Genomic DNA, 72,089 nt, shown 5'->3' with positions numbered 1-72,089 from the left:
CTGGGGCACAGATGTGTACCAGCTCCTTCCAGGGGGCTCCTGGCGACTTGGAGTGGTCTGCAAGGAGTCAGTAGGTGAGGTGCCTATTGGCTCCCCTGGTTTTCAGGGAGGGTTGTGGCCAGCTCCTGTGTGTGTGTGCTCAAATAGAAGCCTGACCCACAGCGGCAGCTTTCAAAGTAAGCAAGTGGACCTTTACTGGAAAGACTAGGAGATTGGCAACTTGGCCTGTTCCCTTTGCATTAAGCCCTGGGGGACTCACCCTGTGCTAAGTGCTTGGGCCCCTAACACCTACTCCGTGGTTTGCTGTAGTCTTATGGACATAAGCCCTGTTGGCTTTAAGACCTAGATGCTTCAGGGCCCGTCCCTTAGTTGGGAGTATTAAAATTTGGGATACTAAATATGAGGCCCAAACCCTTTGCTCCTCATGGAAAAGCTAGGAGATCCCTCCCAGTTGTGTGGTGGTGTGCTCAGAGTGAGGAGCATGGCAAGAGTGTGTCTCAGCCTTTCCACCTGTTTCCAGGTGGGTATTTTCTCATTTTCCTGATGTGTAGGATTCATTTGCCAGTTTCTGGATTTCTTTCAGAGGTAATTGCTCTGCGTCGCATCGTAGAGCCTTTGCGTGTGCGCATGCACTCGGACTGAGGAATTCGGGGGCCTCTTATGTTGCCATTTTGGTTCACCTCCTATACCTCACTGTGTTGGTGGTTTGTGCTTTATGTCAAACCTTTAGACACTCATGGATTTTTAACTGGAGCAATTCAGGAGTTTTGAAGAGTTTGGATCCTCTGGTGTACACTGGCATCCTAAAGCCAGAAATATAATCAGCTACCAGGAACTTTGTTGCCTTCTATTCCAAATGGAACTCTGAATGTGAAACATCCTCCCAGCACCAGTTATACCTGGTACCACAGTGCAAACCGAAATTAACTTTGGGCTGTAAAATAAAGATCTACAAGCATTTATTTGAGCAAAAAGAGCTGCAGCCAAGGAGACACAGACTCAGGTAGTAACTTAAATTGTGTTCCTCTGAGACAAAGGGTAGACCACTTTTTATAGGTAAAGTTCCTGCCCAGGGTCTCAATTAGGTCTATTTTATGTAAATGAGGTATCCAAATTGTGCTATTGTGATTGGACAGGGCTGGTCTCACTCTCACTGCATTGGTAGAAAGATAAAACCAGAGTTTCCCTGCAGTGGTTGACTCAGACTTTGTAAACAAGCAGGGCATAGTGTGGGAAGCCGAGAGCTCAGTCTGAAGTTCCTCCCAGAGTGCAGCGTACATGAGGAGGCCCTGTCAGAAAGGGCTGCTAGACTCTTGTTGTCCAAAAAATTAGGGCCCTTGGTGGACCATGAGGAGTCCATCTCAGCACACAAATTCCTATTTGGGGTTCACATCAAATGAAACTTTCTTTTCAGGGTCCCCAACAGCTTTTAGTGATCTGGATTGGAATCAGAATTATTTTTTTCCTCTTTTTACATTTATTTTTTCAAATAATTCCAAAAGGAAAAATGAATTTGATTCAAACAAGAACACATAAAATAAAACAGTATAGCATAAACAGGAATATAAATGCAAAACAACAGTATAGAAAATACAATTTAGAGTAAAAGGTTAATGCAAGTAAGGGAGAGGTGAACATATAACACAATATGTATGCTGTAAGAACATAAATCATTGCTCGGGTTCAAGCTTTCTGGTGTGAGGCTAACCCATGCTGTTTCTCTAGTTCTAACACTAAAAGAAGTGTATTAATCTTTTCTCAGGGACTTAAATACCATCTTTAATGCCATAATATATCTCATAAGACAGCTTTGCCTAATATCCTTCAAAACAATTATAAATATAATCAAAATCACCAAAACAAAACTCAGTAAAACTCTTCCTGCAAATGATTTAAAATTATATATATATTTAAACTAAAAAGAATATTTTGTTGGTCATACTTGATTAAAAGCAAAATTTAGCGTCTATTTACAGGTGGTACAGAGAAGAGACCATACAGTGAGAACTTTGGTGGGAAGATAACAAACTCTCCCACATACTGAAAGGCTAGCTTGAGGAAACTGTGTGTAGGCAGAGAAGGGGCAGATAAGTACAGTGTGAATGGGAGTATCACAGGTATTCCAAATCATAGCTATAAAATACGGACTGTGAGCCACAGGAACAATCTAAGAGAAGAATCCGGGATCTTTTACCATAGATCAGGTTCTCAAAGTATTTTCCTCAGAAGACTAACATCACGTGGTAAGCTCTGAAAATGTTTTCAGGGTCAAAGAAGTTTGGGAAATATCACATATCAATTGCAATTCTTGGAATAGGATGATGCACAGTAACACCTTAGAGGTCTGTGTTAAAGGAATCTGATTTACTTTTCTTTCTCTAGTATTTCTGAAACTTACTTGATCATTCGATCCACATGTTAACATCATGTGTGACTAATAGTCTATAAAACACACATTGAAAAACATGTAGTTTCTGAAAACATTGGCTTACCATACTAGGAAGATTAAAATCACCTTAAAAAATGTCATTGTGAAGAATGTTCTAGGAAACAAACAGTAGATACTAACTCAAAGCTCTTGCAGCCAGAATCCAATTCTAGTATATCTACTTCGAACAAGTATAAAAGGGAAGTACCGCTTTCTCAAAATCACAAAAGGTGAGTAAAAATGTACATATTGGCCCTGGCCAGTTGGTTCAATGGTAGAGCATTGGCCCAGCGTGTGGAAGTCCTGGGTTTGATTCCTGGCCAGGGCACACAGGAGAAGCGCCCATCTGCTTCTCCACCCTTCCCCCTGGGCATGCTGAGTGGATCCCTGTTGGGTGTATGAGGGAGTCTATCTATCTACCTCCCCCTACTTCTCACTTCGGAAAAATATAAAAAAATAAAATAAATAAAATAAAAAATGAATAGAAAATGTACAAATTGAACGTCTAGAACAGGGGTAGTCAACCTTTTTATACCTACCGCCCACTTTTGTATCTCTGTTAGTAGTAAAATTTTCTAACTGCCCACCAGTTCCACAGTAATGGTAATTTATAAAGTAGGGAAGTAACTTTACTTTATAAAATTTATAAAGCAGAGTTACAGCAAGTTAAAGCATATAATAATAATTACTTACCAAGTACTTTATGTTGGATTTTTGCTAAGTTTGGCAGAATGAATCTTTATAAAACAAGTTACTATAGTTAAATTTATCTTTTTATTTATACTTTGGTTGCTCCACTACCACCCACCATGAAAGCTGGAACGCCCACTAGTGGGCGGTAGGGACTAGGTTGACTACTACTGGTCTAGAACATGGAAGATAATCATGAGTCAAAGTTCCTTTCTATACTATAAAATTTCTTTGGTAACTTGCGTTTTAATTTTATTTTTCAATTACAATTTACTTTCAATATTATTTTGTATTGGATTTGGGAGTACAGCTTAGCAGTTAGACAATATATGCTTTGCATGGTGTCCCCTTGACATTTCCAGATCCCAAATAGCGCCATACATACTGTATTTCCCCATGTATAAGACGCACCTTAATTTTGGGGTCTGAAGTTTGAAAAAAGGACAAGCATGAGAAAGTGAAAAATACAAGTAAAAAAATCTATAACCACTGGGTAAGATGCACCCAGATTTTAGACCCCAAATTTTTCAAAAAAGAGTGAATTTGATACATGGGAAAATATGGTAATTATTGCAATAAGACTATATTCCTTAAGCTGTACTTTTCACCCCCATGACTACTTTATAAATCACCAGTCTGTACATTATAATACCTTCACCTCTTTCTCCCAGTTACTTGATTTTTAAATGAATTTTTAAATGTTGTAGTTGGTGAAATCAAGTACAACATGAGAATCTATTATCTAAGTCAGGTCCCCAAACTTTTTACACAGGAAACCAGTTCACTGTCCCTCAGACCATTGGAGGGCCGGACTATAAAAAAACTATGAACAAATCCCTATGCACACTGCACATATCTTATTTTAAAGTAAAAAAACAAAATGGGAACAAATACAATATTTAAAATAAAGAACAAGTAAATTTAAATCAACAAACTGACCAGTATTTAAATGGGAACTATGGGCCTGCTTTTGGCTAATGAGATGGTCAATGTGCTCCTCTCACTGACCACCAATGAAAGAGGTGCCCCTTCCGGAAGTGCGGCGGGGGCCGGATAAATGGCCTCAGGGGGCCGCATGCCGCCCGCAGGCCGTAGTTTGGGGACCCCTGATCTAAGTGTTGTCATATTTTTGTTTTAAACTCAGTAGCTTCATAACTTTTTAAATGAGTAATTTGCAGTTAAGGATACTTCTTTGACACATACACCAATGTAAGAATAAATTATGTAATGGCCTTTGTGTGGAAGAACACATTAATTTTCCAGGGAAAGTGAAATTCTGTCAAGAGCAAAGAGCCATCTTGAATATCCTAGCTCATTATGAATAGTCCATTACAGACATTAACTTCATATCTCACTTGGGTCAACAAAGAGAAACCTCCTAAAAAAATTGGTTAAATGGCCAAATTAGTATTAGATCTGGTTATATTAAATTACTAGCACTTTAGGTAGAACAAAAATTAATTATTTCACATTCTAGTCTCAATTTCCTTTTCTGTAGGAATAATAATTCCTCTATAGTAATTCCTCAATACATTCCTCAATAGTAATCCTGCCTTATTAGCTGAAGTTTAACCCACAGTTCAGCATCTGAACTTTAAGGGAAATTGTAACTGCTTGATGCATGCCATAAAACCAATGGTTCAGCTCTTGCTGTAGCCTACTGAAGCCCATTCTGAAATACGAAAACATGTTTGAACTTGGAAGTCAGGTGAGTTGAGTGCAATCTTTGATGCTACCAGTTCCTAGCTCTGTGGTGTGGAACAATGTTCTTGGAGTCTTCCTTTTCCATAAAAACTCCCCTAAAAATGTAGTAGTCAGAATCAGTTCCGGTCACAGATGTGAATGACTGTGTACAGAAAGCAATGAACAAATGTACGCTGCACTATGTTCAGAAAACAAGCTTTTCTGACAGTTTTGGGTCACTTACTCTTTTTTAATAGTCTATTCTTAGACCCTACTTGGTAGTTACATCATAGTATAGTTAAAAACGAACTATTTTCTTTACTGCGCATGCATTTAGATGTTTAGCTGCACAAAGCATCCTCAGAATAGCTTTAATTTAAAGTGCAGAGCCAACGCTTAAAGATGTATTACAGACACTGGGTGGGTAATGTCTAATGTGCTGTAGTAAGTCCTTTTTCTTCTAGGAATCGGTTCTTTACTTTAGGGTTATTTACGAAGACCAGAAACATTTATCACAACCTTTCTTCAGAAGCACCTGTGAGGCTGCAAGCAGTGTATTTCCTGGTTTCTGCCATAACCTGAACATCTGGAGAAGCCACAGCTGTAATGGAAGTGTAGCTGGCTGTGTTCCCCATGTTTCTTTGTGATGCCACGGTAAGACTGTGGCCCGTCAGGCACCGCTGTCATCTCATAAGGTGTACTCTCTCCTGCAGGCCCAGATGTGGCTGAAAGGGAAGAGGGGACAGGGACTACCACCTGACCTTCCTGGGCCTCCCTCACAGAATTGCCCAGGAGAGGTACAGAGAACAGCTTTTCTATTCTTTGGAAATGGTTATAATGGAGTCACTGTTTTCTTCCCAAATGCCTCCCCTGTCTTCTTTAAATCTATAACCACTGTATTACTTTCTTATGGCTGCTGTAACAAGTTACAGCAAACTTCAAGGCTTAAAAAACATGTATTTACTATCTTACAGCATTGGAGGTCAGGAGTGCTAGAATCAAGGTGAAAGCGGGGCTGTGTTCCTTCTGAAGGTTCCAGGGCAGAACCAGAGCCCTGTGCTTCCGGCTTCTAGAGGCTGCCTGCATCCCTTGGCCAGTGGCCCCATCCTCAAAGCCAGCAGCAGGACATATTCCAACCAATCACCCTCTCCTTTTCTTTCTCTGTGTATGACCTCTGCTTCCGTAATCACATCCCCCTTTCTGACCCACACCCCCTTGCCTTCCTCTTACAAGGAATTTTCTGATTACATGAAATCTGTTGACATAATTAAGGATAAATTGCCAATCTCAAGATGAAGACTCTCTTGCCATCTAATCGGGATCAGAATATGAGCATGATTGCAGGGCCTTTATTCTGTCTCCAGAGAGAAGTAACAAATGAAGTAGAGATGGTAAGGTTGAAAAGCACAAATAATTTTGCTGAAATAAAGGCAGGGAACAGTTGATTCTCTGTAGAAACCTGAACTCTGTGTTTCCGGGCAGAACAACTAGGTACAGTGGTACCTTGAGAAACGAACAGACCAACATACAAATTTTTAAGATACGAGCTGCGACTTGGTCTGTATTTCTGTTTGAGATCCGAGCGAAATTCTGAGATACGAGTCTTGATTACGTTTTTGTGGTTTCATTTTAAGAAAGCGCAGTTTTAGTTTTGTTTAAAGTAAAGAAAATGCAGTTTTAGTTTACATTTAGTGTTAAGAAAGTGCAGTTTTAGTTTGTGTCTACAGTGCCTGCATCCCTTCCTCCCTCCCTCCCTCCTCCGCCATTCACCTCCATTAGCCGCACCCGTCTGTCTCCAAGGTAAGAATACAGTACTAAATAACACTTTTTTTCTTTTATTTCATATATTTTGTTATGCATTGGTAAAGTATACATGTGTGTTTCTTAATTAAAAACTTTTTTTTTTCATAATTTAGCATGGTTTGGGGATGTTTCACAGGGCTGGAATGGATTAAATCTATTTCAGTTATTTTAAATGGGAGAAATTTGTTTGATATATGAGTTGAGTGACTTACGAGCTCGGTTACAGAACGAATTAAATTCGTATCTGAAGGTACCACTGTAAGTGAAATAAATTATTCAGTACTTTGCCAGAAGAGACAAATCTTTTCCTGAGTCTAAACTCTGGCCCCGTTCTGAACAACCCTAGCCTATTTGCAGTGAGTTGGAGATGACATCACTGCAGAGTGCGAAGATAAGGCCACTACTGGGGAGGTGCTGGGATAGAGACAGGCTGACGGAGGCAGAAGTCTAGTATCTGATAGATTATAAAAGAGGGCCAGAGATAGACAGGTAAGGGTGTGTTTGGTGGCTCCAAGTCCTAAGGAACGCTGGGCCATCCTATATATTGGTTTCAGCATCCTAGTTTATGGCTTCTGTCGTCAGGATTCAAGGAAGTTGCTAGATTTCTATCCATCATCACATCCACATGCCCTGGCTGAAAAGAGAGGAAACATAGAAAGCGGGAGGAACAAAAAAGCTCGAGTTGCTTTGCCTTTTTAAGTAAACTTCTGGGAGTATTAGACAAAGTTTGCTTTCATATATTTGGCTAAAATATATGAGTTATACCTACTCCACCAAAGAGGCTGGAAAAGGGAGTCCTTTGATCCTCAGTCCGACCAGAGGAAAGTTAGGGTTCTCTCGTTAGGAAGGAAGAGACGGAGACACTGGTGTAGGGTAGGTGTCTGCCGCATACACGGAGAAAGCTCGTGGCAAACCTCTTCATTTCATTTTTGCCACTTTTCCTAGCAAGACTGCTTATCAGAAAGCGTTTGGCCAGGGCAATGGATTAGAGTGATTGTTGTCAGTAAGGGCGTGGGGAATTCCAGGATACAAGCAAAAATACTGCTGAAACCTAGACTAATGGGCTGAAAAGGAACAATGTGTACTCGGGGCCTGGAGACCACCATGATGGTGAAGGGCTCAGTTGCATGAAGAAGGGGAGTGGGCAAGTAGAGAGAAGATGCTGTGATCAGAAAAGGAAGTTTCATCGCAGAAGTAAGGCAGTTTCCAGGACTCAGTCTGAGGCGTGGCCGTACTTAGCTGGCATGGAAAATAGGTTATTATACTTTATGTGTGGGAGCTATGGAAACAAAGTCATTGAAAAGGATGATGTCAGGACATCAAAGAGGAAAGTACCATTGGAGACTAAGAGCCAAGATACTCATTAAATCAACAGTAAACAGAAGGGAGATTAGTGTCAGTGCTCAGATTAACCTCCAACTGAAAAGAGGTCGTTAGGTATCAGGGGAATAGTAATGGCAGATATTTATTGCTATGTGACAATCAAACTATTCTCATTTTGAAAATGATCTTTATCATTTTTTTTATCGTGTCTCCTCACCCTCTCCCCTGTAGTAATCATTGCCTTCTTTATATCTACGGGTCTGTTTCCATTTTGTTTATTCATTTGTTCTGTTTTCCTAGATTCCACATATAAGTGTAATCATACAGTATTTGTCTTTCTCTGACTTATTTCATTTAGCATAATACCTTCTAGGTCCATCCATGTTGCAAATGGCCAAATTTCACTCTTTATTGCTGAATAATATTCCATTGTGTATATAGATATCTTCATCCATTCATCTACTGATGGGCATCTAGGTTGTTTTCATGCCCAGTCTATTATTACTAGTAATGTTGCAATGAACACAGGGCTGCGTTTATCTTTCTGAATTAGTGTTTTTGTTTCCTCTAGATAAAAACCCAAAGGTGGGATTGATTGCTGGATCATATGGCAGTTCCATTTTTTAATTTTTTGAGGAATCTTCATACTGTGTTCTGTAGTGGCTATACTAATTCACAATCCCACCAATAGCATACGAGGGTTCCCTTTCCTCTATGTGCTTGCCCGCCCTTACTTGTTGATTTATTGCTGACAGCCATTCTGACAGGTGGGAGGTAGGATCTCCTTGCGCTATAATTTGCAATTTCCTGATGATTACTGATGTTGAGCATCTTTTCATGTTTGTTGGCCTCTTGGGAAAAATGTCTATTCAGGTCCTCTGTTGATTTTTCAACTGGATATTTTTTTGGTGTTATGAGTTTTTTAAAATATATTTTGGAAGTTAGCCCCTTCTTGACTATCATTTGCAAACATCTTCTCTCATTTCAGTAGGTTCATTTTGTTAATGGTTTCCTTCCCTGTGAAAAAACTTGGTCCCATGTATTTATTTATAAGAACAATGTCTGTTTTCTTCTGGGAGTTTTATAGTTTCAGGTCTAACATTTCAGTCTTTAATCCATTTTGCACTTATTTTTGTACATGGTATAAGAAAGTGGTCCAATTTCATTTTTTTGCATAAATCTGTCCAGTTTTGCCAACACCACTTATTGAAAAAAGTTGTCTTACTCCATTTTATATCTTTTCCTCCTTTGTTGTAAGTTAAGTGACCATACAACTAGGGATTTACTGCTGGGTTCTCTATTCCATTGTGTGTATCTGTTTTCATGACAGTACCATACACTTTTAATTAGTGTAGCTTTGCGGTATAGCATGATACTTCCCCCTTTGTTCTTTCTCAAGACTGCTTTGACTATTTGAGGTCTTTTGTGCTGCCATATATAAATTACAGGATTAGTTCTAATTCTGAAAAATGCTTTTTCTCTAATTGTTGCATTGACTTTTTATATTACTTTAGGTAAGGAAGGATATTTTAACAATATTCATCTTTGCAATCTATGAACAAAATATATAAAATATTTTAAAATAAACTATTTTAAAATAATTTTAGGTTTACATAAAATTTTTCAAGGTATAGAGCATTTACTGTCTTCATCCAGGTTCCTGTAGGTTGGTCACGTTACCGTGGTATACCAGTCAAAACTAGAAGCTTAACATTGGTACAATACTAGTAATTAAATTAAACTTTATTCAGATGTCTACAGTTTTCCCCCAATTCCCTTTATAGAACGCAACCCAGGATATCATATTATATTGATATTTAGTCAGCATGTTTCCTTAGTCTCCTTTGATCAGTGACAATATCTCGGTCTCTGTTTTTCATAGACTAGACTCTAGAGAAGACTCTCAGGAATTCTGTGGGATGTCCCTCAGTTTGGGTTTGTCTGACCCTTCCTCATGATTAGACTGGGGTTATGTGTTTTTGCAAGTGCACACAGGGCTGAAGTGTGCTTGTCACTGCATACGAAGGAGGACACGCTAATGTGATTACGTGGTGCTGTTACTTACCCTCCATCAATTGGTTAAGTAGCACTTGTCAGATTTCTACAATGTACTCTTATTTTTTCCCTTTCTGTGTCCCAATCTTTGGAAAAAAATTGCTGAGTTTAGCCCACTCTCAAGGGGTTATTAAGCTCCATCTTTTGGAAGGCCTCATAGCTATAAGTATTTGTGATTCTTCCATAGGGAAGATTTGTCCCTTCTCTATTTTTCAATCATTTTATATCAGGATAAACTCATGGGCATTTTACCATTTGGATTGTAATCCAAATGCTATCATTATTTTGTTGCACAAATTGTTTCAGTTTTGGCCACTAGATACTATTTTTATGTTGCTTATCTACTGACCACTCCTCAAAACCCAGTGAGGCAGGTATTTATACTATTATCCTTATTTTGTAGTAAAGGAAACTCAAGCTCAGAAAGAGTAGAAACCTTCACAATCATTCGTATCCTCACGTGTTGAAGCCAGCAGTCAGTCTCCGGAGTCTGTGTGCTTAGCTCTGCTATGCTTTCAAAGGAAAAGAAGGCTCCATAAACATCAGCCATGGGTATCTTTTTATCTCACCTTTTTATTTTATTTGTTTTATTTATTTATTTTTTTGTATTTTTCTGAAGCTGGAAACGGGGAGAGACAGTCAGACTCCCGCATGCGCCCAACCGGGATCCACCTGGCACGCCCACCAGGAGCGATGCTCTGCCCACCAGGGGGTGATGCTCTGCCCCTCCGGGGCGTCGCTCTGTCGCGACCAGAGCCACTCTAGCGCCTGGGGCAGAGGCCAAGGAGCCATCCCCAGCGCCCAGGCCATCTTTGCTCCAATGGAACCTTGGCTGCGGGAGGGGAAGAGAGAGACAGAGAGGAAGGAGGGGGGGGGTGGAGAAGCAGATGGGCGCTTCTCCTGTGTGCCCTGGCCGGGAATCGAACCTGGGTCCCCCACACGCCAGGCTGACGCTCTACCACTGAGCCAACTGGCCAGGGCCTTATCTCACCTCTTTAAAGAGGCAAGATAAAAAATATTTGAGGGGACTCATTGTAAAGGTAGCTGGTGCAGAAGGGACGAGCTTTGCTGGGTGGGAGGCGGCTGGGGATCAGAGGAGTAGCCGGCAAAGAAAAGTGAGAGGTTGTAGGACAACTGATACCGCGGACCAGACGGACGCCAAAGGGAAATAGAAGTTCACGGAGGGTGCAATCGATTTGGTTGCAGGGTCGACCAGAGAATCAGCCTCTGGTAAGAAGTTAAGTAAACTTCAATAAAATTATATATAGAAGGGTAGGAAACAAAACTAGATTTGGGGTGACAGAAAATTGTTTTAGAGAAAGAAGGTTAATAAGTAATTTAGTAAGAAAAGGGCCCTGGCCGGTTGGCTTAGCGGTAGAGCGTCGGCCTGGCGTGCGGGGGACCTGGGTTCGATTCCCGGCCAGGGCACATAGGAGAAGCGCCCATTTGCTTCTCTACCCCCCCCCCCTTCCTCTCTGTCTCTCTCTTCCCCTCCCGCAGCCAAGGCTCCATTGGAGCAAAGATGGCCCGGGCGCTGGGGATGGCTCCTTGGCCTCTGCTCCAGGTGCTAGAATGGCTCTGGTCACGGCAGAGCGTCACCCCTGGTGGGCGTGCCGGGTGGATCCCGATCGGGCGCATTCGGGAGTCTGACTGTCTCTCCCTGTTTCCAGCTTCAGAAAAAAAAAAAAGAAAGAAAGAAAAGGGATGTAGGACGGAGTAATTTTTTCTAAGGCTATAGAGAGGGAGAGAAAAAGACCCTGGACAAGAGGAATGGAGAAGGGTGTGAATCTTGGAGTCAGGGGAACCCTGCCTCCTCGTGTGCTGGAGGTGAGCCTAACAGAACCAGGACACTGCTGTTGTTGAGGCGAAGGTACAGACACACCTAGGCTGCTATAGATTTTTATCTGATAGTTTTTATTAGTAAACGGGAAGCAGGGTCACCTGCCCACACTGGGAGAAGACTTCCAGAGGAATCCTCGCCCTGTAGGTAGCTGGACCACGTCTCCGGGTCCGTGCCGCGTGAGGGAAGGGGCAAGCTGACAGGAGCCCTTTGAGTGAAAGCAGGGATCGGAAACAGGATTGGGATTTTGACCTGACAAAAGACTCAGTATTGGTTTTTCTAAAATGTTCAGAAGTACGATGCTAATTTGCTATGTTTATATTAGGTTGTTGAGAAAAACATCTAATGATTGTAAAGGGTTAGAATAAAAACATTGTTTTTCTCAGGAATGTTTCTTCAGACCATCTTAATTGCAGAATTCATGGTGAAGAATTCACGGTGTTTAGCAGTTATGAATTCAACACCAAAGGCTTAATATTCTATTTATATGTTAGAAAGTGTAGGTGGTAGATAATATTTTCTAATCTAAGGACAGAATAAAACAAACATGGGTTAGGGTTAAATTGCCCATTTCAGACTCATTTTAAATCTATGAAGTTACTGGAAGTGTGTTTTTTAGTTTTCATATAAAGCCAGTATATCCAGGGGCAGAACTCTGTAATATTTAAGGATATGTTAACTCAGCAATTCATAAATTTCTTAGACTGCCTTTATCAGTTATATTATAATAATATAAATGCTAATGTCCTTTATATGAACAAGAAAGAATTTGCATGAAAACATATTAATACTTGTTTTATTATATATTATATACAATTTTGTTTGATAATAGTAAGGATGTTATAAATCATATTTTAAACAAATATATGTATGGCATATGTAAAGCAATGACATCGTGAAGAAAAAAGAAAGCCATGAAAATATTTACCTAAAATTTAGTAATACTGAAAAACACTGTGCACAGTAATGATTAAAAGCATCCCAGTATGTCAGAACACTGGTACATTTTCAGGTACTGTGAGAACAACCTGGTCTAGGCCAAGTTCAGATGACACACCCCCAGGTCCTGAGAAGTGCTCACCGTCGGAAACCAATCCCTGAGCACAGCGGTTCACAAAGCTTGCTGGCTGTGTTCTGGCGCTTAGCAAAGCAGACACAGGTGTGTTCGGTCTAATGGAATTTTATTCCTGGCTTTAGTTATTTTATAGAGATAAAAATATATAATCTTGCCTTAAAACTTTTAATTTTGTAAGTGTATCATTGATTGTCATCAGAGTCACAAGATAAAAAGCCTATTATCATTAGACAATTCATCCAGTGACATGTGCGAAAGGCTAACAAAAATGGTTCAGAGGAACTCTTAATGAAAGGTTTAAATGCAAAAATGGATTATTAATCTAGACCACTGGTCTAAATCTTTAGTGATACCTTATGCTGGAAACAAAGTATGAAATGTTTTTGACCAATTGGTTGTTTTCAACACAGTGATTCTACAACTTTGAAATCTTTACTGAAAATGCATAGAACTGCTGTTCATATTGTCTGAAGCCACTTTTATGTACATTATCTTACTTAAAGAAAAAATGTACTCTAATACTACATCTCAGTTTGGGATTCCATCATGTTTTTATATGCGAAAAATGTCTTAGGCCCTTCAGATGTCACAGTTAAATGAAAGAATGACAGATGGTGGCACTTCTTTTAAATCACCCGAGGACAGTAGTTAGTGGGGTGATTAATTTGCCTTACTGATAATAAAGGTCGTTGTCTCATACAAACAACCTAATGTTTGAAATTAATAAACAGCAGGGTGGTATTTTTCCCTAATACCAACTTCAAAACAATTGTATTGACTATTATTTCAGACTGATAAAATGTGTAAAATGAAAATTATTTATATGCATATAAAATATGGAATATTTTTAAATGAAAAATTCTATATTTTACAAATAATTTTTGTTCATTGTAAAGCATATGATGCCCCATTCATTACACTCATAACAGAACTTTGCACCAAATGTTGCTATATTTTAACATTCCTCAAATATGAGAAAAACAAATAGTTTCCACTGTACTAAAAAGTGAAATTTATAAAGTCAACATTATTGTAAAAGATTACAAATCTAAAAAATTGATACATATTGAAATGGGTGCTCTGCTCGAATTTAATGACTGACCCAGAGACAAAGCTCCTTCTCTTCATTGCAAAGTAATAAACGTTGCCTCTAACAGATATTTCACTCTGGGACATGCAACTACCATCCTGGAGATCTTAGTAAAGATAAGCTATGATATCTTTCTTCTGAAAACACTGTTGAAATTTTAGTGCTACTGTGTTAATATTTATAATTAAGAAGTAATTTAAGTTACTTTACTTTCAAATGTTTTGAACGTAAGGCACATAGCAACATTTAAAGTCTGAGAGCAACTAGATTATATAATAAGTATCTTTTCAATCATTATTTGCTCTTTATCTGAAGAAGGTAGGTGAGTAGTGCAGTTAAAACATGCTTGGATTAATAAAAATGGTTGAATTTAAGAAATTCAAATATTTGTGTAGAATGTTATTAATTTAAAAAAGAAAAATGTATTTGATATAAAATATACATCCTACAGTGTTATAGGTAGAAAAAACTGTGAGGCACTTACATTAACAACGAAAAAGATAGTATTGAGATTATCTTTCTATAAGAAACACCAAACCATTTAACATCTGAGAATAATGCAGAACCTAAAAACAGGAGGAATAGTTTAGTTTGGTGACTTCGTACTTGAAGAATTAAGGATCCAGAGGTTGAAGACTCTAAGCATTTCTTTATTCTGAAGAAAATTTCCTTACGTAAAGTTCCCCTGAATAAATCTTGTCCAGTCTGTGGTGCTCACAGTGCAAAATGTAGATGCTATCTCACCCGGCTGTGGCAGTGCAATTTCTGTCGGAATGACTGTAGTATGTGTCACCCTCATGTTTCTCAAAGAGGGGCTGAAAACATGAACGGGTGGTTTGGTATGATATTAACAGCGGAAACAATATGCATCCGTGCCTCCAGGTGAACGTGCTGATGTCCAACACTGACAGTTTTAGTAATTGTAATCTTTTACAAACTCCTTTAAACCAAAATCCAGGTTAAAAACAAAAAACTGGGCTTGAAATTACAGGAATCGACTGGATGTCAAATCAGGAAAAGGTCTGGATTCTGATGGATGATGAAGGGACTGCAGATGAGTGGGAGTCTGAGTGTTATTTATAGTATTTGATTCCGCTGGGTAGATTTCATTTAAAACTCCATTCTGAAACTGAAAACAAAAAAAAACACAGCAACACCATTTATTAGAATGGATCTTTAAAGCATCTTCAACCATTAAAGATATGTTAAAAGGTATTTTTAAAATCCTCACCCTACATGTTAAATTTGAAATTTATTGCCGCTAAATTTTAAATTATTCAATGAAGACATACTGAGCACATATATATATTAGTGGCATTTATAAGGTTTCTCCAACAGATGGTACAGGTGAGTAACAGAACTTCAGAGTCAACATTCCACATATCAGGAGAGTATTCAATCAGTGAGTTGCCTTCAGTTCGGATAGGAATTGGTGAGCCAAAGAGCACCTGTGAATCACGGTTATGCAGGCTGGGGCAAGAGCAGCTTTACATTCGTGAGCACGCAAAACAGTTTATTTCTGTATCATTTTCCACACGAACTGTAAGCCTACTTTTGCCTGACCCTGTGTATTCTCTGTAATAAGTCTGCTTTGACCCAATTTCCTCTCAAATTCTGAGGACCAGGAAATTTACTATATTTGGGATTACTACCTTGGAACTGCAGGTGAATTAAGACTTTTCAAAAAAGGCTAGCTCTGATTTGCTAGAGGTTTCCTACTACTCCTAATATATTATTCTATGGGTATGACTTCCTAAACTAATTTCTTACTTATACTATGTTTTTAATAAGTACCACTGTAACTGCTATCCTAATTACAGAATCAAGTTATTAAAATAAAATTAGTCTGGTTTCTATAATTGCTACTGGGTTTCACTGGAGGGTTTTAGAGATGATAGAGCCTTTACAGTATACAGGGAGAGCTGTGGAAACATTTCTAACAGATTAAAATCATACCCTTAATTCCTTCAATCCTTCAAATAAAATATACCTTTCTAAATCCTGTGTACATTAGGCTTCAGTTATCAAAAATGTTAACTTCAAGGATCCTCCAAAAACATATATAGTAAAAACCACATATAATCTAGACCAGCGGTTCTCAACCTTTCTAATGCCGTGACCCCGCAATACAGTTCCTCATGTTGCGGTGACCCCAAACCAAAAAATAATCTTGGTGGCTACTTCATAACTGTAATTTTGCTACAGTTATGATTCGGAATGTAAATACCTGATATGCATTATGTATTTTCCGATGGCTTTAGGCGACCCCACCGGGGTCGCGACCCACAGGTTGAGAACCGCTGGTCTGGACCTTCAATGAATGGCAACTCTGTCAAATGGAAGGTAATATTATTTTCCCAGAGAATGCTGGGTCTTGAATTACTCTCATCAGTCATAATGAACACCAGCAATTCTCTTTAAATACAGTGTCTAGAGCAGTGGTTTTCAACCACCAGTCCACACACTAGTTCATACATCAGGGTGATTAGTGGTTTCGCAGACCAGCGCTGTTCTAAAAGAAACATATGAGCCGTGTATATAATTTTAATATATTTTACTTAATATATTTAATATATTTCACTTCACCATAAAATCAGTAAAATTATATTTTGGTTTTTTTTTTTTTAAATTGGGTCTCTACAACTGGTGTACATTTTACACTTACAGCACATCTCATCTGGGACTAGCCGCACAGAGTGGCGGAGAGAGAGCTGGCTGTACAATTCTTACTATTCATAAAGAAGTAAACCAAAATAGTGAGGGAATCACTGTAAAGAACTTGTTAGCTAATGCAAGCCCTGCTCAAAATGTAACACTACATAAGTTCTATCTACCCATGCTCAACTTCAAAGCCATGTTGTGAAAGAGACGGTAACTGAATATTAAATTTTAATACAATCATAACATCAGGAATGAGAATAAGAAAAACACCTCACTGCCCTTTCTGCCATTTTCTATTAGGAAGCTCAAATACAATCAGACTAAATCAAATTTATGAAAGAACAGGGGTAAAGATTCAAATAATACTGAAATCACTTAATACACAGGACCTAGGAGACCAATGAACTTAATTTTCATCAGGATTTCTTTAAAACAAACCATTTGCTAATGGAAAAGCATAAATGCAAACATGGCATATTCCTGGGTGGCCAAAGAGAGCAGATATGATCATGTTAGCTTTTTTTTTTTTTTGTATTTTTCTGAAGCTGGAAACAGGGAGAAACAGTCAGACAGACTCCCGCATGCGCCCGACCGGGATCCACCCGGCACGCCCACCAGGGGGCGATGCTCTGCCGTGACCAGAGCCACTCTAGCGCCTGGGGCAGAGGCCAAGGAGCCATCCCCAGCGCCCGGGCCATCTTTGCTCCAATGGAGCCTTGGCTGCGGGAGGGGAAGAGAGAGACAGAGAGGAAGGGGGGGGGTGGAGAAGCAAATGGGCGCTTCTCCTATGTGCCCTGGCCGGGAATCGAACCCGGGACTCCTGCACGCCAGGCCGATGCTCTACCACTGAGCTAACCGGCCAGGGCCCAAGTTACCCTTTTTTAAGAATGTCAGAAAAAACATTTCACCTTAAAGGACAAAAGGAGGGCGTGGCAGATAAGACAGAGGGATTTCTAGAAAAGACAATGCAAAGGCATACAAAGAAAGCACACCCACATTGCTTTTAACCCCATTTCAACTACATATTAAAACACTAATAAATAGGAGTGTAGTGGTTACGGGGGTGGGGGACATAAAGAAGGACAAATATAAGGTGACGGAGAATGATTTAACTTTGGGTGATGGATATACAATTAATTGACTTTCCAAATAATGTGGAGATGTTGTGTCCAAAATCTATGTATTCTAGTTGACCAGTGTCAGCTGTTCAATTCAATTGTCTATATAAAAATTAAATAATGATAAAAAATTTGAGAACATTCTCTTTAAAAGTTCAAACATATTAAGTTTGAATTTTTAAAAGGCATGTAATTTTAAAAGAGTCAAGAAAGATATAAACCGAAATCTCTAGTCTAAACAATACGCGTTTAATTTTAACCTGGTAACTCTAAGGACCTTGATCCATGTCACTTTAGCCCTTGATTTCTTTGTCCTTTACAATTCAGGCAAATATGACTTATTTGTGTTCGTAACAGACTGGAGCATTACTGGCTTATAAAAGTTAGTTGTCACAGGCATAATTAGACATGCTCTCTAATATGAACACCAAAGATGACATTACATCAGTCATGGCTGACAGGGTTTACTGAGTTTGATAAAATGCTCACCTTGGTTAAAAATGCCTGTGGCCCCGGCATTGTGGGATTGTACTGCATCTGAGCCGCATAGCTCTGCAGGGGTTCCGGCTGACACGGGAACATGGACACAGCCCCGGCATAAAACATCTGCGGGCTTACTAGGCTCGACTGTGGGTATAGTCCATGCTTTGGGTTTTCAGGAACTTGTAAACAGGTGACAAAATCTTCTAAATTAGAAGCAGTAGTAGGGTATGGGGATGGTTCAAAATTGCCCATGGGGAAGTCTAACTGTGTCTCCTTGGGCTGTTCCGGTAACACAGACTGATGACAGGGAATGAAGTTCTGTGTGTAAGGCATCCTGTCAATCGTGGATTTGTAGGGAAACTCTTGATTGGTCCCAGGGAAGTCTGAAAAGACACTATGCTGCTGTAGGTCTTGCCGAGGATAACTAAAAGGCACGGACCGGCTAGGGTTCCAATTGGCAAACGTGCTGTTGACTTGCATGTGCTTCAGTTTCTGGCACAACTGCTGCTGCTCCACGGCTACGGGCTTCCTAGGGGGCGGCTGCGGCTCCTGGACCACACAGCCTGAGCTCAGTGCCGCCGACGGTCGCTGCTGGTAGCCCAGGCCCACCAACGGGGACTTATTTAAAGAATCTTGGACGAATGTCAGGATTTCATCTGTTAAGTCAACATCTCTGAAGTCATCCTCGCCAGAAAGGTCAGTTCTGAAAAATTCCTCATTCTGCTGCATGTGTTTAATATCTTCAAAATCAATGCCCAGGTGCTGCATAATGTTGTACAGGTCACTATTTTTATTCTCCGGGAAGAGCCCCACGTGACCTTCCGAGAGTGTTGGGTTCACTTCCTGAGACGGACCAATCTGCTCATGTTTCAGGGTATCATTCCCCATTGGTCCAGCACTGTCTTGCCAGTTACTGCATTCATCCACAGGTTTGTTAAAATAATTTCTTTCTGAAGGTGCACTAGTTGAAGCAGGACAGAGATAAATGGACTCATCTTGTTGCATAAGGGCATTCCAGAGGGAACTGGCGTGGGAAGAATCCTGACTTAGAGCTGATTTGATAGCAGACTCTCTCCCACAAGCACCATTTTTAGTCTGTTCGGGTAAGGAATCCATCATGGAGGGGACGAGGTTGCTGATCTCGTACAACACAGCTTCTCCGGTGGTAAACATAAAAGGCAAGTTCATATTCCGTTTTCTTAGGTGCTCTGTTCCTTCTTCATCGCTAAAATCACAACAGCAAGCAAAATACATTGTCATCGACATCACGGAACACAAACTTTATTTTGACAAATATTTCTGATAATGGATGCCACAAAATTGTTTTTTAGAAAAATTTAAATGATTTCAAATTTGTCCAAATCCAGTAGAGTCATTAATTCCATGTTCAGGTTATGCCCTTACCTGCCATTCTGGGAAAAAAAAAAATTCTATGTGGAATAGAGATCCAAATATAAAAATAGACTGTTAATAATTTAAGAATCTGAGTGGACTCTTCTTTTATTTATGTCTAAATAAAATGCAAAACCCATAGCTATTAAGCAAAAGATTGGCATATTTCATAATATGAAAATTATACACGGTGGGGTAAAAGTAGTTTTACAGTTGTTCATATGGAAATACAATCATAATATAGGAATAAACTGTTTCATATACAACTGTAAACTTACTTTTTGTATATGTATATGTACACACACCATATAAAACAGCATTGCCAAACATAATATCTTGGAATAAAGTAAAAAAAATATATGACCCATGCAAGGAAAATATAACCCATTACTGAGATAAATACAAAGGTTATTAATTACATAGCCATGTACATACACATATACATTCACCATGTTCACGGACTGAAATATTAACTATTAAAGATGTTAATGCTCCCAAAATGAACTGCAGTTTTAGTGTAATCCCATTAGATTTTCTTGTGGAAATTAACAACTGATTTCTAAAATGTATGTATGTGAAAATAAAAAGGAGGTCAGGAACAGTCAAGGCAATCTTGATGGAGAACAACAAAAATTTCTAGGCAAACAAAATAGAGGGCATACAGTCAGATATCAAGACTTACTATAGAGTAAAACAATGCGCTGTTAGTGCAAAAACAGACACCTAGACCAATGGAACATAGAGTCTAGAAAGAGAACCAGACACATGATCTGATCAAAACACAGTGCACGGGAGAAAATACGGCTTTTTCAATAAATGTTACTGGTCAATTGGATTTACATACCCAATTTTTTAAAGTTGGTAAAATAGTAGACAAGCTTCCATTTTCATCTAAAAAATGTACCCTAACCCATTAAAACACTCACCATGGATAATTCCCCCTGCCAAAATTTCCTACAACCAAAAATACAAAAAAATTTATGGCACTGTAAGTTATGGCTAAAGGTACTGCTTCATATTATAAGGCTTTAATAGATAGAAGGGGGACAAAAATAATCTTGACCCTTACCTCAAGCCACACACATATCAAAATCAATTCTCTAGAGGAAATTTATAATGCAAATAGTTGACAAAATATTCATTTTCAGAATATATAAGAAAGTATCACTGTTTGCTCAGAAGACATGTGCTAAGCAAAGCATTTTTATTGGTATATTTTTAAAGATGACATTAGCATGTCATCTTTCCTGCATGTACCCAAGAAAAACCCTGAAGTTTTGATTATTTTCCTCTTACAGTTGTTAATTCTATCTTCTCCGAGTAAATTCTCTTTGAACTTAAAAGTAAGTTTTCAAGTACGAGCATCTTAAAGCAAAGTGTTATTAAAATAAAAAAATAAATAAAAGCAAACACTCTAAGCCTCTGTGCTTACGTTAGAGGTCTCTGCGTTGCAATGATGTAATCTGGTCTTCCATTTTTATAAACCAAGCGTGCGTTAGACTGGACCCAGGTCCACCGGTTGTCTTTGGTAAGAAGCCTGAACACTACCATGCCACTCTCTCCGGTCTTAATCACTAAGATAATAATAATAAAAAAAAATTGTTGAACCCAAAAGGAATGTATTAAAGAAAAATCTCTGAAACCAAGTCCCCCTAACATAGTTCATTTATCACCAAAGATGATAAATATCTAATAGTACATTAAAATGCATGGAAATAGTTTTTTTGGAATTATTTTTTCTATTTCAGACTAAACTTATTCATTGCAAATTTAAAGAGAAGATTAAGTAACAGACAAGTACAGTAACACATGAAATTATTGAGAATATAGTTTTTTGGGGGGAAAAGATAATTTTTTTAAACAAGTAGTATTTCCTACAGCTTAATATTTAATTATAAATTTAGGTCAATATATTTTACTCTTTAAAATTATATAAATTAATGCCATCAAAAAACTCCTGAAGAAAACATGATATGATATGGCGATTTCCATAGTAATTCAACTTGTATATATTCCTGTGCCACAGTTACTAATGAGTAAAGAGTGTAACACAGGTTGATCACGATGGTGTGATACTGAGTACAAGATTAGCCAGTTTCCCGAAACACACAAAATTACATAATGATGTGCGCATGCATTAGGGTATCGGCCCATTTCCACGGACATGTTCACAAGGACCAACTTACTCCGGACGTGGTACTCAGCACAATAAAGCATGTCCGCAGCATGAACAAACTGATACCCTGATCCTCTCATGCTCAGCTCAGCTTCAGTATAGCCTAAAACAATTTTTCCTCTGTTAAAAATAAAAAAGAATAAAATTAAAATTTTACATAAATGGAGTAACCGACAAATTCATTAGTTATACGCTATTTTCTGCCAGTCGGTTTTACTTGACATTCAGCATTTTCCATTAGCAGGTAGAAAAAAATAGCCAACTCTATGTAACTGCTCTTTTCTGCTTATGGCCGCAAATTTCAGTTTTAGACCATTTTCTAGTTCTGAATAAAGGCCATGAAAGTGTTGGTGTGGCTAATAATAAATCTAACAGTGGATTATAAAAACAAAACCTAAAGTGTTTATCCTCTATTTTTAAGGGGCAGTGTTTTTCAAACCCTTCTGCATTAGAAAATCAACGATTTGTTTTGATATATGAATGCTCAATATCATACTCTATTAACTCTGAAATTTACTAAACTTCTAGAGCTAAAACGCAAAGGTTGTAAAATTTAAATCTAAAAAACCCAACAGTCGTGCTAATATGAGCACATCACCTTTATACTATAGAAACAGGGCAACTATTATAAAAAATTATAAAATAATGATTTGTGAGCCTGATAAATTATTTTAAAAGGAAGGATATACTGAAATGGCTATTATAATATACAATATTAGCACTGTTCTACATATTGAGAGAGTTAACAGCACTGTACAATATACACATTTGATGAAATAAAACTGAAACAGGTTTACTTACTTGGCGTCACAACCAGTAGGTGTGAAGTCGAGTTTGTGTTTTGTCCTGAAGATGAAGTTTTTGGTGCGGATTTCCAGGATGGAGGACGGCTGGAGAGGAGTCGCTATCGCGAACAGCGCCAACTGCGGCGGCAGCGCGGCCCCGTCTTTCCCCTTCTTGTTCTGGCCGTGAAGATACTTCAACCTCCCTTGGAAATTCATTGCCTTAAAAAAGCCAAAAGCAGTTCATTAAAATTAAGTTTAAAATTGTCCCTTTTAAAAAGGCTCGGCCATGCCCACGACCAAGGTTCCTGAAGCTTCCATAAAGGTTCCTGCGGCCGACAACTGCTCCTCGCTTTCCTTTCTCCGCAGGAAGCCCATTGAAAGGACCCCAGAATGTGGCATAGGTGTTGTCCCACAGGGACAGGTGAGTGACACTCCTGGCTTTTTTTTTTTTTTTATCTTTCTGAAGCTGGAAATGGGGAGAGACAGTCAGACTCCCGCATGCGCCCGACCGGGATCCACCCGGCACGCCCACCAGGGGGCGATGCTCTGCCCTGCCGGGGCGTCGCTCTGCCGCGATCAGAGCCACTCTAGCACCTAGGACAGAGGCCAAGGAGCCATCCCCAGCGCCCGGGCCATCTTTGCTCCAATGGAGCCTTGGCTGCGGGAGGGGAAGAGAGAGACAGAGAGGAAGGAGGGGGGTGGGGGTGGAGAAGCAAATGGGTGCTTCTCCTATGTGCCTTGGCCGGGAATCGAACCCGGGTCCCCCGCACGCCGACGCTCTACTGCTGAGCCAACCGGCCAGGGCCCACTCCTGGCTTTTTAATGGTCACTTCAGAATACCTGGGTCACTTTCTAAGCCTGCAAGTGCCCCATTCAGAGCTCCTTGCACTCAATATGTACTTCCCGACTAAATGAACAGAAACGAAGTCATCAGGTGCACGTTAATTTTCAAACATACATTAGCTGTATTCCACAGCTCATGGTAATCTTTCATACAGAGATAAAATATAATTTCATTAAAACATTAAAACAATTCATCATGAAATCACAAAGAATGCAGAGCTCTATTAGAATTAAGGTAATTGTAGAAGACAGAGCTCTATAAGAATTAAGATAATTGTAGAAGACAGAGGAAATAAAGACAATTGAAGCATAAGCATGATCGATTGTTATTTAAACATAATAAACATGCCATAGGGTAATTCTAGTATCAGTATAACATCACAAGGAAGAAAAGACCCAATTATACTCGGGCTCCATCTCCAAAAATATATACTAATTGATCATCAGTACTAAAAAAACTAACTCAAAGCAATTCTAACACTAGGTCAGCAAAATTATCTTCAGAAATATACGAAGTCATTGTTTGCTAATGTTTAAACAACAGGCCTCATATGTCTCCTGTGCTGGTGGAGCGTAGAGAGGGTGAGAGGGGAGAAAGGTATACTTCGGGACAGCTATGCTTCTCTTTGTTTTCTAAATAAAAATCTTCATAAAAAATAATGAAGATTTTCAGGCCTCTTCATAAATGAGGGGGGGCCTAGGAGGCCAATATTGCGATCTGATGAAGAGCTCTCAGATGAATGGGGCTGCGTCTTCCAAGAACGAATGGTCCAATAATCGCTTTCACAGAGGCTCTGAAAAGTCCTGCCGTAAGAAGAGCCATTTGAATTTGAGAACTATTCAATACTTGTCTTCCAAACTTATCTGAGCACCTTTTCTTCTGGAGTGTGCTATCTGAAGGGTAGAAAGGAGGGGAGGGGCTATCTGTCCTCCATCCCGCCCAAACTGCTCTATGGTTACCCGACTGGGAGGGCAGGACCACACAACAGCACCTCCTACCACACGACGCTTCTGCAATCATGAATATACAACCATTTTTCCATATGGAGTTATTCTAGCCATGTGGAAAAGGCCAGGATCGTTTCTCTAACAAGCACTGCATCCAAGAGTAAGCATTCTACTATGAACCTAGAGCTACATAGTTTTTTCTATGTGCCGAAAAATCCTAAAAATAGTTAAAATACAAAATTCTATGTATTTTCCTCAATCTTTGTGGCTGCAACCTAAATGATAATAGGGTCATGGAGTTATAGGAAATATTAAAAATTATGTAGTAATAATATTTTAAACGTTACTTTTCTTGACCAAAGTATTAGATGTAGATTTTTAACACTGAATTCAAATATAACCGAAAAATACTGGTTTCACTTAACCTATTTTATTTCTGTCAGTTAACAGCAAAGGCCTGGATCGTCAGACTTCGCGTCTTACCAGGAAACCGGACGAGTTATCCAGCAGACACCTCAGGCGGCAGATGAAGCACCGCTCCATGAAAGAAGAGTTCTCTGGAGGAAGCTGGTCCAGGTTATAGTAGACTGCGGGCGGGGCCAGGCCACTAGCTTCTGCGGAAACAACAGCAACACAAGCTCATTTTCCATTTTGCTATAAAATTAAGTGTCTGAATAGCTGAAATTCGTGTTAATTTCTGAATTAGTCTGTATGCAAAATATAAAGAGGTAATAAGCATTTTTCAGAAGAGGAAGTAATGAAAAGGAACTAAAACAGTGAATATCACTTTTACCTCACAGAGCTTTACCTACTCAGTTTTAATCTCTCTACTCTTGCTTTTATTTCTATTGAGTTATCACTCTCAACAACTTTCATAACCTCTGAAAACATTGTTTACTATGAGAAGTTCTTTTAAAAATTGGATATGCTAGGTTGCTTTATTTTGTGCCTTTAAACACAGAACAATTTACACACTCCAGTATCAATCTTGTACATTGCTATCTTTCACAATAGAGTAATCATACAAGATATACTAAGTATGGCAACACTTTTTTTTTTAAGAGAAAGAGAAGGGAGGAGCAGGAAGCATCAACTCCCATATATACCCTGACCAGGCAAGCCCAGAGTTTCGAACTGGCAACCTCAGAGTTCCAGATCAACCCCTTATTCACTGTGCCACCACAGGTCAGGTGGCAACACTTTTCTTGCTTAAAGTTCATCAATGGCTGTCACAATATTCCTTATTCATTTTTAAAATATCAAATAAAATCATTATACAAATAAAATAAAATCATTCTTTTTTTTAGTAAAAATAAATTCCTTTGCTCACCAGCCTCTTTGTGACCTATAGCTCTCGACACAGCTTTTCACGACCTACCTTCACCAAGAAGTTCTATGCCCCTGTAGGTCCTCTGCCTCCTTTCACAGAATTCTGTTCAAACCCCAGAGCGACCCTTTGGTAAACACAGTTACCTTCGATTCTCTGTCCAGGGTCCGTACGCTGGGAAGGGTCCAGTGCCCAGTGCAGCTGGCGCTGAAATTCAAACCCCAAAGCGACCCTTTGGTAAACACAGTTACCTTCGATTCTCTGTCCAGGGTCCGTAAGCTGGGAAGGGTCCAGTGCCCAGTGCAGCTGGCGCTGAAACTCAGCTCGGTCCTCAGTGTGGATAAGTTCATACACACTCTGGTGTATGACGTCGGACTAAGAGAAAGTATAGACCAGGGAATAAAAGCACGGATTTAAAAAATAAATACCACTTTCTAAATGAAGTTCAGAACCTAGCTAGATTAGGGAGTGCTTGTTAGTGGTGACGAGTAGATCAAACGGATTGCAAAGTCCTCCCGCTAACAGGAAAAGCTTGCACTGTAATTGGTAAGCTGAAAGTTACTTGCCACATGAATGGTTTTCAGTCAAGTCAGTCACCTCTCCACTCCATAACTGCAACATATTCTGCTTATTTTCTTTATCCCTTTTTGAGCTTTTAAGTCCTACTTTTTTCATGAAACCTTACTGGAACACCCAGTTGGTCTTTGACTTTTCTAAGCTTCATAGATTGATTATGTATCATTTTCTTCACTGTTCTCTAACAGTTCACTTTAGATTGAATTACTCCACGTAGATTCCATAAGAATAAGAGTAAGGGATATGCCTTGCCAGGTCAGTATCCTTCCTCCACATCTTTTCTCTCAGCATTTACTACAGTGCTGAGCCCTGCACTCTAAAACCAACATTTTTTTTTTTTTTACTGCAACTCCTGGTACTGAATGTTTTCCAGCCATCATGTGTGTACATATACACACACGGAAATACATTCACAAAACACTTTGTGTGATAACATTGTGTAGATTCTATTGTATTCCATTCTAAGCAATTGAAAGTAATGGTTGATGGTGACCCCCTAGGTATATCAACGTCCTTACCCACTAAGGAGTAACAATTTGCAGTTAAATGCTGCCTGAACCACCACCCATGTCAGCCCAAGTGTTTCCTTAAAGAATATCTAGGTTATTGGATTGATAAGAAAAAATAGAGAGGGAAATAGCTAATCTCTTATTTCTTGACTGTTATGAATCATATCATATAATAATTAAGTTAACTAGGTAATTAAGTTTCAAACAGGACATTTAAAATAAAATAAGTTTGAAAGCAATTCTGACTCTAGGTCAGCAAAATAATCTTCAGGAATAACTTCAGCATTTGTGGTAGGAAGCAGATTCCACCACTTAACTATTTAGAGAGATCTCCCAAAGAAGTTTATCTTCTGGCAGTAAGCCATCTCTATGCCAGCCATTGCACAGATCGGAGCATACACAAACCCTTTAGTGGCTTCCAATGTATGCATATCCTAGATTAATCTCCCATTTATCTAAGTGTAAACAGTGCTCCTCAAGCCAGCAGCCTTGACATCACCTGTGAGTTTGTTAGAAATGAAAATTCATGGGCCCCACCTACTGAATCAGAATGCCTGGGGTTAGGGCCCGAAAATTTCATGAAATTGTATTCAGTACCTCAGATGAGTCTTATGCAGATCAGAATTTAGGAACTACTGATACATGTATACTTACCAACTGTGCTCAGATCACGTCTTATTTCCCCTCAAATATCCCAAACACCTTACCACTCACTGCACTTACTATTCATTCAGCAAACCAGACATGTTCACCTCCCGGAAGCACTTCCGGTCCACTGCTTATAGTAAGTACTTCTGTCTTTCCCTCCCTGTGTTCCCTCCACAACTGTCTACCATCTGAATCCTACATGTTCTTTAAATTGGTTTCAATACAGTTTCCTTCAGGAAGCTTCCATAGTCCCTCAGATCAAAATTAAAGGTATAAACCACGGTATTTTGCTTGTATCTTTACAGATCGCTTCATTCATTTCACAGTTGTCACATGTCCCCTAGTATCCATACTAATCACATGGCAAATGTCCTCTTGCCTGCCCCCAATCAAACCCTCTCTGCCCCTTTCCTGAACATTTCCTTTCTGAGTTCCTTAAGAGATGAAAGAAAAAACACGGTACCCATAAATCTCAAATGTTAAAGAAAGTTATATTGTAGTAAAGTACTACTAGCATAAAATATATTGGCTGAAAATATTTTTATTCTATAGCATATATTTTGATTGATATTTTATATATATGTTATCAATTATATCCTTAAAGTATAATATACATAAAAAAGAAGTTAACTAAATTTTTTTTTAATGATGACAAACAAATATTCACCTGCTGAAATCCCAGGTAATCTTGTATAGTAGAAGACACATAGAAGACCAAAGCATCTGTAGTGACAACCAGCACAAAGCCGTTCAGAGCCTACAAGGAAAGAAGTAGAATCAGTAACAATACCGTCACTCATAAACACTGACTTCAACGAAGGCTGTTACTTTTACTGCTAAAGAACCCTGCTCTTTAAAGCGGCTAACATGGTTATAGCTCACAAATACAGACATACCACACCCTCACAGAGTGGATGGAGTGTTACACACCACTGCCGCTCAGTTGAAAGGAGCATGCAACACTGGTTGGGTCCTAACTCTACATAAACTGGGAAGAACTGAACGACCGATCAGTGAATTCTCCATTCACAATTTCCCTCTGAATTAAGGAACTATAATTTACCTGTAGTAAGAATTCTCCTTCATGAAAGCTCAGGCTTTCCCCGAATTTTGAGCTACAGTTATCCTGGACTCCATTTCTGACAGCTGGGGGTGATTTTAATGCAACTATGGAAAAAAAGGGAAAATAATGACAAAGTAAGTAGTTTTAACCCTTTGAGTAGTGAGTTTCTTTCATGCTCGCTGACCCTTGGGAGTGAGGTTTTTTTCCCAAAATATGAAATTAGTTCCAGTTCCAGTTTTATTAACTTAAAATCACGTTTGTTTGATAACCAATTTATAGAGACAAGAAGAACATACATTTGCCTTTTTTTAATGTTGCCTTACACATTTTTAAAATAAATCGATCGTCCTCTGGATGTTCAGGAGGCACGAGATCGTACGTGAATGTCTGTAGTATTCAGAGGGTTAAAAACAAGTGGTTTATAGGGGCAATGACGGAAAACCTCTGTACACCAAACAGATAGTAAGAAACACTGGTGTGGACTGGCACTGTAACAACAGTAGACCTTCCTTTGTCACTGGGCATTTCCAACTCAGACGAGAGAGAGTTAAAAATAATTTTTGATGAGTTCACTATATGATTTTTGGCATGTAATAGGAGTTTCAAAGAATTGCATGGTGCTGCTATAAATACTCCTCCCATTCCTATTGACGTATGAGAATTAGGTTCATCTGAACACAACCTAAAAAAATGATTTTAATACCTCTATATCTAAACATCAATGAACTAGTGATGATGAGGAGAAAGAATCCACCATACGTCACATTAAGAAATATATTTCCTCCTCTTGTCTAGTAACATTATTTTTAGGTACATGTTAAATAAAACTCAGGAAGAATGATCATATTTATGATGTTAAATCATTCTATACAAGAACATGTATGTTTTTCTATTTGCTCAATTCTATATTTTTGTCCCATTAGTGTGTTGAAGTTATCCACAAAAAAATAGCTGCACATGAACTTTGTTTAATCCTAGGTATCATACATATGTAAAGTGGCTTCTCCTTCATTACTGTCTTCTAACTAACTGCTATTGGATAGTATTTAGGAAAGAAAGGCTGATGGCAGTCTGGGGTGCTCCCTGTTGGAGGTGGCAATAATGCTCTCCCCCTCCCATCTCTCTCTCATCCTGTGTGTATGTGCATGTGTGTGTCTTTGTGTCTTTGTAGTCTGGAGGCAACACAGCGAACAGAAATAATAATTACCGTTCACTTAGTTAGAATTCTCCCAAGCACTCTCAAATATTATCTTATTTAAAAGCACATGAAAGTTGATATTTGACAGAATTAAGTTCAAATTTTAGCTCTGCCACTTAATGTGTGAGCTCTTGCAGCCTGTCTCCTAATATGTGAAATGCTAATTGAATAAAACAGACACACACAAAACCATCCCGCAGGACTGCTGTGAAGAATAATGAGAATATAGTGCAGTTCCCGGCATAGGGCAGCTCAACAATTCAACAAATAGAAGCTTTAATGATTAGCCATAGTGCCCAAAGCTTATGGATCGACTAGTTATGAAGTATAACCTTTTAGATACATACAGTCACAACATCTTCCCATTTTTCTACTCTCTTTTGGAGAATTACTAATAACCAGATTTTCTCTCAGTCTGAGCAAAGCTTCACATAAAACCTCTCTGTCTGAAGTATATATGCTGGTAAATCATCAAGGGCATGTGCAAACTGGAATCTTATGCCAAGTTCTTGCTTTTGCAGAACTTGAAACATATCTCTGAAGGAAGAGGCCAAAAGTCTGGCTTCTGAATATAAGAATTTCAAAAGGCCAGAGAACAGATTTCCTTAGGCCAAAAATTAATTTTGAGGTAAATTAATTGATCTAACAGTTAATCAAGAGCAAAGGAAATGTTTAATCTTTTCTTACTGAAAACGAGCAGAGAGAAAGCCTTTTCCCCTTTCTATTCTGTAAGTTCCGTTGCTGCTTGCTTGCTTTCTTTTTTCTGAAGCTGGAAACGGAGAGGCAGTCAGACTGACTCCCTCATGCGCCCGACCAGGATCCACCCGGCATGCCCACCAGGGGGCGATGCTCTGCCCCTCCGGAGTGTCGCTCTGTCGCGACCAGAGCCACTCTAGCGCCTGGGGCAGAGGCCAAGGAGCCATCCCCAGTGCCCGGGCCATCTTTTGCTCCAATGGAGCCTCGGCTGCGGAGGGGAAGAGAGAGACAGAGAGGAAGGAGAGGGGGAGGGGTGGAGAAGCAGATGGGCACTTCTCCTGTGTGCCCTGGCCGGGAATCGAACCCAGGACTTCCGCATGCCAGGCCGACGCTCTACCACTGAGCTAACCGGCCAGGGCCGCTGCTTGCTTTCTAATGGCCAACCGTGCTTGACTGTATTAAAATCTCACATTGTCAGGAATAACTATGCTCCACTATTTTCCCCAAATTCTCCAATACGCATCAGAAGAGTCATATCAAATATTAGTAAGATTTGCTATTAAAATGAAACCCCAAAACCCTTACATTATTAAATGAATAAGCTTGAAAACAGACATTAACAATGTCAAACTGTCTAAATTATCTTATTAGAAATCTTTTAAAATTAATTTTTAATCAGTGGAATTGATGATGTTAGTTCCAACTAGAGTTATAAGGCCACTGAGAAGATAAGAAATGAAAGAGACCATTCATCTCAGAGTAATTTACAATTTGTTTCTGGCCTTGTAGCGGAGATATTAGCCAACGTAATTAGACATTAGACAGACTTCCTTTAAGCAGGGAATCTAAGCTATGGAAATTAAGAACTAGAAAAGAAAGTCAAAAATACTAAGTATCAAAGTGAGACTTAATGAAAGTATTACAGGAACTTGAAAGAGAGAAAAATAAGAAGAATAAATTCTAAACAACAATTCCTACAATTCTAAATGCTTGAAGGATAATATTTAATATGCATAACTACTGCTTAAGTAGGAAAAGTGACAAGTACATTTTGGGGAAGGATCACTGGAGGGCTCTTCCAAAAATATTTCTATTGCTCTCATGTTTCAGGTTAATAATCATGAAAGGATTTAAGGAACTATTGTGCAAAACTGAGTCCAGGAAGGTTGAATTCCCTTCCCATTCTAATCTATAAAAATACTAATGTGACTTTTTAAGGAACTTTATGTCCTGGCCTCTCAACCCAAATTAAGTAATTTTTACCTGCCTCAAAGTTTGATCTTTCTTGATATCATATCTACTACCTCTCCCTTCTTAAAATTACTAGAAACTATATTACTACTACTCACTTTCCCCCATACATTTCTTGCCTTGATTAGAAAGCAACAGAGGAGTAAGGAAGTGACCCTGTGTGTTGTTACGGGCGCTTCTTCCTAGTCCCTGAGGGACCTTCAGTAATTTTCTAGTAATATGAATGCCTGCTGAGCACACACTGTATGCCAAGCAGCTTCCATGTATTATATCTTATTCAATCTTCATAACAGACCTACGAGACTGGACATTCTTGGCCTTTCACTATATTAGGAAATGGATTTAGAGAGGTTAAGAACCTTCCCCAAGCTCAAAGAGCTTGAAGGGGCAGAGCAGAGATTAAAAACCCAGGTAGGGACATGTGGGAGTTGATGCTTCCTGCTCCTCCCCCCTTCTCTCTGTCTCTGTCTCTCTTCTCTAAAATGAATAAATAAAAAAAAAACCCCAAAACAAAAAAACTTAGGTAGGCCCTGGCCGGCTGGCTCAGTGGTAGAGCATCAGCCTGGCGTGCAGGAGTCCCGGGTTCAATTCCTGGCCAGGGCACACAGGAGAGGCGCCCATCTGCTTCTCCACCCCTCCCCCTCTCCTTCCTCTCTGTCTCTCTCTTCTCCTCCCGCAGCCAAGGCTCCATTGGAGCAAAGTTGGCCCAGGCGCTGAGGATGGCTCTGTGGCCTCTGCCTCAGGCGCTAGAATGGCTCTGATTGTGGCAGAGCAACGCCCCAAGATGGGCAGAGCATCACCCCCTGGTGGGCACGCTGGGTGGATCCTGGTCGGGCGCATGCGGGAGTCTGACTGTCTCCCCATTTCCAGCTTCGGAAAAATACAAAAAAAAAACAAAACCCAAAACCGAAAAAACAAAACCCAGGTAGCCTGACCCTAAGTGTGCGTGCTATTATTACCTACCTACCAGACGCCTCCCCCTAAGCTAACAACTTTTGACATTTAGTTTTCTTATCTTTGAATGAGGACAATTCAAAATATCTTTGAATTTGCCTCTGGAGACAAATTCTTGTGAGGCCTAGAATAACAGGTAGAGGACCTGGGTAATACTCTCTAGCATCTGTAACTGACAGTCCAGGGGCTAACGGGCTCTATGCTGAGTACACATACCTCGGTCCACCATGAAAAGCTGACGCTAAGTGCATACCAGGAGTAACTGAGCATTTTCTTACCTCTAGGCAGGTACATTAGTGAGTACACAGTAGGACCACTGTGAGGCCCACAACAAATATCTGAAAGTAACTCAAAACAAGAAACTGCTGTAAAAATTACATGCCTGATCAGATGCATAGGACACTTTTAACATGGCACCGCTAAAATTAAATACCTGACAGTGAATAGAAACAAAATGTAAACTCTTAAAAAGTAGTCACCAGCTGATTCTGCTACCGAGGGACCATTTGCTGCACTGATCAGACATTTCCTACAAACCTATCTGTGGGCATACCGCACCTTCCAAAGTATAGAGGTGACACTGAACATTCAGTGGAATATCAAGATAATAAACTGTCAAAATATTTCAACTTCATTGAGAGATTGATGAAGCAATGACACAGCTAAAAACTTAACTGATGACAGAATTTAAGTGTAAATATACTATAGCATTATAGAATTACCACATTACAGACTGATTCATGTCTTATTCCTATAGGCATTTAACCTGTGTTTCCTAATATAACACCTTTTTGCTTCATTATACTTCTAAGCTGAGATTTCCATCTCTCCCTGCAAGCCAAATATTTCCTATTCGAAAAACATGCTCTGAATTGTTAAAGGCAGAAATTCATGAGTAAGAAATACTGGCATATGGTAACCTATATTTTGTATTTTGTTACTATAGTTTGCATTTAAACAGAATGATGACATGATAATCTTGTGAGGGAAAAGTTTAAACCTTTTAAATCTCTAATTGTTGATATAAATTCAATTTATTTAAAAATATTTATCTTTTTTATCACTTCTGGAAGAAAAAGTTAAATTCTATCTCCACAATAAGCATAACAGAGAGCAAAGCTATCACTTACTATAATATTCAACTACATGAACTTTTTTTTTTTTTTTTTTGACAGAGACAGAGGAAGTCAGAGAGAGGGATAGGGACAAACAGGAATGGAGAGAGATGAGAAGCATCAATCATCAGTTTTTTCTTGAGACACCTTAGGTGTTCATTGATTGCTTTCTCATGTGTGTCTTGACTGTGGGGCTACAGCAGATTAAGTAACCCCTTGCTCGAGTCAGTGACCTTGGGTCCAAGCTGGTGAGCTTTGCTCAAACCAGATGAGCCTGCACTCAAGCTGGTGACCTCGGGGTCTTGAACCTGGGTCCTCTGCATCCCAGTCTGATGCTCTATCCACTGCGCCACTGCCTGGTCAGGCCAACTACATGAACTTTTATAAATGATATAGGGTTAAGTAATGCAATATTTCTTAACTATAAGGAAATGAGTTTAGTTCAGTCTGGCATAAATGAGTATTTCTAAGTAATTTTCAAAACCATATATTGAGTATATCTTATGAGAGTCCCTTCTAATACTCTGGGGTAAAAGATATTTCTTTTCAATACTTGAAATTTGGCCCTGGCTGGTTGGCTCAGCGGTAGAGCATCGGCCTGGCGTGCGGGGGACCCGGGTTAGATTCCCGGCCAGGGCACATAGGAGAAGCGCCCATTTGCTTCTCCACCGCCCCTCCGCCGCGCTTTCCTCTCTGTCTCTCTCTTCCCCTCCCGCAGCCAAGGCTCCATTGGAGCAAAGATGGCCCGGGCGCTGGGGATGGCTCCTTGGCCTCTGCCCCAGGCGCTAGAGTGGCTCTGGTCGCGGCAGAGCGACGCCCCGGAGGGGCAGAGCATCGCCCCCTGGTGGGCAGAGCGTAGCCCCTGGTGGGCGTGCCGGGTGGATTCCGGTCGGGTGCATGCGGGAGTCTGTCTGACTGTCTCTCCCCGTTTCCAGCTTCAGAAAAATACAAAAAAAAAAAAACAAAAAACAAACCACTTGAAATTTTCCTTCTTTCCTTTTGAGGAAAAGAAGAAACAAACTGAAAATAAAGAAAACTGATATGTACTCTTAAGTTTCTAGGAGACAAAGATTAGGTCTACACATTTCAGTCCTGTCTGATGATATTTACAGATTAGAAATTCCTAGGCAGAAAAACATCACTAAGGCAGACTAGGTCAATTCAGTTTGTTTAAATAAGAATGAAGTTTATATATTATGAATGAATGGAGGCTGAATAACTGGTGAGTGCTGTCTTCTTTCTTGGCAAATCTGAAAAAAAAAATCATTCTGCAGCTGAAAAAGTCCAGAAATTTACCCCTATTCCTACTTTCAATTAAGTGGAAACTGACTTCCAGAGATGTTCACAGTTTTTCAGTTTCACGTTTACTTATATTCAATTCTACTATAACTATGCATGAGGGTCTCTGGATTAACGAAAACAACAGCAGCAGTTAATTGACCTTTTCAGTGGGAAATGAGTTGCATTCAGCTTTCCACACATACAAGAGTGGAATTCAAGTTGTATTCTAGGTAGAATTTAATCAATGAGAACAGTGATTCTCAAACTTTTACGGACAATGAGAATCACATGGAAGGCTAGGAAAACAATGCTGGATCTACCCCCTAAAATTTCCAATTCAGTAGGTCTAGGATGGGGCCTCACGGTTTGTGTTGCTGACAAGTTCCCAAATGATGCCGAGGACCGGTGCCACATTTTGAGAACTAGTGACTTAAAACATCAGGATTTAGGAAATAACTTAGAAATGTTTTGGATCCTACCCCTCATATTTTCTAAAATGACCAAGAGTGTACTTATTAATATGAATGTCTCTAGGAAATAACTCTAATCCCAATTTTATAAAGATGAGAAGAGCACATATGTAAGGCTGGAAACACAGGGCAGTCACAGAAAATTCTCTGTGTATATAAAGACAGCCAGTAGTAGCAAGCACACTGTATCCACCATTTGTGTCCTCACCAAAGCAAACGATGTCGCTTCTCCCTGAACAAAGCGTCTATAGAGTGCGTGCCACTTCTTAAAAAGATGTGGGAGAATCAATTATTTCTATTAAAAGGCTGAAAAGAGTTTATTAGCAAATTTCTATCTCTAAATCAAAACACAGCATTAACTCAACAAAGGGATTCTCAGATGACATTAATACCAGGTCCATAAAGCCTCCATGTATATTCAATAACAAAGTTCTCCACCAGCAAAAGTAAACTACTGTATCAGTATTCTGCAGGAAATCATTATCATTTATGTAACAATTTTAATTGTAAAATGTCCTACACAAATCTCTTATTTTTAGGACAAATCCACTATGAACTTAAAACATCAGGGAGGCAAGCATTCTTAAGTCCATGCCGAGACGATGAACATGACATGGAACAGTGAGATCACAAGCTTAGTTAACTGAACTCGCCTCCCTGTCCCCTGCCGGCCGGTGCTTGGTCACATGACACAATCCCCTTAACCATGCTGACATAGAGAGGGATTGCTGACTGTAACACGCAGACTAGGTACCTGAAACAGACACTGTCAAGAATACAGTGGACACTGAAATATTCAGTAAAACAGACCCTAAAATGCACCCCCACATCGTTTGGGCAAACTTAAGGCTAGAAGAAAGTGAAAAAAAATTCAATACAGACAATTTTGGGTAAAGCTGACCCAATTTGATTGCTAACCTCCCTCTCAATCAGCCACTGCTGATACCCAAATGGTTTTATGACTTCTGTGGACAACCAAGGAACACAAATTACCTTCTCTAGTATTATTTTTCTGAATGGACTTTAATTTCTTTTTCATTTACACTTTCACGTGCAATTTTCTTTTGGGCCTTCTTGAAACATCCGATGAAGGTACTTTAAGCGAATTCACTGTACCGTTCCTATGGTTTCATACTCCGCACACATACACATTTGCTTTCTTCCACCTCTACCCAGCCTTAAAACATCTCACATGTGGCGCTTTTCTTCTTATTCTATATGCTAGTTTCCCCTGGGGAATTCTACTTGTTTCCATGGTTCACGATATTATTCCAACTATATTATAATGACTCAACTCTAAATCTCAGCTATGAACGAATAAACAAATTTGAGCTACTGAATAAAACTGGTTCATCAAAAAGTCAAAGGGCTAGAAAATCAGGATTTCAAAATAACATGTAAAATGATCAGTAAATAAAAATGACCACTCATAATGTTTTGTTACAGACCTTAAAGTGATTAATTTTATACTGTGCGAACATGGTTTGTAAAGCACTGTAACATGAAGATGCAATTTTCTAATAACCAGGTCACAATGTATCGCAAAATAATCAAATGATTTAATTGTAGACATATAAAACCTGTATTGGGGGGAAAAATAAAAATTGCTGAAAGTTGGCCGGCTTTCCTATTACCCCCCCAAGAAAAGAAAGCTACGGGGTAAATTTATGACCAACTGGATCCCTTCCTGGCCAAGGAATTAAAGATCCTTGAGTCACATAACACTTGGCAATGACCAAAGACAAAACACATTAAAGCAGTACATTTAAAAGAGAGGAAAAAGCAAAACATATATATAATAAAGGATAAAGCAAAACATATATATAATAAAGGATGTAATGAGTTTGAATTACAGTTTGAATCACTGAAAAGTATCTGTCACTTAAAAAAAAACTTGTCAAAGCTAACAAAAACACTCAATGATGATAGTGTCTTATATAAAATCATAGATTTGTTCATAGAATCTAATATATTTCACACTGTAAGTTAGGATATGTGATGAAATTCCTGATCCAAAAAGGTCAGATTGTTAATTCCATTTAATCAATGGAATTCCATTTACTTTTTATTTTTTACTTGTGGAATTCCATTTAATCTTGGCTCTTCCATCAGCCAAGATTTGAATATCATTTCAATTTGACTCAATAAGAACACTCACTATTCTTTTTATTCATCCATGATTCAATTTGCATTTGATTATAAAGTTCCTCAATTAAAATTCAAGAATCTCTAAATTTTATAATTTTAGTTATGGAAGGTGTCATGAATGTTGTAGTTTCATGTTTTAAAGTGTGAATTCTGGGGAAAAAATATATAGCTGGATTAGAGTCTCAGAGGACTAATACCGTGGGTCAATGAAACTGAATATTATTTGATACAAGCCCTGCTGATCTTTCTGGCAGACAAACCCACTTTGAACATTTCTTCAATAAGGAGAATAAGAGACCCAAACGTCCAGTTACAAAATAATAAGTTATGGAAATGTAATGCACAGCACAGGGAATACAGTCAGTAACATGGTAATAACTTTGTACAGTGCCTGATGCAGACCCATTAAACTTTATAAAATAACAACTTTTTTGAAAGATTTTTTTCTTCTTTCATGTTTTACCGCTTGCCCAAGCTCATTCTTGGTATTTATACAGGCTGTATATTTATTTTTCAAGATAATGTTCTGTTACACAGATACCAGAGCAGGATTAAAATTCAGAGAAATGCACAAACCAAAGATGAGTAAACACAATAGCTCTCTTTTAAAAACCTAATGAACTTGAAATGAACTATAAAGGAAGACTAAGAAGAGTACATATAATTTTTAGTTTAAAGTCAAGTCAACAAGGATCCATGGTAAACAGTGAGGTTGAAAAAATATTAGTTCATTACATAATGTTATTAATTTGTCGTCTTCTCCTCACATTGCATTTTTAGACTTCATGAGATTTAAAATATTCCAGTATGCAAATAATACACTTTATTAAATGGTGATTATTTTAAGCATGTATAATGAATCAAGACTCAGATTCCCCCCCTACACACACACATCACCTGGTTTTAAAAATAAAACCAGAAAACTGTTTGCTATGACATTTGCAAATGCAGAACTTTGGGAATAGAAACTCAGATCACCAAACTTAATTTCATCAGGCTTACTATAATTTACACAACAGATTTTTGTTACTTGTGTAAAGGAAAACTTTCCACAAAGTAAATTTATACATCTCAATATTTAAAAAGTCATACAGAATAACCCATGACTCAGCGTGGATGATGTAAAAACTTTCAGTTAATGATTATATTTTAAATGAGGCAATATTAACTATAAATATTTTACTAAATTATCAAATAATATATACCATTGACTACTACTCCTGTCTCATAGAAAGAAAACGTTTGTCTATTTACCTCATTAGATATTTGTGCCTCAGCAGAGAACACGGATTAGTCATTCCCAAATTTTTTAATTCTGTGGGTTGCTGTCAAAGAGGAGAATAATTTAAAAACAATACTTACATGATGATGAGTATTTTAAAAGGTGGTAATGAAATCTAATTCAAATTTTTATATGCTGAAATTAGTCTTAAGAATAAGACACCAGCATACCTATTCAGATTGGTCAACAAGCCCAGTGCCCACTGCTTGATCCTGGCCCTAAGAGGCAAAATATAAGAGGAAACAATCCTTCTCTTAAGAGCAACCAATTTCTTTTTTTTTTTAAGTGAGAGAAGGGGAGATAGTGAGACAGATTTCTCCATGTGCTCTGACTGGGATCCATGTAGCAACCCCGTCTAGGGCTGATGCTTGAGTATGGAGCTATTTTTAGCGCCTGAGGGCTGATAAGCTCCGATGAACTGAATCATCCTCAGCACCCAGGGCCACACTCAAACCAATCAAGCCACTGGCTGTGGGTGGGTTAGAGAATGAGAAGGGGGAGAGAAGCAGATGGCTGCTTCTCCTGTGTGCCCTGACCAGGAATCAAACCCAGAACGTCCATACACTGGGCCAACACTCTATCCACTGAACCACACTCACCAGGGCCAAGATCAACCAATTTCAAGCACTGGGTTGTAAGAACCCAATTTCTACTCTCCCTCAATAAACTATTATTGATCATGGTCATTAAGTGATTTAAACTTAGTAAATGTTTTCATCTTAGAGGTAACAGGTATTTGAGTTTAATACTCATTTTGTGATTTGTTTCTTCCGTTTATGTTCCCTTTTTTTTTAATTAAAAAAAGGATATTGTCATCTTAACATTCTGTAATTTGGTGAGAAGGTCTGGCACGATGTTAAGGATTTTAGGACCTCTTCCAGTTTGCATTTCAAGGACGCGAGTACAGCCCTGACTTGTCTGGTCAGAGCTCCACTTGATCACGTGGCTGGCCTCCAGCTCCCTGCTGGTTTGATTGCATTGATCTGGAGAGGTGAAAAACTGCACTTGACCATGTCTAATTGCCAACATCAGAAAACAGCAATTTTGGATTTTCTGTTATTTGCTAAAAACAGAAAAGGCTCTCTCGCAATACTTCAAAGGGACAATAATGTAGAGAAGTCTTTGGAAAATAAAAATAAGCAGAGAAGAACTGAAGGTAACACAGGAGAGCAGTGCAACTGAGGAAACTGAATAGAACTGTAACAGCTTCTAGTATTTTGATTATTCCATCATTTCTGGTTTTGGTATTAATCCTAAAATATGTCTAAATGTGTCCATTGTGCAGAAACAAACAAAAAAAAACATAGAAAAACTATCAGCTTATCCTAATATTGCTCATCTCTCAAATCTATAATACAAAGGGGGAGGAATAGGAAGAGGAACAAGCCTGCCCGACTGCTGGGCAGCACAAAAGGAACGTCCAGCAAAGAAGAAAAGGAGCAGTGGCCCAGGAACGAAATGATAAATATAGAGCGATGGCCAAGGAGCAGAGCGTGGCTAAGGGAAGCGACGGGCAGTGCCAAGAGCACTGGAAAGGGGCACGGTGACACTCGTCAGTTCTAAAACAGACATACAGAGGTTTGCTGTTTGAGTCTTCAATATTCCTCCACGTTTCACCGTCAGGCCCAGCCAATCAGAGACCATGCGAACAATTGCTGACTGCAACAATTCAATGAAACAAATTACTGCTTGCATCTGGATATTTACAGAAAGAGAATAAAATAATGGATGGGACCAAGAACGGCAAATTGGCTATTAACAGAAAGATAACCTGGAACGAGGAAAATATTAACATCTTAAACCAAGTTCCAGAGGTAAATTTCTAAACACATCATCTAAAATATTTAATATGAAGTTGACATTGTTTTTCAGACATAAGTTAATGAAGTTAATATTTATTGAGTGCGGCCTGACCTGTGGTGGCACAGTGGATAAAGCGTCAACCTGGAAACGCTGAGGTTACCGGTTCAAAACCCTGGGCTTGCCTGGTCAAGGCACATATGGGAGTTGATGCTTCCTGCTCCTCCCCCCTTCTCTCTCTCTCTCTCCCCTCTCTATAATGAATAAATATTTATTGAATGCATACTATTGGGCAGGCACAGTTTTAAGTGTTTAGGACATAGCAGTAAACACAATAATATTCTCAAGGAACATCCATTCTAGTGAGATAGGCAGGCAATAGATGGTATGTTTAAGTGCACCCCCCGAAAATGAAGCACTGTATTGTAAAAATTTTTATAAAGATTACTTCATGTGTAGCCTAAACAAAGAGTACAAACTGAAATACAATTTTCTGAGCTTTAGTGTCTGGAATATATATATAGTTCAACAACTTTCAAGGATTAAATATTCAGTTTCCTTCAATTGTTTCTTTACTTGAAACCTAAACTAATAATTAACATTTATTAAGTAGATTTAAATAGCAGTTTACCTCCCTTAAAAATGCTCCCTAAATGTTGCATTACAAATATTTAATGTGTACATTTTTAAAGAATTTATTATACCGTATGTCAGTTTATGAAACACTAGACCTTGAGCTACATATTAGAAGGCAGAAAAGTTTAATCCGTTTCTTCTTGGTGAATTCTAAACCTGCACACTATTTAGAATAAAACAATCTTGCATTACCAAATATTATAAAATCATTTTATGTAAGTGTCAAACTGCTTCGAACCTTAATATTACTGAAAAAATGGCTAAGCCAAGCACTTCGAAATTATATTTTAGAATGTTTCAATTAATTAAATATGGAAAAATATTAGTGTGTGCTTAAGAAACTTTTATGTATTGCTGAAGCAGGATAATCATGGCTCCAAAGTTTAAGAAGATCCATCCAAGTTGGATTATTTAAACTTGCAATAAATAGATGTATTTTCTTGGAAAAATATCTATTGTTACAGTAAAACTTGAGTTTCCTTTCTGACAAGATTGTATGATTACTCGTTTATATTGTTCTTTCCGCAGGAATTCACACACCTCCTGTTTGCATCCTGTTATTCACTTAAAGCTTCCCCTCACTTCGCGTTACACTGCTTCCCTAATGGTGGTTTTAGCACACTTAAATCCTAATCTCTGTCGGCATGCTCCAAGTCTCCTCCTCTGCATTTAGCATTTCTTCAGGTCATAAAGATTATCTGAAAAGCTTTGCTCTCTGGGTTTACTGAAAAGATTGCATTGCCATCCTAAACCATTCATGGTCTGCACAAGACTATGGGATCATTTTTATTGATTATCTCCCTCACCTTCCAACTAACTTTCTTCTTCTATTTGAACAACCTAAGAAACTGCTTAGCGTGTACACATACCACTGAAAACCAAGCACACGCATTTATAGTCTGTCTAAAATTTTGTACGTTTGGATTTGTCATTCTGAAGGCAAAGTAAACAATGTTTTTAAAAAGTAACTCAGGGTATAATGAAGGCCAGGTTAAATCACTGCGTCAGACTCATCTTGGCTGCTTATCACAAATACAGAATCCTGAGTTCTACACAGAATCAGCTTATACGGGGCACGCCCTAGAATGTGCACTGTCACCGGCTCCCCAGGACATTCTGATGCACACTGGCAATGTAGAAGCCAATAGTGTCAAAGACTTAAAATTCAAGATAATATAATTGATAAAGGAATGATGCCAATAGGGGAATAAGAGCCTCCTGTCAAACACACCAAGCCAGAATAAAACACAAACAAACTCATCAATGAAGAGCCAAGAAAATACTTTGTGACAAGTAACAACTCTGTAATGAGCCAGCTATGACATTATTTGGCATCTCCTTTACTTCAGCTACTGAACAGGACACACATGTCTAATCTTAAAAACACGATATGCTCTAAATGTATACACTAATGTATGTCTATGCACGCATCTGCGTACGCACACTTACACAGCCTGGAAAGCAGTTGTGCCAGGACTTAAATGACACACTGGCTACACACTCACTGAGCAGCTTCGGTTCTGCTCTACTAATTCTAAACAGGGAACAACCTATACATTTTTTCCTCCTTTTAACACAGTTTTGTTTCTCATTATAGAGCAGCAGGAAATGAAAAGGCAAAATGCCTCACATCAATACATCTTTACCAGAGTCAAGGAATAATGCCTCCCTGCCTTCTAGACTGTGAACTCTCACTGCAAGGGCAGAGACCACACCTCACGTGTCATGGAACCCAACTACCAGGTTAAGCAGTAAGCACAGCAAGTGGAGAAATGCTGAGGACCAGGACAGCATTCCAGGAAGCCGGGAGTGGCCTCAGGTCCCAGTCAGCCACAGGGGCGCCTAAACTTCAACATGCACATCTCGCCCCACCACAGAGCTTATGATGCCCGGGTCTAGGTGGGGCCCAGGGTCAGGCATTTCTCCTTGTTCCCAGAGGACGCTCATGCTGCTTTTCTGCAGACAATACTTTGAGAACCATGGATCTAGGGGAAAAAATGTCCAGGCTTTTGCCATATAAATGGTTCCTAGAAAGGAGAAGTCACTGAGACACAGGAAGAACACTTAGGGAAAGCTGGAAGCCTGGGTTCTAGTTCCGGCTCTGTCACAGAATGACTATCTAGCTGATGAACACACCCACACCCACCCACGTACCAATGGATATCACATAACTCATCTACAAGATAAAGTGTCTGATGCTGATAAAAACTGAAAATTCAAAGACTTTTATACAGATCAGATCAGATGTCAATGCCTATTATGAACCCTTAAAATTATTACCCTCAAATCAGTGTTCACTGCCCAGATCACAACTATTAAACCGCACAGCTTCTATCCAAAATAAAGAACAGGAGCAAGTGAACAAACAAAAAAGAAAAAGATGCTCAGACTAAACACCTAAATATAAACCTGAAGGGAAAGAACTGTTTTGAAATCTCCTAAACCCAAATTACAGATCCGAGTATCTGTAAACGTGTCTGGGGTGGGGGCGGCAGCAGCATCTGAGAGCATGTTAGAAATGCAAAATCTCTGGCCACGCCTACACGTACTGCGCAAAAACCTCATCTCAATAAGACCCCTGCGTGATTTGTAAGCACGTGGAAGTCTGAGAAGCGCCAATATAGGCCACTAAGATTTTATCATGAGTTCTTTACTCCTGTTTGTAAAATAACATATTTAAAACACTGAACATTTCCTGAAAAAAGTCTATTTTTTTTTTTTTGTATTTTTCTGAAGTTGGAAACGGGGAGGCAGTCAGACAGACTCCCGCATGTGCCCAACCAGGATCCACCCGGCATGCCCACCAGGGGGCGATGCTCTGCCCATCTGGGGCGTCGCTCTGTTGCAACCAGAGCCATTCTAGCGCCTGAGGCAGAGGCCACAGAGCCATCCTCAGCGCCCGGGCCAACTTTGCTCCCATGGAGCCTTGGCTGCAGGAGGGGAAGAGAGAGATAGAGAGGAAGGAGAGGGGGAGGAGTGGAGAAGCAGATGGGCGCTTCTCCTGTGTGCCCTGGCCGGGAATCAAACCCGGGACTCCTGCACGCCAGGCCGACGCTCTACCACTGAGCAAACTGGCCAGGGCCAAAAAGTCTATTTCTGACATATCAACAGATAAAGAAGTCAAGAAATGATTTTAAATAAGACACTTGACACGTTTTGAAACAAAGACTGCCATTTAAAGAGGCTTCCTGACAAGGAAATACCGTATCATTTAAAGGTAACAAACATCACCTGTGCAAACCCCTGACTTCCCAGCTGAGTAAACTGAGGCACTGGGGTGCTACCTGGATTGCTTAGTCAAACAGTTTGTCAGCAGCACATGGAGACTGCAAGTCAACTCTGCTGACTCCTAGAATGAAATGTCTTTCTGGGAGGAAAAGACAATTTTTAATTGCATTTTCCTAGACAATTAATATAATGCAGAAGTATACATAATTGTGAAAGGATAAATGAAATGACATATCTATGAAACCATACTGAAGGAAATCCAAGTAGTCAATGTGTGTTTTATTCTTTCCCTTAAAAAAAAGAAAAGGGAAAGACTTAAAAAAACATGAATTGGAAAAAGAAGTAGAACTGGAAACTGACACACTTAATATGAGCATAAGTTCCAAATATGTACTTTTTCAAAGAATGACACCACATTATCATTAAGTGGCAGCATCTGTTTAATGAATAAATCAGGAAAACTGACTTTGGGAAATATTAGAAATTTGGCTTTACTACTTAAGTTTTACCATATAGCAATAAACAAAAAATTTTCACATATGGCTAATTTCTAGTTTTCAACACAGAAGCAGAAACAGCCAAATTCAACGTAAGCATTTTATAAGCGATTATAGAAAAATTAAACCCTTTTGTCTTACCATCAAAGAAGCTTTTGGCTCTGAGGTAACTGACACTGAGCCTAAGAACGGAGAGTTTGTCCAACTTATTAATAACATCTTGGGGGAAAGGCAGCAGGCTCGCCAAACGGTCCAACTCTGTATTGAGTCGGTCTCGATGTCGCTTGGAAGGATTTGACTTGATTCCTTCAGCTGGGATTGGCTTGATGCTGGAAAACACACACAATGCCATAAAACTCTCTCAAATATGAAAAGCAAAAATTTCTATGGCCTTATAGCATCTCCTCAAATATTTCCCTCACAAAACAAACATCTGAAATCTACTTTAAGTTTACAGAAATCCTTTCAAAATGCTCCTTTTATATATATCCTGGTTAAGCAACCCCCAAGGGAATAGATAAAAGTCTTCATAAAGTTTTTATCAAAAGTTTATGAACCCACCATATGAAAATGCTGAGTGTGTCTTACATAATTCATACAATTCATACATTTGAGACATAGTGATTTCCAACAAACAAATCTTCTAGGATTTTTTCCCCTTCAAACACAACCATTGTTATGAAAAGGAATTTTTAAAAAAGATATGTATAATTATAATAAATTATGTAAAATCATGCTTCCTTTACAATCTTCCACCAGAAGCATTTGACATCATTTATGTTGTAGATAAACAAGAGCAACCCTAAATTAAAAACTTCTATTCAACATCCCAGCTTCCTATATTTAACAATTTCATCTTGTTAGTGACAACTTCTAAAAGCTTTTTGGTATCTCCAGATGGTCCCACCATCTAATGAGGTCCTCTAATACTAAAACAAGAAAACACTTAACTTTAGATATTTATATTGTTAAATGACAAATATTAATGGATAACTGGCAAATTTTGCTTTTGTGACTGGTCAGTAATTTTACTTTATCAGCACTCACAGTTTGTGGCTCAATTAAAATACTCAATGAAATCACAACATTTAGTATGATTTTCATCTGAGAGAAAAGAAAGGTATAGTTAGGAGTAGAACTTGAGTTTTGAAATGAGAAGTTGGACTACTTCACACAACGGCCTTAGCCAGGAATTCATAGCAGAAATTCACTATGTGAAATGAATTTATAGATCATCAGACACTCATGCTGAAATAGAAATAGAGAAGCAATTAAAAAACCAAACAAAGAATTTTTAGATCACACCTCTGCACCTTTCCATTTGACAGAAAAATAATCATCTGAAATGTTCTTATAAAACAAAGACTTTTTTCCCTGTTTTATTGAGAAAACAAAGACATTTTTAACAATTTCAGTGACAGTGTCTTTAACAAGCAGAATTTTTCTTGAGTATATAGTGCTAGTAATATGATGCAAGCAAAACACTGCTGGATAATTTTCAATGTTTTATGTGGAGACGTAATATTTCATGCAAAACAATAAAGAGTAAATATGAAATTTTAACTTTTTACACTGTCCCTAACATGATTTATTTAGAAATTGCCTATTTCTACTATTTTCTATCGTGGTTTCATGCTATTTCAACAAAAACATTAATAAACTGGTAAAATGGCATACACACAAGATAAATCAGTAAAACTATCTCCAGACTGTATAATTGTGTAATTAATAGAAATTGTTGACCACTGTTCTAGCTATTTTTCCTTAATCATACTGCATTTATAATCAAATTCAAATCACTTCTAATTACTGCCATTTCTCTAATTAATCAACTAAATTTCAACTTTTACTTATAACGCAGTCCAGGACAACACTCTCCTCTGCATATCTGAAAAGTGTTGTTAGGAGCTTAAGTACCAGGAGCAACTACTTGAAAAAAGCCTTCTACAGAAAATGCAGTATATTATGAGATGAACCTTGAAAGAGGAATAGGATTTCAGGAGGAGACATGACTGAGGAATAATGAACTGTGAGAAGTACCTGTCTGAAGTGTGAGGCACAGGGTTCAAGAGAGAGGAGAAGGGAGAAGCTGGTTGGGACCACCTTCTTTCAACAAATACTGACCACACACCATGTGCCAAGCACAGAACGCCTATCAGAGAACAAGACACACTCAAGCTCCTGTTCCTGTGAAGCTTACATTCCAGCGGGAGGATGGGCACACACACCCCTTTTCAGGCCGGTTAGTGTTAAGAAAAACAAAGCAAGGCCAGGCACTAAGGAGTGACGGGTGCCGATTTTGACAGCCAGAGAACCTCTGTCTGACATGACGTCTCAGCACAGACAGGACTACAACAAAGGAGTGGGCTAGCCAGGGGGTCTGACGACAAGATGTTCAAGGTGGAGGGTGCAGCGACTTTCCTCTCAGAAACGGCACAAAACTGGACTTGGATGTCTTGGGAGTCACATTAAGTTTTTAGCTGGGATTTACATGACCAGCCCTGTGTTTTCACTAAGCTGTGGTCGTGGAGAAGACAGATGTCATTGAGGCTGGTGCTTTTTTCTAATGTATAAAGCCAGGTTACCACTGTGATGCCAGACTTTCAGTAGTTCCTCAGCCTCACACAGAAAACGCTTCTTGATCTTTCTATGGCCCCTAACTATCCTTCTGGCCTCACTGTTTCCAGCCAGAGCCTTCCATGTCCATTATATTCCAGAGCTAAGAAGTGACTTGCAGTGACCAATCCACACTGCAGCACCTCCCCACACACCGCTCCCCGTGCTTGCGCCCTCAATGCCCGGCTCCATTGGATCACTTTGGTCAAGTCCGCCCTGGCCTACTCACAATGGATTCCTTCTGTATTGCTTATGCATGTTATGCAAATGTCCTCCACAACCATTCCATTAAGGAATATTCTGGGCAGACAACATTTCCCATGAATTAAAAATGAAATCTAGCCCTGCACTCTTGGTAGCTTTCCAGTAAAGATTATAAAACACTGGGGAGAAGAGGGTAAAATAAACACTGAAGCAAGACAAGCTGACATGACACAGAGGGAAACAACAACAGTACAAGGAAGGCTGCAAGGTGTTCCGTCAGGTGGCACCGCGGCCCCTCCCCTGCCGGCTCTCTGCAGCGTTAACCCTGCACGAGATCAGACTGCTTCTTTACACAATGCTAACGTGTCCAGAGCTCAGACGTGTGTTATCAGGCACATGACAAAATATTCACCGTAAATTCAAATGTCCTCAGTCAAGCGTAATGTAACCTGTGTTTCATCGAGTTGTTTGTTGCTCTTATTACTATGATAATTTAATCATTGCTGTATCCCTACTGCTCAGCCTAGTACTTGACTCAGAGTGGACTTTTAATTAATGTTTGTTGATCAGAACTGTCTGGAAAAGAGCCTGACCAAAGGCAGTAATAGCAGGGACAGTAAGTATAGACTAGCTTGAGATGTTTAAACACAATACTCTGTGCCTATCACAAAGCTGGGTACATAGCCAGAACTCAGCTGTTCACTCAATTAAACTCACTAGCGGACCGACTAGGTAAAGGAAGCAAGGGAGAGGAAAACGTTGAGTAAAGGAGATTCAAGTTTGTAGCTTAGGATAACAACTGTATTTTCCAATGCAAGGTAGATCAAACAAAGAGAAGAGAGACTTGAGCTCCAGCCTCAGAAACACCAACATCTAGGTGTAAGGATGAGGAAGAGGTGCAGGCAAAGATGACAGGAGGAACTGTAAGACAGGAAAGGAAGAGAAACAGGGTGGTCTGTCTATTTCGGAGATTACACAACAGTGTTACATGCACAAAGGAATTAAGTTCGGGATTGAAGCACCCACTGGACTTGGCATTTCAAATCCAATGTTATTAAAGCTAAAGTAGCAGCTCTGACTCACTTTTTCACTGATTTCATGAGAAATATGAAAACTATTTTGTGAAAGTATTTCATACTTAACCATTCATATCGAAGATGTACAGAATAACTCAAAATAGAAACCTTACAATAGTTACACCTGACTTGGTTATACTAATACTTTTTACTTTCGTCTTTAAATGTATGCCAAAATATTCTGCCAAGGATCTATTAATATATAAATAAAAGGCTATATCTGAAACACAAGTCAATGTCCCAGTAAGACTGGATTGGGGACATGTGGAGTTCAGAGTCTGCTGAAAAAGACTGTCAGATGTTGATCATGGAAAGGAAAAAAAAATTATTTTTTTAAACCTTAAGTTCAAACTTCTTGTCCCAACCTGTAACCAAAGTTGTTGTGAAATCAGAGTCTCCAGCTGACGGCACGCCACGCTTCTGTTTTAGAAGCCCTGCGTGCTGTGAGTGCTGGTGGTGACAGGCCCAGTGGCGTGTCCAATGCCAGCTCCAGTGTTATCTTCAAAGCCTTAATTTTTCACATCCCAGTCTAAACTGACTGTTCGGCTCATCACTTGTGCCCAGTGTTAAAAAGAAAGTTGAGAATTTTAGCAACCCAGTTTAAGTTACTGTAATTTGTTTTCTGACACTTATCATAAAATCACAAATGACATGCACAGATCTAGTTTCAGTTATCCTGTGAGAACAAAGTGGCATCGTCATTATAATAAGAGACCACCTGTCACAGCACCGACTGTGCTCTATCGGCTTCTTCCTCTGCGTGACTTCATCCACTCCCTCTGCTCAGGCCACTTCCCAACAGCTTGTTAATCTGTGTTTCCAGGCCTGTACCTGGATGCCCTCTCATTCGTCATGTCCAGAATTTAGATGCCCCTTGCTCTGATCCACTATGATGTTACTCCCCATCCAAGCTAGAAAAATTGAAGTACTTCTGAGTAAATCTCTCCACCATACCAACCACACCCCCGTAAGCCCAACTTTTAACCCTATCATTCTTCATTTCCTCCCTGTGGTGCCAGTGCAGAATTATGTATCTCTGAAGATCAATACTGAATGTTTACAGTCATAAATTACATGCTTTATACAATATTGCAATGGTGATCTGTGGCACAAACAAATTAAATTTCATTGTTAGGCTGAATACAACTGGCTATTTTGCCTCTTTATATGAAGCAAATATATATATATACATATTGTAAATGTACATATATACATATTGTAAATATATATATTTACAATAACTTCTGAGACTCCTGGCTGGATGTCACTCATAATGAGTTAGAATTCTATGGCCACTGTCCTGCTGCCGGCTCTACACTTGTGATGGGTAAGCCCTTTCCCTTCTTTTTACCTAAGGAGAGGCGATGACACACACACAGCATAGAGACTCTAGCACAGACTTCAACAGTGAAAATATGGAACATGAACTATGCCCTAGAAATCACTGTTTCTTTCATAATCCTGAAAAAAAAAATTACAAATTATTCCCTCTTTCCTCTTCCAGTAATATACTTTTCTGTTTTTATCATTAAACACACATAAAATGTACTTACTATACCCAAATCACTAAACATTAGCAGAAAAGTCTTACATAATGGTCAATTATTAAATGAGTGAATAATTCTCCACTACTTACTATATGCATGATACTAGAAAGTTCTGCTAGCTACAAACACAAAAGATAGGCCTATCTTGAAGGAGCTTATCTTTTGTACTAGGAGGAGAGACATTCTATAACAAGACAAAATCAAACATAATGTATTGCTCAATGATATAGGTGCTATAAAAGAATGCTCAAGAGTTCAGGAAAGGAAAAGTTCAGATAGAATGATGAAGGAATGTTTCATGGAGATGTGGCCTCTAAATCAGGTCTTAAAACAGGTAAGTCACTTCTGATGTCATGATGTCAGAGCACATAGCTTCTACTAGGAACTCCTCTTCTCGAAAATCAGGCCAAACAAGGAAAATAAGATAGAAACACAAAATCTGTTTCCACTAAAGCTGAGAGCTAAACCCAGATGCAAATAAATATAAATATGGAAATATGTAGAAAAAAATGACAACACAGACAGGAAGGGAAGTATAATCATAGTATAATATTTAGCTGAAGGGTAACAATGCTTACAGTTAAAAAAATTATGAAACATAGAAAGTGAAATTAATCTAAAATCGTGATAACATATTGGGAGGATGAAGAAAGGTGAAAGACATAAAATAGCACGAATAACTATCAAAATAAACATGAACAGATCACACCTACTATGTTCAACTGAAGACATAGTGTTAAATTTTTAATATCTATGTATTTAACAGGATTTTTAAAAAACTATCCATCAAAACCAAGAAAGGAGCAAAGTGAAAATAATTAAAAATATAAGACAGAACAAATCAACATGTAAAATTATCTCAAGTAGAAAAATCTTCAAATCCTACACTACTACATACACACACAATCTCAACCATAAGTTAAATTACCCACCTCACCATTTTTTGTCTGTGAAAGTAATCGTCAAAATTAATATTTTTAAGCAAAAAGGCACGGACTACCAATGGGAATGAAAACATTTTGCACAGCAATTGAACACTATGTCTTAGAGCATAATGTTTGGCTCAACCTTAAAAGTGTACATAACTTTGTACCCCAAAATTCAAGGTATAGGGATGTTTTCTAAGGAAATAACTAAGAATTTATATACAAATTCACACATTTCAAAGGTATTCTCTGAAAAACTAGTTAAGGGTTGGAAGAAACAGAATACCCCCCCCCAAAAAAAGAAAAATAGTAAGTTATGGAACACTAAGAGAATGGAGTATTATGCAGGTGGAAAAAGCAGTGTTTTAAAGGAGGAAACAAATCAGTAAGACAGGAGGAAAAACCTCTTAGAGGACAGGGTATCAATGCAAATATGGATTTAAGTATGGAAATCACATATGGGAAATAGTAAGTAACTTAATTCAGAAAGTTAACTATTTGAGAACAGGCTATGGGTGTACCACAGGCACTGAACTTATTTACCCGTTAGTACTGTCAAGTTGGTAAGAACATTAGTTTTGGGATCCAATACTCAAACTGAGCTTTTGCATTTCCTACCAGACAATTCTGAATCTGACCCTTAGGCCCCTGTCGATTAAACTGAAATACTACCTTTTCATAGTACTACTATACAGCTGGGGAAAAATGATGTATACAAAGCACAGTACACATTTCTATCATAGTAAATACTGATAGTTTTTTCTTATATTGAACCACTATATAGAAAAATATTTCACCGAAGTGTATCAGTAAAAAGTACTATTGTTAAAGATTTACACGGTATTTGTTTCTAAGTAATTGTCTTAATTATTTATATCAACACACATGTAGTACGTCAGTTTATTCACCAATGAAGTAGCACATTTCAGACATACCCAGAATTGAGAACATAATCATCTACTGCCTCTTACTGTTCCACAGGAGACTGTTGTGGGGACATGTAAGCTAAAATTATTTAAAAATAGAATTTATGTTTCTGTTTCTTTTATATCTTTAGCAGTCTTTACAGTTTATAAAATGCTTTTTTCTGCTAAGTTTAGCCATGAGAGTGGCATTTTAGTTGTAGATGTTGACTCTCCTGCTCTCTTGGTCAAGAATTTGCCCAGATCTACAAAAACAAGAAAACTAGAAGTTACTCATTCAGCACCAATTACCTGCCAACAGTGAGTACTAGAAATACAAGCAGTAAAATAATACTACTAAAACGTTTAATTCATTGATAAAGCTTCAAAAATACAAAAAATATATCCAAAACTATTATCACTAGGGAAAAACAGATTCTACTTACTTCAGTAATCTACAACTAATTCCAAGAGACCACATAACTAAACAAACGGACAAAAACGCTATCATGTCTAAAGAAAATAAAACAAAACCCAGATTTAAGCAAAAACATATTGTTTTGTTTTGAGTGGGGTTGATAAGTACAGAACAACATTTTAAGGACAGCATTATAGTAGAATCTGTGCCGAAACTTATCATGAAAATGCCTTCCTGAAGGTAGGAAGGGACATGGATCAGATGCAAGGCTGCTTGGGAGCCTTTCACTTCCTAACTTTCATCACTCAGAAAAGAAGGGGAACTTTTACTGAGCATCTACTATGTACAACATACTTCAATGGGATTAAAATGAACATACTTAAGATGTATTTCCTACAAATAAAGATAATTTGCAATGTGAGAATGTGAGATTTGCCACTAGAGGGAGTTTAGCTTGTTTAATTCAACTGAAGGCTGACTGGAAGAGCGTCTGGTTAAAATTGTCACGTACTTGATTTCAAATTTTATGGAACTTTGTATTTAAACAGGCATCTTATCAATAGTCCTACACTTGTGCTGCAACATATATATTTTCCCTTTAAGTGAAACGGCTTTCATGTAACAGATCAAAGTTAAGTCTCAATAGCATTTTCAGCTCAAACAAGATGTGTTTTTCTGACAATGCTGGCATATTTTAGAACTCATTAGCTGCAAACTAATTTAACTAAAAAATTCCATATAAAAATTAATATTAGGTTTAATGGCCACATTCTTTAAATGAATTTTTGTTTACTACATAATAAAGCTAACCATTTTTTTTTCATTCCGGTAAAAATAATTTATAGACAATTTCCCATGATTCTGTAAATGCCAGCACTAGGCTTTTCTTATGAGCAATGAAGTGACATTTTAAGGCATTTATATTAACTTGAAGCTCAATGAAAATCTGAGAAATATATACTTATACTAACTAAACAAAAGTGTAATGTGGAAATGCTTTAGCAATACTGTATTAGAAGAGATTATTAAATGCAAATATATTAAAGCCTTAGGAAGTATATTAAGGTAAAATAAAAGGTACATCTTACATAAATAAAAAGGAAAATGTAATCTATTTAAAAGGAAGATCTTTAATAAAATATTATCTAAAAGGCCAAAACATTAAGTTTATAATGAATACAAATATAAGGCATTTGATTCTTTTTAAAAGTCATCTAGGTTCTTATATAACACATGATAGAAACTCAGTAACTTCAAAATCCATTAGAGAGATCTTCAACTTTTATGACTCTACATATAAAACCCATGATACCTGTTTTATAACTTATAATACCCATGATACCTGTATTATAAAGTATCCTAAGGGTACAATAAAAACAGAAAATCGGCATTTGGGTTGCCTCTCAATTTTACCCATCAAAAACAAAGTATAACTAGACAGATAGATTTTTATATAAGAAATCACTCCTCAAAATGCAAGCTTGTAAATTAATGTCGCAGAACTGCCAAGACAGAAAACTGCTGACTTGGCAGTATTGCTAATGTCAGTCACACTGCAGGATAAGACTTCTAAATTTTAATCAGTCGAGTTATATATATAGATGAATATCCTCTCTGTTAATGCCAAGTCTAGATCTGAAGAAGTATAACCTTCAGATTAAAATTCTAAAAGGAATTTAAAACTCCAGAAGAATGAAACTTTAAAACCAGTTAGTGGTTTTAAATATAAATCATAAACTTATTTTTTATTGTTTGTGATCTAAATTAAGATTTAAACAGAATGCATACTTTTGACTGGCTCTGAATAAACCTTTATTGTGTTCTCAAAATTGTTATGAAACTTTGAAAAATGTGAAACAAAGTAACTCAGAGATAACAAGAATAAACACACCATTACAGCCAACTCACAAAAGTAAATCTGTCTCAAGCACGGGCTTGTTTTTCTGAAAAAAAATTTTTTTAAATTGTGATCTCACACAAAATATTCCACCAAAACAAACAAAAAAATATGTTTTTAATCACTCTATTAGAATTGACAAAACTTTGTCATGGGGGTGGGGGGAAGGGAATTAGAGAAAGGTACCATGAATGAAAACATGTTTCACTAATTTCCAATTTCAGATTTGTTACTTTACAGACCCAAAAAATCACTGCAAAAGTGATATATTCCCCAAAAAGGTAGTTCCAAAAACAATTCCTCCATTGTACCTAGCCCACTACACTCACTCATGCCCGCTACCATCTCTATACAAATGTATCGACATGGCCATGTTGAACACTACAATATTACTTCCAAATAAGTGAATAAGAGCGCGACAGAAAGCCAGCTGCACCAGACCAAAGAAATGCCTTCAGAGGCACTCAGCCCCTTTCTTGCAGGTGGCGCGTGTTTAGCTCTTTGAAACACCTCGCCTTCACAGGAATGAGAATTATGACCGTCCTCGAACCTAACCTAAGACCACATTATAAGTGGATGGGGATTTCAAGACGGGTTTAAGTTAACTAATCCACCAGCCCCACAGGCACCAGAGCTGTCAACAAATTAGGGCCACAGAAGAGAAAACAGTGCAAGTGGGTGGGAGTGTGAGAAGGTGCGTGTGCGCTGGCGACGGCGGGCTGGGGGGCGTTTTTAAAATGCAATACTTAAAAATGGACAAATCCAAGGCCTGGGTGTCTCGACCCTGCCCCAACTCTCGTTCCACGGTGTCGGGAATGGCCCTAATCCCCAGCCCGCAAGGATTTGGGGGTGGGGTGGGGGCGCCTCCCGAGCCCGCGTGCCCCCGCCCGAAGACGCGCTCGGACACTCACGTTTTCTGCACGGGCTTCCGCCGCTTGCGGCTGGCGTAGGTGATGTTGGCGCTGCTGCCGTTCATGGTGCCCAGCCGCCGGCGACTCCTCCCCGGGCGCGGGCACCGACACCGACCGCCCGGTCTCCGGTGGCAGCGGCGGCTGGGACGGCGCTCGCTCCACCCGCGTCCTCCGAGCTTCGGCGCCCTCGGCCCGGGCGTCCAGGTGCACTGCCCGGGGCCCGGCGCAGGAGGGGGACGGCGGGGCGGGGGGCGGCACCGGGTGGAGCCCGGGGAGCGAGGCGGCGCAGGTGCCGTCCACACCGGCGCGCGCTCGGTCCGCAGGTGAGACGTCCTGGGCGGAGGAGGAGTCTGAGCCGCCTAGTGGGAAGCCCGACCTGGGTGGCTCACGGCGGTGCCGCGCCCGTGACTGTCGCTGCAGCCCCCGGGTTCAGGGAGCCAGAGCCGCGCTGCTCCAGGGGTTTCCCCAGTCCTGTGCGCTTCCCGCCCCTGGAGCTCGGGCTCTGGGCGCCACTCCCGATGCCACGACTTCCGCTGGGCTCCGCAGCTGCCCCTGGTCTGAGCTGGTGGTCCAGGACACGCTTCCGGGCCGAACGTCCAGTGGACCCCCAGCACCTCTTCGCACCACTGCTCGAACCAGCTGAATTGCAGAAGCACCCCCAGCCCTCTCCGGCCCCGCCCACCCCCTGTGGCCCCGCCCCGCCCTTTTGACCCCGCCCTTTATCAGCTCCCTTGAGGGCCCCACCTTCTCAGCGTGTGATGACGACAGACGTAATGACGCTCCGCAGTAGCCATCTTCTTGAGGTCAAGGGTTGGCTACTGTGGCCATAGTTCCAGCCCTGAAAGGTGTGACGACAAATTATATGTAGCCAAACTCTAGCTGGACTACCTAAAGGATAAACGTGCCAAATAGTCTAACTTCACCAAATAGTCTCTTCTATATAAGAGACAGTGACTCACTGTCAACTTTTGGCTGAAAATTAATTACAATGAGCTGGCGGATCACCCGTGGGTCTCTAAATTTTCCTAGAGGGGAAGGCTTCCGCAGGCCGCGTCTGAATTGGAATTTAAAAAACTGGGAGTTTCCTTAGCTTTCCTTTTTTTGGTCTCTATATGAGATGATATCTTTTCGTCAGCCATAATAAGTATTGCTATTCTATGGTCCGATTTCAATTAGATTACAAGAAAAGAAGAAAGGGGAAACGGGAGACACATGGCTGGATAGAGGAACTGGAAGTGACGTTTAGGAATTTTAGGATCCTTAAGTCATGATAAAAAAAAAATCTAGATTTTATTCTGTAGGCAACGAAAACCTTTTGAAGATATTTAGTATGAAAGCAGCATTCTGGTGTCTTGGAAAAGGCGCTCTGGGAACCAAGTGCAAACTGGCTTCCAGGAAATGAAGGCTGGCTGCAGGGAGCCCAGTTAGGGAGCTGTTGAAATAATTCGGGTGTCAGTGCATGGAAGTGGCAGTGAGATGAAGAGAAGACAAAAATACAGATGATTGAAAAGAATGAGGCAATGAGAAAAGGAAGGGGGGTGGGGGGCAACCTTAAATAGATCTCAGATTTCTGACTCTTTCTATGCTTTTAACCAAGGCAGTGAACACAGGAATATGTTTGCCTGTCCGGAGCAGGAGGGCATCCAGGTTAAAATACCTGGATGACATCTCACACCATATCCATTCTTTTTTTTTTTTTTTTTTTTTTTTTTTTTTCATTTTTCTGAAGCTGGAAACGGGGAGAGACAGTCAGACAGACTCCCGCATGCGCCCGACCGGGATCCACCCGGCACGCCCACCAGGGGCGACGCTCTGCCCACCAGGGGGCGATGCTCTGCCCATCCTGGGCGTCGCCATGTCGCGACCAGAGCCACTCCAGCGCCTGAGGCAGAGGCCACAGAGCCATCCCCAGCGCCCGGGCCATCTTTGCTCCAATGGAGCCTTGGCTGCGGGAGGGGAAGAGAGAGACAGAGAGGAAAGCGCGGCGGAGGGGTGGAGAAGCAAATGGGCGCTTCTCCTGTGTGCCCTGGCCGGGAATCGAACCCGGGTCCTCCGCACGCCAGGCCGATGCTCTACCGCTGAGCCAACCGGCCAGGGCCACCATATCCATTCTTAAATTTCAAAATGTCTTTAGGTCATTTCCACCTGGTAAGTTTGTTACCTCAGTGCATCCATTAATTTAAACACATCATTTTCTTTAACTGAAACTTTGTTATTGGTTCTGATATTCTCCATATCAACCTGTGAATTATCTTCAATTTATATCTAAATATTTCAGCAAATACTATTAAATTTTGCTCTTTGCAATATTGATAATTCATTTCCATCTGCCTTATTCTTCAGTAACATCAGAGAGAGGATGCCCAGCTAAATGCCATACCATCCAGGATTCCTCAACTGATATCATCCCCTCTACACATTAATTAAATCTAGAGATGTTTTTGGATGGTAACTCTAATGTGCCAGAGATTGTGCTAGTACTGGGGAGACAACAGTGAACAAAAACAAAAATTGAGCATGTTCCTGGTGAATACTGTAATGGAGAAGTTCATGATTGTATATATATATGATTTTCTAGTTGATAAATTTGACTTACTCTTTAAGGTGAAGGGAAGCTTTCCCACCAAAATGAAGGCTGAGCTGAGGTCTGAATAATAAAGCAGGGTTAGCGAGAAGAAGGGAGGGGAAGAGCATTCCAAGCCAATGAAACAGTACAAGTGATGTCCCTTTATGGGGAAGAAGCCTGGCAGATATGAGGAACTAAAGCAAGGTCAGTATGATCAGGGGAGAAGGGCACAAATGATCAAATTTGTTGCAAAAATAACACCATATCTGGCTGTAGAACAGATGAAAAATGGAGGAGGAGAGTGGAATAGATAAAAGTAATACTTAGGAAACCATTTGCAGTAGCCTGGTCAAGAGATGGCAATAATGGATACTACAGTGGAGGTGATTGGGGAGATGAAGAATATTGAATATATTCCCAAGATATTTGGGAGGTCTTGCAAGATGGAGTGACTGTGAGAGTAAGGAAAGAGGATATAGCAAAAACAATAGTTTTCTGGACTGTGTGTCTGGGTATGTGAGGATGGCATGTGTTGGTGGGAAATTATTAATTTAGCTTTGAATCTCTTAGGTTTGAGGTAGTTTTGAGACTTTTAAGAGAAGATGTCAAGTAGACCATAGGATATACAGGTTTGTAACTCAAAGAAGATGTATAAATTGGAGTCAGATTAAGGAGTCATTTGCATTAGTTAGAGCATGGAGGTTATAGGGAGTGAATATATATGTATACTGGAAAAAAAGGACTGAGTCCTAAAGAACTTTAATTTGTAATATCTAATAGCTGGATAGGAGATGATGGTCCCCAAAAAGAGACTGAAAAAGAGTTGCTAGAATGGTTAAGAGGAGAATAAGGGGACTATTGTGTCATAGGGGACGAGGTAGAGAAATGTCCTGAATGGTTAACAGTATTGAATGTGTTGAAAGGTTCAAATAAGATGAAAACTGAAAATGCCTTTATTGACTTCTCAGCAGAGAGTCATTGGTGACTTTTGCGAACACTGCGTTTGTGGGCGAATGGACCTGCAATTCAGATTAAAGTGAAGATGAAATGACATTGTCAAATGCGATTTTTTTTTTTTTAAACTTTGGCTGTGAAAGAGAGAGACCTAGGATGGTAGATAGGGGGCAGAAAGAGTTAAATTGGGATTAAAAAAAAATTTTTTTTAACGGGTGATACTCAAGCAGTTTGAGACAGAAGAAAGATTGAGATTAGATATGTAAGAAAGACAGAGAGCAGTAAAGGAACCGTAGATATTAAAAACAGGAAGGGGTAGGGCCCAATGAACAAACAGGAGATTAGGATTATAGTAGATTACATAACAGCAGACATAGCTCAACTACTGCTTTACTCTTTAAAGTGGTCCGCAGCTTCTTATGGGAGTTCTAAGAATCTCTGGGATTCTGGCCCTGGCCGGTTGGCTCAGCGGTAGAGCGTCGGCCTGGCGTGCGGGGGACCTGGGTTCGATTCCCGGCCAGGGCACATAGGAGAAGCGCCCATTTGCTTCTCCACCCCTCCCCCTCCTTCCTCTCTGTCTCTCTCTTCCCCTCCCGCAGCCAAGGCTCCATTGGAGCAAAGATGGCCCGGGTGCTGGGGATGGCTCCTTGGCCTCTGCCCCAGGCGTTAGAGTGGCTCTGGTCGCAACGGAGCGACGCCCGGGAGGGGCAGAGCATCGCCCCCTGGTGGGCATGCCGGGTGGATCCCGGTGGGGCCGGTGGGGCGCATGCGGGAGTCTGTCTGTCTCTCCCCATTTCCAGCTTCAGAAAAATACAAAAAAAAAAAAAAAAAAAGAATCTCTGGGATTCCTTACTGAGTCAGAGTAACTTTTAACAAGAGCTCCTAGGTAATTCAAATGTTCATAATGTGTGAGGAGCAGCAACCTACAGAAGCCGGAAAAAGCAGGGTAGTGGGTGAAACCCAGCAGGCTGACGGTTTAGGATCAGAAGGATGGAGGTGTGATGAGAATACTGCAGCATGAGCTGCAAAGAAACAGTTGTGTTTTGTGGCTGACACTTTCGTTTTATATTAACTTTACAAGACTGTAAAGTAACAGTGATCCGGGAAGGGGCAACAAGGAACTAGGTGGACAGAACCCTATATCCTGGATGTGTGATGAGAGAAAATAATTCGAAAATAATTGGGCACCGTTTAGGAGGACTTCCCAAATGTTAGGGAAATGATAGCTTTAGAGAGAGCTAGCTTTTAGTTTAAGGAAAAGATGGAGCAATTTCCCAAAGAAGGCCACGCGTACAGAGGAGTTCACTGTTCATGGATTAGCAAATCCAGAGGCACGGCGTCAATCATGGAAATCTATCTTACCTTCTCTTTTATTTTTTCATCTCTGTAATCACATCCATTCTACCTAAAAGGTACAAACTGTAAATTTTCCTTCCGGCACAGGAACATTAAAAGTAAAAAGTTCATTTCAAAACATTACTTATTTTGTAGCTTAAATTTCCTTTTCAGAAAAGGGATATATAAATGTACGAATCCCATGAATCTAAATGAAATGATTTTTTTTTAATGCCCACCTTTTTACAGATTTTTATTTATTGGGTATAATCACTTTCTATCTTATTCTGTCTTACTCCCATACTTTATTTTCTGTTTGACTTTAGGGTTATTTTCATTACCCACAAAGCTTACCCCGCCTTGTTATATATAGTCCAGCCTTAGATAAGTAATGGATCTTTGTAAAGATAAAAATAGAATAGCAATAAATTATTTAGAATTCATTTTATTTGAGTAGGGACACTGTGCACTTCCCTTAATATTTTTGCTTAGTACATCAATAAATTAGTCTTTGTATGATAATGCCATTAAAAAGAAATGAGTTGCCACTTTGTATCACTTTCTACTCCCAATATCACCATTACAGAGCATGGCTCTCACAGTGTGATTTGTGGTCGCTGCTAAGGCTTTTTGTAAATTTTCTGTTAGCAATTTTTGTGTAGTAACATGGTTCATTCTTATAACTATTTATTCACCTATAAGGGTTAATGAATATTGACTGCCTTATGATCCAAAGCAATGTTATCCTTTTTTATTGTTGTGGTGAGATTACTTTTTCAAGCTTCAGATGCAGCTGTCTGCCTGTGCATTCTTTCCCTCTGCTAGATATTATGAGGAAAAGGCTCTGGCCAGGTTAGAGCATTGTTCCGATACCAGGGGTTGAGGACCTATGGCTCGCGAGCCAAATGGGGCTCTTTTGATGCCTGCATCTGGCTCGCAGACAAATCTTTAATTAAAAAAATTATAATATGCCCTGGTCAGTTGGCTCAGTGGTAGAGCGTTGGCCTGGTGTGCAGGAGTCCCGGGTTCAATTCCCAGCCAGGGCACACAGGAGAAGCGCCCATCTGCTTCTCCACCCCTCCCCCTCTCCTTCTTCTCTGTCTCTCTCTCTTCCCCTCCCGCAGTGAAGGCTCCATTGGAACAAAGTTGGCCTGGGCGCTGAGGATGGCTCTGTGGCCTCTGCCTCAGGCACTAGAATGGCTCTGGTTGCAACAGAGCGACGCCCCAGATGGGGTAGAGCATCACCCCCTGGTGGGCATGCCGGGTGGATCCCAGTAGGGCGCATGCGGAAGTCTGTCTGACTACCTCCCTGTTTCCAGCTTCAGAAAAATGCAAAAATAATAATAATAATGTTAAAAATATAAAACATTCTCATATATTACAATTCATTCATTTCCTACCACTCATGTTCATGGTTGTGGGTGACTGGAGCCAATCACAGCTGTCCTCTGGGACAACACCAAATTTTTATTGGATAATGCGTAACGTACACGGATCGTTGTATGGCTCTCATGGAATTACATTTTAAAATATGTGGCGTTCATGGCTCTCTCAGCCAAGAAGGTTCCTGACCCCTGCAATACACCAAGGTTGCAGGTTCGATCCCTGGGTTAGGGCACATACAAGAAACAACCAATGAATGCATAAACAAGTGGAACAATAAATTGATGTTGCTCTCTCTCTCTCTAAAATCAATAGATAGAAAATAAAATATTATGAGAAAAAGAAAAATTTCAGAAATGCTATTATAAACAGGAGCTGCTCCAGAATAAAGAAAAATAATCAAAATGAATTCTAACCTATTCTGTCACAGTCTCTGCATTCCTTCATTTCATTCCCGAAGGTGTTTTAGTGCCTATAATATACCAGCATTGTGGGAACAGTGGTAGTATCAGACATCTCCCCGCCCTCTTAGAGCTTACATTCCAATGGGAGACACACAATCAAGTTGCTGAACAAAAAAATATACAGTTGCCACTGTGATAAGTGCTAAAACATGAGTCCTCTGAGAATGTGTAACAGGTGAATTTGACTCTATGAGGGGAGGTGGCCCCGGACAAGCTTGAGCTGAATTCTGAGGAATGAGTAGGCATTTTGTAGGTGAAGCAAGGAGGTAAAGGCATTCTGTGCAGATAGAATATTTGTCACAGTTTTTCTCTCTCCTCTTCAATCCCACAACTCCTTACCCCACACCCCAAAATGATCTATTTCATTCACATTTCCCTTTTACAGCTTAGATCACACCTTACAGTTATAGCAAATGTTTTAGAGAGCATACCCTTTGCCTCCCAGACTGTGTACTGAGATACCTCAAGAGCAGCACAACAAAGGGGCATCATCGTGGGATATTTAAAATTCTCAAGGCCAACCCAATGACATCAGCTGGACTTAACGAAAATCATTAGCTCCAGGAAGTTTAGAACCTCAATGTCAAATCCTCCTCATTCTTTTTGATGACATCATACCTCTGTGAGGTTGAGTTTTTGTAAGGTGCTGATATATAACACAATGGCCATGGAACAGGAGTTGAGGATGTGGTTTCCAATCCAATTCCCGGGTCTGCGAAGTTATAAAATGCCACCAGACGTGCACATCCTATTAAGAATGAAATAAAAATTTATTTTTAAAATGTATGAGTATTATTTTAATAAACAGCTACTAAGTGGTTAGAACAGACATACATAATAAGTTTGGACATAACTAGTTAATACCTGGAATTGTTAGGTGTTCCTTTCAGCAGGCGGCACCATGAAAAATTACTGACACACTGAGAGTACTGTGAACTGGAAAGTTTGGGTATGTTGGACATAGATAATCCTTCATTTAACAAGATGACCCCAGAGAGATAAAGTGCCTGCTCATCATAGCCTAGAATTCAGGTCTTGTGCCTTCTATTTAAGGCAGAAATATTGACTATATCTCACACTGACTGGCTTGATTTATTTCTTTAAAATAATCAGTTTACACATCACTTGCTTTGATGCTAATCCTAAAAAACAGACAAAAATATCTAAAGGCTGTTTCTAAATGCTTAATAACTTTTTTCCTTGCTTGGCTATTCTATAACTATGTTTTATAGTCAGAAGCAAAAAAAAAAAAAGGTAATTAATAGGTGTTGTAGAATTTTGGAAATACTTTTTTAGGCTAATGCTAATTTTAACACTGAGAAGGAAACTACGATAAAATTTAGGAACAATTATTAGTCAAAATTATTTTTATTTACTCAGAGATAATGCTTTGTTATAAAAAACAAAAAATGTTTAACACAGAGAACATAATCTATCCAAATATTAAAATATATTAGGCTTAGATTTTGATTTTTGCTTGCTGGATCTTTTATCCTTATAAATGTGAAATTTGATTACGGGAAATGTTATGAAAAACCTTTATGTTTCACATGGTAAGATAAAATGATTTATTAAACATTTTATCAAATAACATGTATAAAATTTTTGTTAAAAGCCATTTAGCTATATATATATATATATATACACACACACACACATATATATATACACACATATATGTATATATATACACACACACATATATATTTGGGATCTACTTAACAATACATATTTTAAGTCATGATATAGAAGAAACTGACAAAGGTCAAATATAAAAGATATTTAAAAATAAAATTATATTAATGTCATAAGGAAAACAAGAAAATGTAAATTATTGTGACACTGATTTAAAATCTATAGTTTAGATCTGTTCAACTTGAAAAGGCTAGCATATTCTTATGTATATTAAGAAATAAAAACAATGTTCTTGAAAATGTTTCACTTGAATCTAATCAATCTGTAGACAGTGGTCATCAGCTTTTGTTGTGCACTGTAATCACCTGGGAGCTTTAAAAACTACTGATGCCTTCAGAGATTTTGATCTAGTTGATATAGTTTGTGGACTGGGTGTCAGGGTTTTTAGGTATGATAATTATATTGTAGTCATATATGAGAAAAAATCTTTACTCTCATGAAATGCATGCTACTACATTTATGTGTGAAATAGCCTGGTGTTGACAACTTACTTAAGAATGGTCTAGTAAAAAAATAAAAAATAATACACACACACACACACACACACATGCTCATACACACATATATATTTATATATACATACACAATTGTGAAGAGTTTCTAGGTATTTATTGTATTATTCTTTCAACTTTTTCATATGTTGAAAAATTCTCCCCCCTCAAAAAAATGGAAAAAGTAAATGGAAACAAAAAGCCATGTGCCCTCAAGTTTAAAATTTAAAGACAACCTGACTATCTGAAGCCCGATAACTGTTTCAGTGAGAGGTGAGGCTAGAACTGATAAATCAATCCCCCAGCTCATACATAAGATAAAGCTTTAGAACTTGCTCTAACTTTTGAGATTCCAGGAAACAGATGGAAGATAAGTGAAAGAACTCAAATAAAAGTTCTGCACTCTTCCAGGTTGAGAATTTAGAGGCCTGAACTCCCACTTTGCAGCATCTGTGGGCTCTGCAGATAGTTGTGCATTACAAGAATTTAGCTGGTTTATGCTAACAAGTTATTCATTTTGTTGTATTCACCAGTCAAGTGCGTATACTAAAATGCTAATAGTTTCTAATACCTTACAAATATTTTTCCCTTATTCTTTTCCTATAAATTTGAAATATCTTCTTTATTCCCTTTTTTTTGCCTATATGCCTTGACTTGTGTAAGACTTTACAATGCAACATTTATGAGGATTTATATGTGTAAGGCATACATGCTAAAATAGTAGCTTTTAAAAACTCTTTGGGGGAAAAAAACACATCAGCCTGCACCCCAAGTTAAATCTGTTCACATTAATACTCAGCAAAACTAGTGTAATAGGTAAGGGTCTCATGACACTCCTTGATTAAACTCCATTCCAAGCACTGGGAAAATCTGCCATTACCTGATTGGTAAGGTGATAATGATAAAAGAGATCTGGTTACATAATTAATCAAGGGGATGTTGCCGAGGGTGGAGTGTCCTGTTCTCCACCCTTCCCTCTCAAGGCAGGGTAGAAGAATTTCCCCTGTAAAACTTTCAACTTTCATTGAGCTGCTTTCCTGCCTGAACACAGATTGACATCCCATCTGCCTTTACAGAGTCGAGGAGTCCTGCGGCGAACGGGTTAGAAGTCAGTTTATTCCCAGTTTTCGAAAACCTTCTTACCTTCTTTCAGTCTCTCCTTTGGATTGAATCCATTCTGGTTATCCGCATCTCTGAATAAAGAGTTGATAAAGTAAATGTGTTTCTGAAAAGATCATGCAAATGAAACAATTATTTGGGGGTACATTGGCATTTAAAAAAACAAAATATTTTATAATGTAAATAATTCTACCTAAACTGTTCAGAAATCGGAGTTTTTAAGCATTTGTTAGGTACTTTATTTTCCATACTTATTTAAACTAAAATTTGATAAGCACACAGATTTATGCCAACTTTTTTATGTGATCCTGAGATAGTCATCACCATCACCACTAAAAAAAAAAAAAAAAAGTCAATCTGATTAATGCTGGAGTGCTTTAGATTGTATATGGAAAACTTCTTTAATTGTAGCATAGTATTGTTGATAAGTCTAAACAGAAATGTATTCAGTAAGTTAGATATTTTCTTAATGTACAGATAAGGAATTTCTGTACTTAGATCATTGAATAAGCGTATAACAATGTGTTCACAAACGAATCTTTAAGAAGCATTTTGAATTAGTTATGATTTATGTAATTGATATTAATGAGATTACTGATGCATTAACTTGCTTCCATTTATCCAAATATTTTATTTGCATAGTCTATATTTTTAATATTGAAAAATATTAGATATTTAATAAGAGAATTTTCATTCTTCTATTTTTCTTTTACGTATGATTAAAATTCAAGAGAATTTGACATTCCCACTCTTTCATTTTTTAATGTTTTTCTGTATATGGTTAACAGAAAGCATAAATTAAAGATAAGGTACAATCACTGCCATATTGGCAGGTTTTATCTAGCAGAAGCAAGCCATTAATCCAGTCTCTAATAACGTCCTTTTCCCCATTTTAATAAGAAGTTTTGTGTTGTTCTGACATTAAATGGATTAAGCAGCAAGCCTGCTGAGAAAAATACTCAAAGGTATTAAACCCTTGCAGTGTTGGTTTAACTGTAAGTACTGTAAAATAAGATTAAGTGTGAGCTTGGGAGAAGAACTAGATTTGACATAAGACTAAAAGGTAACAATATTCACAGATGCCTGTATTAATGGCTCAGTGAAAAATATAATTAGCACAAGATTTGAAAATATGTCTCCTTTGCAAATGTCTTTAGAGAGTAATCAGTGCTGTAGACTGATGTAGTGGAAAGAGGACTGGGCAAGGAGCCAAAAATCTTAGAATTCAGGTTTATTGCTCTAGCACTCGCTAGTTCTGTGACCTTGAATAAGAAATTTCTAGTCTCTGAATGGCAATACGGTGGATGTGGCCAATGGGCAATGTTCTTCTCTGTAGAGCAGTGGTCCCCAACCCCCGGGCCACGGACTGGTACCGGTCCATGGGCCATTTGGTACCGGTCCACAGAGAAAGAATAAATAACTTCCATTATTTTCATTTTATTTATATTTAAGTCTGAACAATGGTTTATTTTTAAAAAGTGACCAGATTCCCTCTGTTACATCCGTCTAAGACTCACTCTTGACGCTTGTCTCGGTCCTGTGATACATTTATCCGTCCCACCCTAAAGGCCGGTCCGTGAAAATATTTTCTGACATTAAACCGGTCTGTGGCCTGAAAAAGATTGGGGACCACTGCTGTAGAGTGTGCATTTCTGCACTGCAGAGGCTGGCAAGCTAAGAACTGCATTTCCCAGAGTTCTGTGCTAGTTAAGTTGCAGATGTAAATCAGCTTCAGCCAATTAGGTGGCACTTGTTGAGATTTGGAAGTCAAATGGAGGTAATCTTCCTGGGGCTTGCATTGTTTTCTGCTAATAAGTGAGACTGTGAAGATATGATTCTTGTGTGATAGGTTCCAGCATCCAAGTTCAAGGGTTTCAAGAGGCTATTGCAAAGGCCAGCAGTGGTGGTTTTCTGATCCCTTGTAACAACGGTGGTGTGTTTTTTACCTCAATTAATTCTGTAGTAGTGACTTCTGGATCCTTCACCTTTCTGACTGAAGCAGAAGTTCCCCAGTAGGTCATGTCTGCAGTGTTCTGGAAACATTCCTGGGTGCCCACCCTGGAGGCTCAATCTCTAGCCTTTCCAATTATTTTGTAAGCTTTTAATTCCCTGTATTAAGTTTCTGTCTACTTAAGTACCTGGTGCTTTTTCTGTTTCCTGTACTCAACCCTAGGTGACACACACATGTGCAAGTTTTATTCCTACTGCACAGGGTCACTGAGAAGGACCAAACCGTGCCATCTAAGATTGTTTTCTCTTGTTTTGAAAAATGTATATTCCTAATACCACAAGCAGCTGTTACATTTACCCCGTGGTATTTTTCTGTCGTCCATTTTGTTCAGATAATATTGGACTAAACACATTTTGTGAAGGATGTATTGGTTCTGTTGAGCAGATAACCCAGAAGAAGCGACTGCTTATTCAATAGTTATTTAGACATCACATCTCTAGTTCCCAAGAATGTTCCTGAGTTAGAATGATGCCTTTCTTACAATTAAAATAAAACTTTCACTTTAATTTTATATTCTCATGTTATTGTTACATTTTTTTATGATGGCAATCATTGGAAGCACTATGGCTAATTTGATTAAGTAGAAATGGACAAACAAACAGAACTCCGCGTCTGTCAAGATTTTGAGCAGAGCCCTGGCCGGTTGGCTCAGCGGTAGAGCGTCGGCCTAGCGTGCGGAGGACCCGGGTTCGATTCCTGGCCAGGGCACATAGGAGAAGCGCCTATTTGCTTCTCCACCCCTCCGCCGCGCCTCCTTCTCTGTCTCTCTCTTCCCCTCCCGCAGCCAAGGCTCCATCGGAGCAAAGATGGCCCGGGCGCTGGGGATGGCTCTGTGGCCTCTGCCCCAGGCGCTAGAGTGGCTCTGGTCGCAACATGGCGACGCCCAGGATGGGCAGAGCATCGCCCCCTGGTGGGCAGAGCGTCGCCCCCTGGTGGGCGTGCCGGGTGGATCCCGGTCGGGCGCATGCGGGAGTCTGTCTGTCTCTCCCTGTTTCCAGCTTCAGAAAAATGCAAAAAAAAAAAAAAAGATTTTGAGCAGGTTTGGACAAATTTTGCTCTGTGTTCTTTGACTTGATACTGTCTAAAGAAATAAAGTAAGCCTTTTAATTCATCTTTTGTATTTTTCACAAACATTTGTTGTTAGATCTGTGGAGCTACAAGACTTGTTACCAGTAAAGCAGCCCACACACCCCACCACTGAGAGGGCACCAGGGCTCCTAAGATCGGTTATTTCTGGACGCAGCTGTAACACTGGTTTCAGCCTGATTCCTGCCTGTCTCCATTCCTGTTTGTGTCTCTTCTGTGCCCTTTACACTTGCAATAAGTCTGGTTCTGCTTCTCCTAAAAGAACTTGTTCCACTGGCTCTTTTCCTTAGTTTTGGTCCCTTAGGACTTAAAAATTCATTTGAACCTCAACTATGATAAACACTTTCCAGTTCTCCTCAGGAGGAGAAGTCAGACCAGAGAATTACACTTAATCTCTATTACTTATATAATTTTAAATATTGAACAGAATAAACTCTTATCAAATTTTCTAGTGCCCTGTGGCCAAAAGCTTATTTATCATTTCTTTATAGTCCAATTCCAACCTTAATGCAATAGTTCCTAATTGTCAGATTTACCTGGAATTTCCCCATCCCGCATGAAATGCTACCACGAGTTTTGTTCTAAAAGCATTTTGTTCTGAATACACCTGCCACTTCCCTTCTCAAGAACCTGTCATTGCTTCTTGCCTACTTAAAAATAAAAAAAGGTTGAATAGCCATCCCATTAGCTAATTTAACTTTATTTCCTATCTAGTTGTATCTTTCCCGTTCCCCAGCACATGCTCTCCCCTCCAATTAGACCAATTTTCTTATGATTTCTTGAATACGTCTAATTCATGTTTCTCTCTTCATCAGGAGGGGAGCTGGGTTTTCACATGTAGTTGAGAACCCAAATCTCCACTTACTCAGACTGCACCCAGCAATCTCATAAAGTTCTTGCTTTGCCGTGTGCTTCACATGAACTTATATTTTATCTTGTGTTATTTGTGATTTTTTAAAATTAATAAGCCATATTTCCCATGTAATTGAAGAAGGTGCTGGTGAAATATTAAATGCTTAATTAATATGTGTGTAATTGAGTTGCATTTATATAAAATATATTTAATTCACCATAACCTGAACATTTATTGCTGAAATTAAACATTCTATAAATTACATTCATATTATGTTTAATTGCTGGTTCAGTCATTCAAGTTTTCTCAGTCATTGTGTCTTTTTCAGACGTCAATAACAAGTTTGCTATATTACTTGTAATTCAAGGTGAACTACGTAATTAAGTTTATATGCCGAAGCCAGATCATTCCAGTAATGGTACAGTATAATATTCATTTAATAGGCATACAGAATGTATTCATGCAACAAATAAATACTGAGTAGTAGGGACAGCATAAAGAATGAGATATGATCCCTGCCTCACATTCAGAAAATTTACAGGGAGCCTGACCTGTGGTGGCACAGTGGATAAAGTATTGACCTGGAATGCTGAGGGTGCTGGTTCAAAGCCCTGCGCTTGCCCCATCAAGGCACACAGAGGAAGCAACTACTATGAGTTGATGCTTCCCATTCCTCCCAACCCCCTCTCCCCCTCTCTCTTTCCTCTCTCTAAAAAAATTTAAATATAATTAAAAACCATTTAAAATAAAGAAAACTTACAGGATCTGCAGGGTGAGGGACCTAAACAGGAATGTCCATGACGTAAGTACAAGACAGTCTGAAAGCACATAAGAAGAATGCCTAATCAAATCTCAGGGCCTCTGAAGTGACAGGCTGACCCCCTGAAAGGGAACATCATCCCAGCCAACATGGCTTGAGCAGGTCAGTTTAGAGATACAGTATAGGAGAAGTTAACTTAATTACTTAAAATTTCCCACTGCCGATCTAGTTCTGATTCAGATTTCCTATGATTCTAGTTCATATCTTACAATCTAACAAAATTACTTCAAACCAAAAGAATATGCTGGGAACAACATTTTTTTTTTTTTTTTTGTATTCTTCCGAAGCTGGAAACGGGGAGAGACAGTCAGACAGACTCCCGCATGCGGCCGACCGGGATCCACCAGGCACGCCCACCAGGGGGCGACTCTCTGCCCACCAGGAGGCGATGCACTGCCCCTCCGGGGCGTCGCTCTGTTGTGACCAGAGCCACTGTAGTGCCTGGGTCAGAGGCCAAGGAGCCATCCCCAGCGCCCGGGTCATCCTTGCTCCAATGGAGCCTCGCTGTGGGAGGGGAAGAGAGAGACAGAGAGGAAGAAGAGGAGGAGGGGTGGAGAAGCAGATGGGCACCTCTCCTGTGTGCCCTGGCCGGGAATCGAACCCAGGACCCCTTGCACGCCAGGTCGACGTTCTACCACTGAGCCAACCGTCCAGGGCTGGAACAACATCTTTTTAAAATAATATTTCATAAATAATTATTATTCCTAAAATATTCGCATGGGGGAACACTATTTCTCCTTCTGTCTGAGGTCACATTCCTAAGAGCTTTGACAGAGGCTGTGAGCGGTCTCAGGAGATCGGGATGTGAGCAGGAGTGTGGCTGCAACCCGAGCCTGCCTTCAGCCTGGTCTTGTGGGTGACGCTGGGACACGAATTGCATCACCGAGTGGGTCCCTCCTTGAGGCAAGAAGTCTGGCTGCTATCAGGGAATGACTAAGTACTGGAGTGTAGATGGAAGCTGTACCAGCAACTGAGGATGAAAAGTTTGGTTGAGGCTAAACTAGGCTAACAAATTTGGACCTGATTCTCCAGGTCATTGAAAATCACAGGGTGTTCTTTAAGTAGGGGATGATTCTGTGCTTTCATAGTTTATATGTAGACCTGCTTCCAACTCTGAACTTTAAGGACAACAGTCCTGGCCTCACTTATCCACAGCTTCATTCCCCGTGGTTTCTGTTACCATGGTCGATCAAGGTCCAGAAATATTAAATGGAATATAATCAATTCATAAGTTTCAAATTAAACAATATTCTGAGTAGCGTGATGAAACCTCACTTTATCCTACCTAGGTGTGAATCATTCCTTTGTCCAACTGAGCCACCTGGCCAGGGTTATGAGAAAAGCAACTTTTATTGGAGTTTTTCATTGTTTTGCAACACACAACCTTTGTGAAATTATAAAAATGCCACCCCTTTCCAAGGAGAATGTGCACATGTATAGAATGTGTTGTATGCAGTTTTAGGGGTTCATGGACAATATAAACTTACCCTGAAACCCCTGATTTAAGAAGTGGGGAAATAATAAAGAATAAAAATATGAGACTTAGAGAAAAAGATAAGGGAAAAAAGTCATACTGGAATATATATATATTATATATAAATAATATATATGTTATATATATATAAATAATATATATAATTATAAATAATATATATTTATAATTATATATATTATATATAAATTATATATTATATATAAATAATATTATATATTATATATAAGCTTAGATTGTGTCTATGGTGA

At 39.2% G+C, this 72,089-nt stretch overlaps 1 protein-coding gene across 1 annotated transcript; it reads right to left on the bottom strand.

Annotated features, from left to right (window-relative positions):
- Positions 1-12,604: 12,604 nt before the first annotated feature.
- AHR (aryl hydrocarbon receptor) lies at positions 12,605-56,242 on the bottom strand. Its single transcript, XM_066238680.1, has 11 exons — positions 55,570-56,242; positions 45,214-45,401; positions 28,517-28,620; positions 28,121-28,210; positions 25,972-26,095; positions 24,877-25,007; positions 22,619-22,821; positions 21,828-21,937; positions 21,074-21,215; positions 18,256-19,474; positions 12,605-15,116 (listed from the first exon to the last, which is right to left on the bottom strand). Exons 1-11 carry the CDS (start codon positions 55,632-55,634, stop codon positions 14,973-14,975), a joined length of 2,520 nt encoding a protein of 839 aa, XP_066094777.1. The 5' UTR covers positions 55,635-56,242; the 3' UTR covers positions 12,605-14,972.
- Positions 56,243-72,089: the final 15,847 nt, after the last annotated feature.

Source organism: Saccopteryx bilineata, chromosome 7 (genome assembly GCF_036850765.1).
Source record: "Saccopteryx bilineata isolate mSacBil1 chromosome 7, mSacBil1_pri_phased_curated, whole genome shotgun sequence".
Lineage (NCBI taxonomy): Eukaryota > Metazoa > Chordata > Mammalia > Chiroptera > Emballonuridae > Saccopteryx > Saccopteryx bilineata.
This window is presented reverse-complemented; position numbering and strand designations above follow the sequence as displayed.

Coding starts and splice junctions, on each gene's coding strand:
- AHR (XM_066238680.1), bottom strand. CDS start 55,634: ATGAACGGCAGCAGCGCCAACATCACCTACGCCAGCCGCAAGCGGCGG. Junction 22,822..24,876: donor ATAACTCGTCCGGTTTCCTG/GTAAGACGCGAA, acceptor GGCTTTTTTAAG/GCAATGAATTTCCAAGGGAG. Junction 19,475..21,073: donor GCAACGCAGAGACCTCTAAC/GTAAGCACAGAG, acceptor TTGTGATTTTAG/CGATGAAGAAGGAACAGAGC.